Genomic DNA, 60017 nt, shown 5'->3' with positions numbered 1-60017 from the left:
TAATTTTACAGACTTAAGAACCATAGTCTTTAATATGATACAGTTTGTATAAAATACATTAATGTTTACAGTAGATGTATTAACAGTAGATGTATTAACAGTAGATGTATTATAGACCATAAATCACTCATGAAATTGTATTCCATTTCAGTTAGAAGTAGTGATGCTACTGATTTTTGTAATTAGTCAGTTCATTGGTTGAACGCCGCCCGTTCAGAATGCTCACCTTTCTAACAAGCTTGGACTGGTGCTTTATGAATTCCTTGTTAAGTTCAGAATTTGAGCTTCTGAGTATGAGCAGTCTGTAGCTAGATAATACGATTTCTGCGCATGCGTTGTATTGGTTGGATTGACCATTTTCTTGCTTATTGTGATCTCTCTTCTCATCCATTTGGATTTGAGTCATTGTTATTTGTACAGTACTTTTATTTTGTTCAGTGAATAAATATGCTGCTGGTGGGTGGAGTGTTTCAGTGAGAGGCCACATGAAAACAAACAACCAGAGGGTACATAAGCTGGTGACACATGACATCATGAGGCATTTCCAAACTACATCTCCCAAGATGCATTTTGGCACTGTGCATGCACAAAAGCTCATTTATGTGGGAGAACTCTCAGAGGAGACCTTACATGGGTGAGGTCATTATATTCAAAGGAAATAATGAATTCACTCAGGGTAAGTTTGTCCATCGCTAGTTAAAAGCAGCCTACAGACTTATTAAATTGTTACATGAGTTAAAACAAATGTATCTTTGTCAGTGTTCAAAGTACGTTTGTATACTTATCAAGCACACTTCATTTCCATATAAATATTTGTGTACATCTCGAAGAGTGCCACAAAGTATTAATTTCTTTGATACATAGGGAAAAATTGTAATATGGACACTTTGGCTAAAAACTGCAGGCTGGTGTATTTTAATCAGTAGCTTTACCTTCCTCCGCCCATATCAAGATTAAATACCAAATAATTTATAATAAAAATACAAGGTTGGTTGTGTGTTTTTTTTTTTTTAAGAAAACCATATACAAAACATCCACTATGCTGTACACCTTAAGCATATTGATTGTCAAGTAGTGCAAGTTGGGGGAAAAATTCATTCATGTTTGTGGCTTCATTCAGCTTTGTTTTTGATAATGCCATTTTTCATATGCTTCGGAAGTCTTTGGCCTTTAGTGTAAGCAAGATACCAAAAATGAAGAAACAGGAGTAAAAACAAAAAGCCATATAGCCAGATGATATGCATGAAAATTGGATACTGATACTGGCAATCATCCATGAAGTAAATTTGTCCTATATGGACCGTAACTATAACAAACTGGATCTGGAACAGAAAAGAACAAAATATCATTATACATTATCATTATACATTATACATTATACCCGGACCTTAAGATCATCTACAGGGGCCCTTCTCCGTGAGCCCCTGCCAAAGGAAGTGAGGCAGGTGGCTACTAGGAGGAGGGCTTTCTCCGCTGTGGCACCCCGGTTGTGGAATGAGCTCCCCAGAGAGGTCCGCCTGGCGCCTACACTGTACTGCTTTCGTCACCAGCTGAAGACCTTTTTATTCACTCAGTATTTTAACACTTAATTTTAACTTAAATTTAAATTTTACTGTTTTAACTCTGTATTTTAATCTTATATCAACTTTGCTGTGTGGTTTTATCCTGGTTGCGCTTTTTATACTGTATTTCGTAATTGTGTTTTAACCTGTTGGGTGTTTTACTGTGGTTTTAATTTTTGTGAACCGCCCAGAGAGCTTCGGCTATTGGGCGGTATAAAAATGTAATAAATAAATAAAATAGATAAATAAAAATACATTTGTGAAAAAGGCAGAGTTAAGATTCTTTAAAACAGATTCTTTGTAATATACCAAATGTAAAGACAGCTGCAAAACTAGAGCAACTTGTCTTTGACAATAAGAGGTTATTAATATACATTGCTCACCTCTCAGAGGCTATGGAACTACTAATCAGGGCTTTTTTAGTGGTGGGCCCCAAATATGAAATGAGCCCCCCACTTAGGTCCATCTGGTGCCAACACGGACATCTTTCCAGCAAGAGGTTCAGACTTAGCAGGCATTTAAGAGCATATGATGGGGCAATTATGCTAGCCATGTAAACAGCTCTAGTATTCTATTAAAACTGCTTTCTGTTTTATATTTAGTTGTTAAAACTTTTTAAATTTTGTACATTTATATTTTATGCTGTATTTTATCTTATGAACTGTTCTAAACTGCCCAGAGAGCTTCAGCTATTGAGCGATATAGAAATGAAACAAGTAATTATCATCATAATCATGTTCGCTTTGCTTAGTTTACATTCAGAAATGATAGAATTTACCCCTTCTCCCTTGTGTTGAATTTGTTCCTATCATTGCTTTCTTTCAAAGCTTATTGAATTAAAAATGGAAATATTTAAGACACGTGATGTTTTAGTACTTGAAGTACACGAAGAAACGAAAGAACTGAAATGAATTGTTTAATATCACATATGCAGAAATATTTGAAGAATGGGATATTAGATTAAAGTTCCCCCTCTCTCCCGAAATTTGTATCAATTATGGTTAATGTCTGAGGACACACTCATTTCATATGTTACCAATTTCTTGTAAAAAAAAAGAAAAAAAAGTACTTATATATGGGTTTGTGGGAAAAGCCAAGACCCACATATCTAATAAAAACTAGTATTCTTTGTATTATTGAATATGTGGATGTGCTCATAGAGCAACAACTGACTCAGGTGATTGGTTCCAATAATTTTGAATTATGTGTAACTTCTTTAATTACACTTTTTGTAAGTACTGGATTTACTGTTGTCCCTTATATTTCAATGTCACAATTGTCAGCTGTATCATCAACTCACTGGAAGCCACTATCTCTAAACTTCACCACCAACTATAATAATTGGAATATTATCAACTTACCCTTATAAAGATTGTAAGGCTTTCTTTGAACACTTTGAATAGCCCTATTTAAATATGAAGTATTTAATCTTACATCCACTATCCACACTGTGTATCAGTGATCAGAGAAAAGCACAGGTTCTTCTTTGTGGTCTCTGTGCATCAAACATATGGGCTCTGCACCTGTGCAGAGCCTCACTTCAAGAAACTTCCATAGCTGAAGAAAACAGTTTTGGCCGGAACCCTCCCTCACCTTTCCACTGCACATGTCTACAGTGGGTCTCAGTAGTCTTTTACTTTGCGTGCCGGTTGCCTTTCTCTCTCAGCGCTAGATAAAGGCTGTCTTTCATTAGCACTGATTCAGCCTGTGGAATGGAAGGTGACCATCCCTGCAGAGCCGGCCCTACTATGAGGCAGAGTGAAGCAGTTGCCTCAGACAGCAGATTTTGGGTGTAATAAAAGGGCAGCAAAAGAAGTACTTATGGGATTTTCTGCCTCATGTACCAAAATAACGTGGCTGGCTTTGGGTACTATGCACCTTGATTGGGAGTTGGGGACATTTGCTGTTCTGCCTTATCCCTGATCTACAATTTTAGATATTTAAAGATTACAAAGCCAGACTACATGGGGGTGGGGGAGTAAAAAGACATATTATGTAGTCACTTAGATTACACCCATTTATAGCAGACATGTTTACCGTATAAAGATTTGATACTCAACAAGTCTAATCTAGCTCTATTCCCCCGCCCATATCTTTTCTGAAGGTTACTCACCAGTTGTACAGTTGTCAGATGTTTTTTCCACCACAAGTACTTATAATAGGCTGGTCCCAGTGAACAGAGTCCATAATACGTATACATGATCACGTGCACAATGCAGTTCAACAAACCATGGAATGTTCCTAAACCACCTGTTAGGGTGAGCAAGAAGAGAAGATTAAGTCTACATCAGCCATGCAGTTATCCAATATACTACCAATCCAAACCACATCATCATAGAGACAAAACAGAAAAATGAGAAGAGAAAAACCAAACCTGAGGATTCCTCAGGTAATCAAAGGATCTCTTCATATGTTGCCACAGTGGTGTGGCAGCCATTAACAAAAATGCATCTATGTGTCAGAAGGTCTATGTGAGCGCTGTAACATATATATGGATTTTGACAACTATATCAGTGCTATTGCTTGTATGCCTGCTCTACACGTGGTGGTGGTGGGGAATTGTTGGACATTACACAGAGTAGAAACAATCTTGGTAACCTCTGAACCTCTATACCAGGAGAAGACAGAAGGTAGATTGGATAACCTGGTGAATTTGCAGCAGGGAAGGATTTTTATCTCCCTACTGTTTATCAATAGCAACAATCAAATGACTTCCCATGCTGACACAGCTGCCAGCCAACATATACACCTTAAATAATACTGCTAAAATGAAAGAAGCTTGGGGAAAACAAGACTGGATTTTTGTGTGGAAGGACAGAGCTCTATTCAATTCTGGTACCAAAAGAGATTCCTGGGCTCAGAATTCTTTAATTCTAATTGCACCAGGCTCTGGTTGGTGGATCTTAGGGTTCTACATGAATTAAAACAGCCATGGGGAGACACCATCATTCAGAAAGATTTATCAGGGGGGAAAGGCTCATAATGCAATACTTTTACCCAAATATTATGAGTGGGAAGTCTGCAGACTTTCAAGATTTACCAAGTTTAACCCCTGCCCCCACAGAGCTACATTAATATCCCACTTCTCATCCAAGAAGCTCAATATATGCTCATATATGCTTCCCACCCCCCTCACAATAATCCTTTAAAGCAGGTCAGGTAATTTAAACTTTGCCTTCTCCAGCCCTAGTAGAATATTCTAATCACTGTCTTTACATGCAACACAATAAAATTAAAAAATGAATAAATCTGGAGTGGGGAAAAGGAGAGACACAGCACTAAAGGCTAATTTGGAATTCTACTCTAGAGCACAGCTAAGCATATTTAATTGCAACTAATCAACCCATCTTTAGACATGATAAATGCTGAGCTAGACTTTGTAAGTCTCTGCTTGTTTTAGAATATCATCATTCCCAAGTTACAGTTTTCAGGTGTGAACATTTGAACCATCTTTTTAAATATATCTATCTATCTATCTATCTATCTATCTATCTATCTATCTATCTATCTTGACTTAAGGACTTCAAATAACTCCACATTTATATGCATGCTTTTCCAGAACATTTGCATCTTTTGGACTTTTGGGCACCAGGTGAAGACACTTTTATTTTTCCAGACGTTTTAGTCCAGTTTTTAAAAAGTTTAGTGCCTTTTTTTCTTCTTTTAGATATTTGCATTGCTACTGACTTTTACTTTGATTTTATTGCTTTAAACCCAAAAAAATTTATATTATGTTTTACTATGTTATTGTATTTTATGGTTTGTTTTGTGAGCTGCTACTGGGTGGTATAGAAATGTAATAAATACAATCTACTTTAGACACCATGCCTGTACATTGCATTATATGAATTACAGATCTAGTTGGAGCAATTGTGCACATATATTTGGAGCTGCTGGTTTGAAGGTTTTAATAACCATTACTATAACTCTGTGACCAAGGTGTACCACAATTAAAAACAAACACATTCAGCATACCCACAATATGATACAGCAAACTCAGCTTTCTCTTTCTCAATCTGCTGTGCAGATTTTAATTAAGTCACCCATCGACCTCATGGGAAATAATAATAAAATCAGAAACCAGCAAAACCACCTGTAGTATGCCAAAACTGGAGCCTCAGTGTTAAGCAACAGAGTCTGAAGGATTTGTATTTGTAGAGAGCTAGATTATAATTCCTGACCAAAGACCATGCTAGCTAGGGCTAGCATGGGAGCTGAAGTTCAAAACAGCTCAAGAGCACCAGGTTGGGGAAAGTATCCCCTATCATAATCATGGGCTTCTCTCAAGAAAGCACAGCTTCAGCCTCCTCAAATTAGGGAAGACCTATATCTATACAAAGTCCTTATGTGACTATCTGCCTTACTGTGTAGAAAGGTTTTTCCACATTGGCAAGTAGGAAATGTCTGTATCTTAGAAGTCAGATGCCAATGGAAGTATTAGGGATGTGATCCACTTCTCTTCGGTTCAGAGAAGCAGGAGCGAGGCGGCCTAATTCGCCTCCGGAAAAGGCGGAGGCGAAGAGAGTCAGGGGGGCTGCGGATCGAGGCGAAGAGGATTGCCTCAATCCGGAGCTTCGCCTGCAGGTAAGGGGGGGGAGGGGGACTAATCTGGCGCTGCCGGCACCGCCATGCATGCGGCGGCGGAGGCGGCAGCGCCAGGTAAGGGAGCAGGGAGTGTTAAGTATATGAAAAGAAATACTTGCTTAGTCATTAAAATTGTGTGTGTATGGCTATCTCAGGGTTAAACAGAGAAAGTCTATCTGTGGGCAATTACCTTGAGATAGAGGCTGTTCTGGGAACCTTGCCAAGATTCTAAGTTAGCCTCATCACAGCTGTATGTAATGTAGATAAGAATTGTGTAGATCTGTATATAGTTTCTCACTTGTGTAAAATGGAACTGATCACTGCTCTCTGATCACTGCTTACTGATCACTGCTCTCTGATCACTGCTCTCTGTGCATGCCTCAGTGTGCTGATCTGAACTGATCTGATTTGGACTGCACAGAAGCCTGAAGGAAATAAACCAGCTCTGCTGTGTAAGACCTGCGTGATGTGTGTTTGTTTCTGAGCACAAACAGAGTTCCAGAGAGAGAAAAGTTCTGGCACAATAACCCAACAAAGGTTATGGGCCCAGTCAAGTCTAGCCTAGACCAGCCTACGCCAGCCTAACCCAGGCAGAAGAACCAGAACTTGGTGGGAACGGTGCAGTATCAGAACCAGGAGTCTGCTAAAACAGAAGACTGTTGATGAAGGAAGACATCAAGCTAAAGCCAGTGCTGCAAAGTGAGGAATAATCTCAGTCGGCTGACTCTGAGGAGGACTCTGAGCAGGAGGACGGTGAGATACCAATTCCTAAAGCAGAGGGAATGGCAGGAGCTAATATGTCTGGTTTGCATCAATTGTTAGAAAAGCTGAATGACTCTAACTATGCATTATGGTCTTACAAAATGCAAATGTATCTGATTCAGGCTGAACTGTGGTATGTAGTCACAGAGGATCCACCAGATAGAGCAGATCCACAGAATGCTAAATGGTTTAAGGATGATGCAAAAGCAATGGCAGTTATTGCATTAGCTGTGGAAGACTCTCAAATTTCCTTCATTCAGTTTTTGAATACATCAAAAGAGTGCTGGAATGCGCTACAAGCTGTATATCAAAGAGAAACAGCGGGCAGTAAAATAATTCTAACCCGGAAGCTGTATGGAATGAAGCTGAAACCAGGGGAGTCTATGTCAAACCATTTGAAAAGCATGAGAGAAATCTTCAATCAACTCAGGGCACGAGGGATGGAGTTTACAACTATACACCAAGTCTATGTGATTTTGTCAAGTCTTGATTCATCGTATGACGCGGTTGTCACCATGATGGAAAGTCAAGAGGAGAAAAATTTAACCCTCGAGTATGTAGCTGGAAAACTACTGGAAACCTATGAAAGAAGACAAGCTTCAAAACAACAGAGCCTTAAACTTCCTGTGGCTGAATTTCAACAAAGCCATAAATCTTCTGATGTGGTGGCTGCATTAAAGGCAAGGAAATGCTTTAACTGTGGTTCCACAGGACACTTAAGGCGGGATTGCAACAACAAGAAGAAAAAGCTGTTGACAGCAAAGTGGAGAGAAGAAAACAACATGAATGAAGCTGAATCAACAAAGAAGTGTCTTCTAGCAAGAGTCAAAGAGACAATGAATCCTTGGTTTTTGGACTCTGGGGCTTCAATAAGTATGGCAAAAGACAAACTTTCATTTGTAACCTTGGAAACTTCTACTTCAGAGCAAAAGTGTGTTACCCTTGCAAATGGAACAAAAATCCAGATATGTGGTGTGGGTAATGTATATTTTGATTGTCTGGGAGTTGAACTACAAAGTGTTTTATATGTACCAGAATTAGAAACAAACCTTCTAAGTGTGTTTCAGTTAACAGAAATGGGGTATGAGGTTTGTTTTACTGAAGAAAATTGTACTATAAAACAGGGAAACAAGGTGTGTGTGCAGGGAATAATGAAAGAATCTTTGTATGTAATTAATACTTGTACAGAAAATGAAGTTGTAGCCAGCAAAGTCACAACAAAAACAATAGCCAATTGCAAACCACACCAAGAGTGTATCCATTTAACTCATAAAAGGTTTGGTCACGCCAACTATAAAATAATTTCTAAGATTCCAGAATTGTGTGAAGGGGTGAAAATCAAACCATGTTCTAACTATGTAGAATGTAATGTATGCAGTGAAACCAAGTGTCATAAGTCAAACATTCCAAAACATAGTGAGAGAACAACAAAAAGAATTTTTGAATTAATTCATGCAGATCTTGCAGGTCCTTTTGAGACAAGTCAAGGAGGAAACAGATTTTTCTTGTCTATTGTTGATGATTACAGTAGATTTGGATTTGTGTATGTGTTAAAACAGAAGAGTGAAACTTTTGGAAAGTTCAAAGCCTTTGTTAAGTGGAGTAAAAATAGATTTAAAGAACCTATAGCTAATCTAAGAACGGACCGGGGAGGTGAATTTCTTAGCAACCAATTTAAAAAATTCCTCAGTGATGAGGGTATACAACATAACCTTACTGCTCCATATTCACCATTTCAAAATGGAGTTGCAGAAAGGAAAAACAGAACCTTGCAGAACATGTTAAGAGCTCTATTGAAAGAGTCAGGATTGTCTAATCTGTTCTGGGCAGAAGCTTTGTCCACCTCAAATTATTTGTTAAACAGGCTTTACCACTCTGTACATGAAAAAACTCCATATGAAATGTTTTACAAAAGAAAACCTAGAGTGTCACATATAAGGGTTTTTGGAAGTAAATGTTTTGCTCATGTTCAGAAAGAAAACAGACCAGGAAAGCTAGCTCAAAGAGGTTTGGAATGTAAACTGTTGGGATATGATACACAAACAAAAGGCTATCGTTTGTGGTCTCCATATCACAAAAGTGTAATTGTGAGCAGAGATGTAGTTTTTCATGAACAAATGCAGGAAACAAAACAGTATGTAAGTTTGCCTGTAGAACAGAAAGCTGTAGAAACAGAAGAAATTCCTGAACAATCTCAGCAAGAGAGGGATGGGGAAGAAACTGTAGAGGAGGAAACTATGCCTGTAACTATGCCAAGACGATCAGAAAGGGAACGCAAAGCTCCAATTCGTTATTCAGATGAATACCAAAGCAAACAGGTTTCTCATAGAGCTTTACTAATAGCCTATGAACCTACTTCATTTGAGGAAATTCAGGAAATGGAACCTACAGAAGCTCAGGGCTGGCATGAAGCAATGTCAGAGGAAATCAGAGCAATGGAAAAAAATGAAACGTGGGAGCTAGTACCTTTACCTGAAGGTCGTAAAGCCATTACCTGTAAATGGGTATTCAAAGTAAAACAAAATGAGAAAGGACAGGTGGAACGTTACAGAGCAAGATTGGTAGCAAGAGGATTTGCTCAAAAATATCTAATAGATTTTGAAGAAGTTTATGCACCTACAACAAAATACTCAAGTGTAAAACTTTTGTTAAAAATTGCAGCAGAAAAACACATTTGTAAACCAGCTGCAAAGACATTTTGAGTTAAAAGACCTTGGTTCAGTGAAAAGTTATTTGGGAATGCAAATTTCAAAAGATTCTAACACAGGGTCATTTCTGATTGAACAAAGTGGCAAAATTAAAAAATTGCTGGAAGAACACAGCATGGAGAATTGTAAAATTGTTGCCACTCCTATGGTCACTGATTTTCAAAATCAGACAGACAGTACTGAAATGGAAGACATACAGAAATATCAGAGTGTGATTGGAAGTTTACTTTATCTAGCAAACCTAAGTAGACCAGATATTACATTTGCTGTAAATCTTTTAAGCAGAAAAATGACAAAACCTTCTGTAACTGATTGGACAGCTGTAAAACGTGTATTGAGATATTTAAAAGGTACAATCAATTACAAATTGGAAATATCTACACACAAAGATGGAAATTTCTGTGTTTATGCAGATGCTGACTGGGCTAACGCAATTGATAGAAAGTCTACCAGTGGAGCAGCATTCTTTTACAATCAATCCTTGATTGATTGGTATACAAGAAAACAAAATTGTGTAGCAACCTCTAGTGCAGAAGCAGAATATATCAGCTTATCTCTGGCTTGTAATGAGATTGAGTGGTATAAACAATTATTTGCTGATCTAAGGTTGGAAATTGAGACACCAGTAACCATATTTGAGGATAATCAGGCATGTATTAGTATGGCTACATCTGAAAAGTGTAAACCAAGAACTAAACATGTGGATGTTCGTTATTCTCATGTGAAAGAAATAATTCAGAAGGGCTGGATTAAGCTTGAATATTGTCCATCTGAAATGATGTTGGCTGATTTATTCACAAAACCAGTATCAATGGTAAAACACAAAGAGATGCTTTTAAAGCTGGGTCTCAGATTGTAACACAATTTAAACAACATGCGCAAGAGGAGGACTGTTAAGTATATGAAAAGAAATACTTGCTTAGTCATTAAAATTGTGTGTGTATGGCTATCTCAGGGTTAAACAGAGAAAGTCTATCTGTGGGCAATTACCTTGAGATAGAGGCTGTTCTGGGAACCTTGCCAAGATTCTAAGTTAGCCTCATCACAGCTGTATGTAATGTAGATAAGAATTGTGTAGATCTGTATATAGTTTCTCACTTGTGTAAAATGGAACTGATCACTGCTCTCTGATCACTGCTCTCTGATCACTGCTCTCTGATCACTGCTCTCTGTGCATGCCTCAGTGTGCTGATCTGAACTGATCTGATTTGGACTGCACAGAAGCCTGAAGGAAATAAACCAGCTCTGCTGTGTAAGACCTGCGTGATGTGTGTTTGTTTCTGAGCACAAACAGAGTTCCAGAGAGAGAAAAGTTCTGGCACAATAACCCAACAGGGAGGAGGGATGCTTACCTTCCTCCGTCGTGGGCTTCAATTGAGGCCCCGGTTGAAGCCAGAAGTGAAGGCCGAGGCCTCTTCCGGCTTCAACTGGGGCCTCAATTGAAGCCTGCGATGGAGGAAGGTAAGGGGACAGGGGCAGGGGCGGGGGCCTGGCCTACCTGGTGCTGCCGGTGCCGCCATCCGTGCGGCGGCGGCGGCAGCGGCGCCAGGTAAGGGAGCAGGGAGGAGGGACACTTACCTTCCTCTGTCGCGGGCTTCAATTGAGGCCCCGGTTGAAGCCGGAACCGGGGCCTCAATTGAAGCCCGCGACGGAGGAAGGTAAGGGGGCGGGGTGGGTGGGTGGCTTTTGTTGACGGAGGCGAAGCCGGATCCCGATCTGCGGAGCGGAGCGGGAGACGGGCGGAGCGGCGCGGCGCGAAGAGGATTGGGGGGTCCGTGCACACCCCTAGGAAGTATACAGTTCATATATTCATCTGAAATCAGGAGAATGATTTGAGCAATGGCTGTGATTCACAGGACTACATGCATGCCAAAAAAAAGCAAGCACATCCTGACATTATGTTTGAAGTGGAAGGACACATGTAGGGATACCTGGGGGGGATCTATACTACTGCTTTAAAGTGCTTTATAACAGTTTTGACAACTGTTTAGGCCCGGGGCACACTGCATATACAGGTTTCAAAACGTTTTCAAAGTGCTTTAAAGCACTTTAAAAGCAGTAGTGTAGATCCCCCCTATTGTGGGAAAATTCGGCCATTTGGGGGACCAACGGATCCTCATGATTCCCCCAACTCTGCTCACATTTGTGAGCTGAGCCCTGGGTTAGTTCCTGAAATCCAGAAACTTTAGAGGAGCATGTGTGGATTATTTGTGCAAATAGCCATTTGTACAAAAATGCAGCCATAAATAGCGCAATTTGTGCAAAATTGCAGCCGTAATGATGTGATGGCAATTTGCGTAAATTACGCCATTTACAGTTGCATTTTGCGCAAATGTCTATTGATGCAAAAAAATTAAAAAATACAAAGAATCAGCCAGCTTGCCTAACTCTTGTGCACCAAGTCAGGCCAGCTGGTGTAACAGAGTCAGGGGGTGAGCCCAGAAAAACGTGTTGAGCTACACCTCCCAAACAGATATCTCCAACATGCCTAGGCACACTACATGCTGCTTTTGAAACCCATGGTGAGACATGGAAGCATCACATTCTAATTGTAGCTGCCCTACTATGCTACATAAATAAGTGTGAAAGGCTGATTGGGTCATAGACAAAAGACTATTATAAGGAGGGACTGCTCTTAAATACACAGAATGGCAGATTAACATGTTATATAGGATGAGAAGATGACAACCAGTTGGCCTTGTAGGCCCCTTCCAACTCTGCTATTCTATGATTCTATGTCAAATGAAACAAGCACTGATGAAACACATCACCTAGGCTGGAAGCAACAGACGAGCAATATCAATATAATTTAAAGTCACAAATTTAATTTAATGGGATTTTGCCCATTAACAAAAAACATTTAGTAATTAAGTTACTAAGATGAAGATGTTACTGTTTTCAAATCTAGGAAAGTATATAGACGGGCTCTTAATGAGTACCATATCAAACAAGTATATCATTATAAGTATATTGGTATTTACTTTCATCATACTTTGAAGTGGGATCTCCAGAGATCTTGTGCACTGCAAATAGTGTGCAATGATTTGGCCATGTTGTGAAGATTTTTTTCCACAAAAGTAGTAGCTCAGTGCATTTTGCAAAAACAACTGAGCTCTTATATGAGGTAGCCATATAGATTCAAAGTGTTAACACAGAAGTAGAAAGAATTCAGTCACTTTTTTCCGAGCAATTGCAGTGGTTCTAAATATGTGGCTAATGCAGTGTTGTGCCTGGAATCAAGAACTACATCTATAACATGCATTGCCTGGGCACTGACCTTTTCTCAGTAAACAAAGTTTTGCTTTGGCTACCAGGATTCCAAGTTACTGTTCCTTCTGCGACAGAGAACAGGGGTAGCTTGGAATCCAGGCTGACTCTGACCTCGAATCCAGGAATCCGAACTATCCTATGCCCCACCCCGCAGACTTTGTCTAGGGGACATAGGATTGCTCCCTAAGAGACTGAAGCAAAACAAAGGATTTGCATGAGACAAAGTAATGGATTTGTTGATATTGAGTAGCTAATGTTTCCAAATGGTTTCTGCTCGCAACGCATTTCGGACCTGAGAAATTCCAAGTGTAATCAGAAGCACTAAGCCATTATAACAATAGATAATTGGGAAAGCAGCAAAATTAAAAAGTAAGAGAAATGAAGGTTAAGGTATTTCAAACGTTTCAAAAAACCAAAGCCAATATGGAGACTAGTAAGAAATCTTAATAGGTCTGGGGTGCAATCCTATGTTTAGACAGAAAAAATGTCCTACAATTCCCTGCATACCCCAGCCTAAATGGCTGACTGAAGGGATGCTGGGAACTGTAGGATTTTTTCCCCTGTTGAAACATTAATAGGATTGCACTTGCTGCAGAATCCTAAAGTGACACAGAAACAGTAAATATGCCTTTTCTTTCAACAGTTGAAGAATGTTTATTACTATCTAAGCTAGATGTTTATTCCTGGTGTTAGTTGATGTATGAAATGTTTTGCTGTTTTTATTGTAAGGAACGTCTATTCTGCCTTGGGAGAGCTCCTTACCCTGATAGGTAGCTTAGAAATAATTTAAATATATATAAATAAATAAAAATAACCCTCTCGAGATTTTCCACTACTTTTTCTGCCCTTTTCTTACAGTGGAAAATCCATTAAGAAAAAGAATAGTTGCACAATGCCTTTTGGTTGTTGGTACTCGGGACACTTCGTGGGAATAGTTTGATAGATATTTCACTTCCTAAAATAGTTGTTAATAGATTTGTTTTATTTTAAGCAAATTGCCCATTTATTAAAATAGCCGGAAGGAAGGGACATATCCCCTTGAACACTGTCTTAGGATTTGATCTCTTAAATACCTGCAGCAAATTTGACTCCAAACCACCAGGTATAAGGCATAATTGTGTGGTGAAAGACATGCAGGAATGTAACTTGTTCATTCTTCTTTCGGAGGATGAAGAAGACCTGAAATAATTGAAATAGATCTTACTACAAGTCACATTTTAAGAAACAAAAATATAAGAAGTGCCATGCCAGATCAGACCAAGGGTCCATCTAGTCCAGCACTCTGTTCACACAGTGGCCAACCAGATGTCGCCCAGGGATCAACAAAGCAGGACATGATGCGACAGCACCCTCCCACCCATGTTCCCCAGCAACTGGTGCACACAGGCTTACTGCCTTGGATACTGGAGGTAGCACATATAACTATCAGGGCTAGTAGCCATTGAAACCCTTCACCTCCAGGAATTTATCCAACCCTCTTTTAAAGCCATCCAAATTGGTAGCCATTGTTACATCTTTTGGTAGCGAATTCCATAATTGAACTATGCGCTATGTGAAGAAGTACTTCCTTTTATTCCTCCCAAAATACTAGAACCCGGGGTCATCCCATGAACTGAATCTCCCACCAATCAGTTCATGGGATGACCCCGCTTCTAATATTTTGGGACAGAGAAAAATGTCTCCCTTTCCACATTCTCCGTACCATGCATAATTTTGTACACCTTTATCAGGTCTCCCCTTAGCTTCCTTTTTGTCCAAGCTAAACAATCCCATCTGTTGTAAACCTTCCCTCACAAGGGAGATGCTCCAGCTCCTTGATCATTTTAGTTGCCCTTTTCTGCACTTTTCCCAGCTCTATAATATCCTTTTTTAGGTGTGGTGACCAGAACTGTACACAGTATTCTAAGTGTGGTCGCACCATAGATTTGTATAAGGGCAGTATGATACTAGCAGTTTTATTCTCAATTCCTTTTCTTATAATGCCTAACACGGAGTTTCCCTTCTTTAACAGCTGCCATACACTGGGTGGACATTTTTTTTAAAAATATTCCATTTTAAAGTCACTTTATGTACAGGAAAAGTACAGTTATGAGCTTATTATCTCTTGGTTTCATTTTATAGATGAAGACATAGGCCCTGTTCAGACATAACTTGGGAAAAGGTGCTTAAGTTAACCTTGGTGCATGGAAGTTGGCACTAACCACACCAAGTGTTCCTGCCACATGTGCACTAACCACCCTGCCTAACCACCCTCCACCCTAACCACCCATCTTGAGTGCATGTAGCTTTTCCTTGCATTACGGCAGAATATGTTAGCAGCCACTCTTCTGTAACTGCTTGAAAACCATGGGAAGAGGTTTCTGTGACTCTTGGTCATCAGCCAGGTAGGCAGGGATATTTTCACTCTAGGCAGTGGCTGCATGGGTTTGTGCCTGGGAACGTGGAGCACTCAAGTTTGGCTGGGCTGATTAACAACTGCGTAGGATCAAAAACATCTCAGTTCCCTGCTAGTGATGTTACCAGCGTTGATATGGGGGTTGAGTCTGATGCTCAGCCTGCTGGACTGAGGTGCACGAACCCTTGCTGCTCACTGTGCGAGATTCTGGACGGCTTGGCTTGGTGCGTGGCAGCCATTCCCTTAGTGAGCTGCCATATGCATAAAAATGGTGGCTCATACTTCTTTCTAAAAGCCCATTTACAGAAATGGCGGAGTTAATCATGGAGGCATGACAGACAATATGCTAAGCCACTAGGAGCACTAACCCTTTTGCAGCACATGGTTAGTGAGGGTGGTTAAACCATAGTTATGTAGCCATCATGGTTAGGGAAAACACCCTACACACGACAAACTAAGCTATCATGGTTAGCTTAAAACACTTAACCATCATGGCTTAGTCTGTTCTATGAACAGGCTCAAAGAGAAACTGGACAACTTAAAGAGCTGCTGAGAATTTATAAAAGCCATGTGAACTTCCATGAGCAGATCTTCAGAAGTCAGATTCATTAAACTGGAACATAGGAAGGAATGGAAAGTGAGGGAAAATAAGAAGGCAAAAGTTTCCTCCACACTCTGGCTGCCTCCATCACATTTCCATGTAGAAAGTTTACATTCACTTAGTAAAGTTAACATTTTTTAAAAAAAATACACAATACACACAGTGAAATCTGAAGTATACTACTTTGCTACTTTGCTTATTGAATTCTATAATCATACTTACAGTGTCTAGCAATTCAATAAATTTGGAAAAATAATACAGCCAACAGGTACGAACCATCTGCAGACAATAAAAAAATATTAATTCAACACAAAACATAATTATTTTATTTTAAACTGTTTTAGGCCGCCTTTAAGGATAGAAGCCTTATTAAAAACAACAACACTCATTTTGTTCAAACTCTATGAAGGTTTTCAAGATATAGTATCAAATCTATGTACAGCACTTTTGCAGAAGACCTTAAATACACCTCCGTGGGGGAAATCTTTATGTACAGTGGAGCTTCTGTTTACTTTCTAAGTAAAACTATACTGTACCAACAAGCAGCTTTTAAAAAAATATTCCAGGAGTTAAAGAGGCAACTTGCAACATGATTGGCAGTGATGTGGAGGTTTTGCAGAAAATTTTGAATCAGAAAATTTTCCAGGCCAATTTTTAGGTAATTTACATCAGAAAAAAAATATCTCTTGCCCTGATGCAGTTTCCCCTGTCCTAATGCCATCCAGATGTGTGTGTTGGCCAGAAGCTCCCATAATTCCAAGGCCTAAGCTACACCAAGCAGGATACAGCACTATGAAAGTGGCAAATGGTCTGTGTCAATGGGCCCCACAGTTGTCAGTGGACTTCAACACCGTTATAAAGCAGTAGTGTGGGTCCTGCCTTTTATATACCACTTCCATACCGTTTTCATAGTGCAATATCCTGTTTGGTGTAGATCTGGACCTAGTCAGCCCAACACAACTGAGGGACACCAAGTTAGGGAAAGATGACCTGGAGAATTTAAAGCCTGTATCTTACTTTTATTTAGGAAACAAGATTTAAAAACTACCCCATGGTTTTCTTTTTCTTTTTAGTATGAATGCACCACAAGTATTTGACCTGAAATATCTGAGGGGAGAAATTAAAGTATACTTAATTTAAATGTTATATTATGTAGACATTTTAATGGAATACTTGGCAATAGCATGTACATCCCTTATGTTGTTTAAATTTGAGAAAAACACAAATACTGAAAACTATTCACACACTAATAAATTTTAGCAAACAAAACAAGTATGCATGATATGATGACGACTACTCATCTATTTCAACAGAGTTCAATTCTCTTCCTCTTTGTTAGTTCTGTTTACACTGAGATATATATGTATTTTAGTGATGTATATGTATTCTCTCACATACTTGCTAGATAGGGATAATCACCTGAAAAAAATATGAATTACAACTTTGAAACTGCCAAGCTTGCCAATTACTGTATTGGCAACTGGCATCCATTCAGTGTTATTACTGAAATTATAAATATTTTCTGCAGAAAAATTAAGGACTAGAAAAAATTCCTCCCTGCATCCCTGGTAATGGGAAACCAAATCCTCTCTGTTTGTAAGTAAAGGGCTCAGTGGATTGGTCCCCAAGCCTCTCATGGCCAGCCTTTCAATTACACACACACACACACACACACACTTGCAACTCCTCTGTGTAGCATTAGTCAAATGACCACTCACATTCCTGGGATTTAATGTACCACAACAATTACATTACTCACCCTTAGAGCCATAGGGGACATAGAGTAATCAACGACGTCACAGCGATATGAATAGCCTGTAGCCCAGCCAGACATGAAGAACTGCAGGATGAACACAAGAAGGATTTAGTGGAACTATTTTGTTTTTCTTTAAAAACAACAACAACAATCCATTTGAACAATTATGTATTGTTGTAAGCCGCCTTGGGAAGGCTACTACTTAATCCAGGTAGGATTAATATTTCCAGAGCACATATAGAAGTAGTGGAAGCAAGGATCTGCCTTCCAGATTCAAAATGTTCCCCCCATACACACTTTTCCCAGGAATTGATACAGAGACATAGAACAGATTCCTCCCTCCCCATTGGTTCGGCATAGTGGGGGAAAGGTATACTTCCTTCCAATCTGTGGAGGCTAGTAGCTCCGATTTCTGTTGGGCTGTGAGAATCCACTTTGGGTTTCAGTCAGAAGTGTAAAGCAGCTATCCAAGATTCTGAATCCAGAGTTCTGACTGAAACCTCGAATGGATTCACAGCCCCACAGAAATCCAAGCCACCAGCCTGTTTCCAATTCCCAACTGCTGGACTACTATAGAGAGAACTTCAATTCAAACTGACAGTATAATTATCCCCAGGAAGCTGGCAAAGGATTATGGGAATTGTAGTCCAAAACATCAGGAGGGCACCATATTGCCCACTCTTGGTTTACACAGTGATTTAATGCTAAAATGCAATCTCTGATTCTGAGAAGGCATTTCCATACTCACATGTTATAATTCCATCCACACCAGAATCCTATTAACATTTCTGAGAAAAGGGTTGTGGAGTGGGAGACAATAACCAGATTTCCGCAGTCCTAACTAGCAGAAGTAATGTACTAGTTCATTCTCAGGCAGTACTTACTTCATACGTCATATAAAGTGAAAGAGCCACTACACTAAAGTTGTAAAAAACCATTGTTTGTCTCAAAGCAAAAGGTTTTCTGTTTTCCATGAACTTTGGTCCCAGATTAGTGACAAAATACATATAAGCTCCAATAATAAGCGTCTGTGGAAAAGGCGAAGACATGAGAGGATAGCCATCGAGTCGTGGATCTGAAAAAGAGATTGGGGGGGAGGGGAACAGTTTTTTAAAATTCTTACAGATTCTGAACCAACCATAATGGATATTCCTTATTTAAAATGGGCTGCATATCTTAGCACGGGCTTCACCTGTTGATGGTTCAGATGCATGTATTGTTTATCTCAGCTTCTTTTTCCCTTTACAAAAAACATAACACTACAAAATGAAACAAAAAGCTAAATCCATAACTTGCATAGCTTTATGTGACATGTCCATATTATATTATGTGCTCATGAAGTCTATAAATGGAGCCACACACTCCTGAAGTACTATGAATGGTTTTAATTTTTGTTTTTTCTATACCTCCCAGAGAGCTTCGTCTATTGGGAGTATAGAAATGCAATAAATATATAAATGATTGTTTTACAGTTTCTTACGATTAATTTAGCCATTTCTGCTAGCTTCAAGACCCTGCACAGTTGCTATTTTAGTGCATAAAGTTTCGCACCATTTACTCACTCCCAAATCTGATAATCACAGGAAGTGGAAGAACGCAAACTTTTGACAATGGCAACAGATCGTCTTCTTTCTAACTACTTTCTTCTGTACAAGAGATGATCAAGCCTGACAGAAAAGGATCTAGCAGTAAGAAAAGGTTAATTACTGGTAATATTGAAAGGGGGGGGTAAGATCTGCAGATATCCTGAATGCAGCAAGCAAAGGAATAGATTGATGCTAACAGTATAGCAGAGAAGAGAACAACAATTGGTGTCAATGGATAATTTTATGTGCAAGACTGTATTTTTAAGAGTTTTAATCTTTGTAAACTGCTCAGAGAGCTTTGGCTATTGGATGGTATGGAAATGTAATAAATGAATAGAATGAATGAATTTTTGAACATAATCACTGCCACAAGTTGTGATCGCCACTCGGTTACATAGAGTTTGGTAGGGACTAAACAAATTAACAGAGGCTAGACCATGAGTTCAGAAGCAGGATACCTCAACAGGGAAATGCTGCAGCCTTCATGCCCTGATGCTGAGATTTTTGCAATCACCTACTTGGCCATCATAGGTAATAGATGCTGGACTAGATGGACCTTGAACTGATCCAGAGCTTACATTCACAAGTACTTATAAGACATCACCTTGATTTTGAGGTTTTCACAATGTATGGTATCTATTTCATTTCCCATGACAACTAATGTCAACCTTCCCTTACCTGCCGCCGCCCAGATATTTTAGACTACAACACCAATCAACATTTGGGTGGGGCTGATGGGAGTTACAATCCAAAACTTCTGGAGAGAACCAAGTTTGGGAAGGATGGTCTGAATGAAGACAGGTTGAAGTAGCACTTTCAAAAGGTTATGTGCCATTTTGTAGTGATATAAACCAAGACTGATTGAAGTCTATCTCAGTAATAGGCAATAATGCAACAATTCTAAGGTATAAAAGCATCATAACATCTAAATTTTAGTTACAGAGATCTGGGATCCAGACACAGGCTTATAAGAGAGGGTCTAGTAATAAGGGGGGAATAGAATTGTTCTTTCTTCTTGAAGAGTAGCTAGAGGTATATGTCAACTCACAGCTCTGCAAATATTCTATATTAAAATTTAAAATTCTGTACCCAGAATCCAAGTTCTGTGATGTGTTTCAGTTTCACTAGAGTGACAAATCTGCATAAAATTATCTTGAAGTATATTTCAACATCCAGTACTGCACTGTGCTTTTTTTTCACTTACGAGATATCACAGCACACAAGCCAACTTTTTAGTTTGTAAACTTTGTCTACAATGCTGTCTTATGCATGTATACATCTAGCATCTTAACCTATGCCCTTCTTTACTTGCAAATGTATGCTACAAGTTGTGCAACAAGTAATCCAACAAGATGTGTTTTGCTCCTCAGAAAGTCCTTGCAAAAGTGGGATGCAAAAATGAGTGGGGGGTGGAGGTGCTGTTGCACTTCATGTCCTGCTTGTGGGTTTTCCGTGGACAACTGGTTGGCAAGTGTGTGAACAGAATGCTGGGCTTCATGGATCTTTGGTCTGATCCTGCGTAACTCTTTTTATGATCTTAAATATACATTTCAATTTTACATAGGAAATCTTAAAACAGTTCCAGATGTGGTGAAAGTAAATGCAATTAATAGCCATTATTGGCGATCAATACCCACCAGCATTTTTAATCCATTCATCATAAAGCGATGCTGCCTTCAGTGTCAGATTAAGAGCCATTTTCAAGCGGGATTTAGGACTCCTCCTACGATAAAATGAACAGAATATATTATTAAAATATGGGGGGGAAAGACAGGTTAGTAGACTTTTCAGCATTGACACAGCAATCATTAGAGGGAAGCAAGTTAGCTGTAGAAGCCTAGACAATAGTCACAGACTGAAAATTAACTAACTCGACTTTCTGCTTTATGAAATTCATACTCCAGTTGTGTATTGCGGTCACATGCGGTTTTCATCTTCGCATACCTAAAAAATACAACTCTCAATCTATAGTACCGAATTTCCCAGAATTTAGCTGAAGTGACATCATTCTCTGCCAGTGTGCGCAAGACCACAGCTAAAGTCCAAATGGCCTTATTCTCACCACTGCAACTTAAAATTCCACAGCAGTAATGCTGTGACATGGGATTGATTTTAAGTTCAGTATTTCCATCTGCTGAAACTATAAAGAGGCAGGACAGTCTGAAGCATGACACCTATTATGTGTGGATTTAGTGTGTGGGCACTAGACGAAGAAAATGGACACACTTTGGCAAGACGCTATCTTGCACAACATCAAACAAGATTTTGACCCATACCTGATCACTTCATTCCTATGCCTCCACATGCTCAACCCAGCTTCCCTGCTGTTGACAATTTTGCCCACAAATACATTACATTAGTTCAGCTATATGTTTGCTGCTGATCAATCAAATGGCATGGGCACCCAAAACAAAAACGAAAACCTCACCCCTTCATTATTGCAATGGTTTCCCTGATTATAGGTCAAACCCAAGCCATGTAGACAGGAGCTAACTCACAGCTGATGGCTCAGGTTATTTGGCTTCCAAGCAGCAAGCATGCCACCTGGTTAATGCATAGTTGGTCTTGTCAATGGCAAGAATATGATTTAAGCTCCACTTAGTTGAGCTGCCCTGGTGGTAAATTTGTCATGCCACTTCTTCACCACATGAACATAAACTTGCAACTATTAATACAAGCAGCACTCACTGCATTGATTCTTGATCCCTGTCTCCTCTGACCAGCCATGCTAGGTGGTCAGGTGAATTGGCCCTAGTCTTGTTTCCAGATTCTCTCTTTTCCATGCCTAAACAAGGGATAATTCAGATATGCAAGGTACGCTCAGCAGAGGCTCCTGTCATGGGCAAGTACCACTTTCTAGAAAGTACAAAGATTACTCGTTTGAGCACACCCCAGCAACAAAATCTTCCTGCAAATGGAAAGCCAAAGCATCAAGAAATGCGAATGCATATCCATGATGCGTTATCTTCCTTGCCTTGTGGGAAATGCTTTCAGACAAGCTGCCACACACTTATTCCATAATTAGTGCTCACCCACCTGCTGCTGAAAATGATTTAGCTCTAGGATTCTGTTGTTAAATCATAAGTAGCCCATCCCCTGTCCTGATCCACTCCTACAATGACTCCCTACCTTTGGGTTTCTCTTTTCCTTCCCCCCAGCCCTCACTTCTAAAACATTTCACCCAAGTTGCATATTATTATTATTATTATTATTATTATTATTATTATTATTATTATTATTATTTCAATTTATATCCCACCTATATTCAAAATATGCTAGGCTACTCTTCCCCCTTTCTCAAGAATCACCACCGCCACCACCAACTGCACTTTTACATTCAAGTAGGTATTTGCTGTCTGGCTTATGCTATACTTTGACAAAGCTTATGAAAAGGAACCTATCCCTTCACACTTTAAAACATTTCTAATATCCCCTTGCCTATATTGGGGTTTGGTACAAGAAGCACTGTCAAGCCACCCTCTCATGTCCCCGGTGGGAGCCAGGATGGTCTGGAGCCAGGGCTGACCTTCCACAGACTTGTGAGGTGCCTCCATTTCTGTTATTGGCCGGGGGAGATGACCTCTTGCAGGAGCCCTGCAGCTGGGGCACAATACAAGAGCAGCCGGGCAGGCAGGAGCAAGTGAGTGAGCTAGAGGGAGGTAGCTCCTCCTCCCCCCTCCTTTCCCACCTGCTCAACGGCCGCAGGGCCCTCTTGGGAAGGTTGGCTGAATTATCATGAGAGCCAGAAGCCAAACTTGTTCAGAGGCCCCCACAGTTGGAGAAGGTGGAAGATGCCGGATTGGTTAAAATAATTCCATATTTTAACCTATATCAATTTTTGCTGTGTGGTTTTAATCCTGGTTGTGCTTTTTATATTGTATTTTGTATTCGTGTTTTTAAATTGTTGGTTGTTTTTATGCTCTTCATGGTTTAAATTTTTGTGAACTGCCCAGAGAGCTTTGGCTATTGGGCAGTATAAAAATGTAATAAATAAATAAATAAATAAACTAAAGATCCTCCATCGTGTAGTCCAGGAAGCAGAAAATGCTTCCTGAAAACTCCTCCTGAAAACACATTTGTTTACCCAGGCATTCCCTGGGCTGTAAATAAATTAATTATGCCACACCATTTTATTGGTTTTTTTTTACTGTAGTTGGAAGTGTTTTAATGCTGTGTTTTAATGTGGTGTTTTTAATATTGAACTTTAATATTGCAAACCGCTGAAAGAGTTTATTATACTTGGTGGTATATAAATGCTACAAATAAATAAAGTGGCATGCAATGTTTTGCTACCCTAGTATACCCAAGGGAGGATCTTTTAAGCAAAGGGACCAGGATTTCAATGGTTTATTTTGAAAGAAAAATATCTACTCCAAGTATAATGCAAAGCTATTTATCTTTGGGATGCAAAGCTATTTATCTTTACTCTGCTGTTTTATTTTTGCTACACATTTTGACATATTTTATTAGCTGTAACACCTCTTGAGCTTTGCATCTAGTTAGGAATATTTCATTCCCACCACACCCAAAGATTGAAGTCCATAATTAGGTGCACTAAAGAGTGCTCTATACAGTCATAACTGCATGCAAGAAAAGTTCTTTAGATCGTATCTAAATAAACTCACAACAGTGTTAGAAAATGGTATTTTTTTGAAGACAATTAAAGTTAATTCCATCCTTCTTCCAAGGAGATCAATATTAAGATGGGTAATCTCCCAATAATGCTTTGAGATAGGTTAATGTGGCCTTCCCCAACCTGGCACCTTCCAGATTATTGGACTACAGCTCCCATCATTCAAAGTGCTGGTTATGACCTATAAAGCCCTATATGGTTTGGGTCCAGGTTATTTGAAAGAACGTATTCTCCCTTATGAGCCTGCCCGTGCTTTGAGATCTTCTGGAGAGGCCCTTCTTTCAGTCCCACCTTCTTCACAGGCACGCTTGGTGGGAACATGGGAAAGGGCCTTCTCGGTGGCTGCTCTGGTGCTCTGGAACTCTCTTCCCGGGGAAGCTAGGATGGCTCCCTCCTTGATGAGCTTTCGGAAGCAGGCTAAAACTTTTTTGTTCCAGCAGGCCTTTGGAGAATAGTCTGGCCCTCCATCTATATTAATGTCTTATAATTTTGTTGTGTATTTTAAATTTTTATGGTTTTGTTTCCCCCCCACCCCATGTATATTTTAAACTTTGTAAGGCCGCCTTGAGGCCCAGCATTGGGCAAAAGGTGGGATACAAATAAATATAAATATAATAATAATAATAATAATAATAATAATAATAATAATAACAACAACAACAACAACTCTCCAGCCAGCATGGCCACATCTAGGGAGGAGTAACTTCAGGAATAAGGCTTTCACAGGAGGTCTCAAGAAGACCTTCCTAGAGCATATGGCTAGAACAGCCTCTCAGGTTCTTTACTGCAGACTGGCACCAGAATTGCATAATCTTCTCTCCTAATAGTAGTGCATCCATTAAAGGGAACTACAGGTAGTCTATTTATTATTGTGTCAGCTTAACCAGGGATCTTAGGGCTAGGTTGCTGAAAGATGACGAAGTTTGTAACCTGAACTGCTGTTGGACTGGAATCAGTTACTGGAATCAGTTACCTAGGGAAGTTGTGGGCTCTCCCACACTAGAGGCATTCAAGAGGCAGCTGGACTACCATCTGTCAGGGATGCTTTAGGGTGGATTCCTGCATTGAGCAGGGGGTTGGACTCAATGGCCTTGTAGGCCCCTTCCAACTCTGCTATTCTATGATTCTATGATTGATTCACATAAGAAATGCTATTTACTGGGAGATTGACTTCTTTGTTTGACTACAAACACACCAGAAGTACTCAGTGTGTAACAAGGGACAACGCATTTTATTCAATTATTAAAGATAAAAGTGTTTTGTACTATCTCCCTGACACAGGATTACTTGACAGTTTCCATTGAAGTGCTAAGAAATTATTGGTCCTTCCAAGCCCTGATGCCAGGTCCCTTAAGCACAGATTCTAATAAAGAGATGTGCTTTCTCTTGATGAAAGGACATGTATATCCTCCACTCCCAACTTCACCTGAGACCTCAACACAGAAAAAGTAGCCAGGGGTGAGGGAGATAGAGAGAAGTGCAAATCATTCATAAATTATTATTACTATTAGTATTTTATTTCTATACCGCCCGATAGCCAAAGGTCTTTGAGTGGTTTAAATAAACTCATAAAATAATAAAACACAACATAAAAATAGCATAAAATGAAGCATAAAATTTTACATATACTAAATTTAAAACAATTTAGACAGCTAAAACCAGTTTCAATAAAATACTAGACCTATTTAGATGGCTGGCATAAATGCCCCATCATATGCCACTAAATGCCATTAAATGCCTTGGAGTAGAAGGCAGTCTTAACATGATGACAGTGTTGGTGCCAGGCAGGCCTGAGTGGGGAACTCATTCCATATTCAAGGAGCCACCACTGAGAAGGCCCTCTCTCTTCACCACCCTGATGCTACAACACTGATGGACATGTAAACAAATGGAGGATATTTAAGGAGGAATTGTGCTCTCTAATGTTATATAAAACCCAAATCCATCTCTGTCTGTTTATGCATTTTGTAGCCTGACTAGGTAGTGGTTAGGATAATCTCACCTATTTGTGTATATGTGAAATTATTTTGTACCCAACAAAACAAAAAAAGACAAGATCCCCATTAAAATTCAACAGAAATGCACAAGGTGCAAGGAACCTTACAGAACTGCAATTTATCGGTATATATTGTATGAAAACAGAAAAGTTTATAATAATTTGAAGATACAGCAATTAAGGAAGCAATCCAATGCTTGTTTAGACAGAAAAAAGTCCCCAAATCACCCAGCATGCCCCAGCCAGCACATGCTGGGAGGTGTAAGATTTTCTGTCTAAACAGGCATAGGATCGCACACTAAGACATGATCATTTATATACACCATGGTTAAGGATGCACTATTGTAAGGATGCACTATTGTAAAACTATGACACAGGACAGACTATCCAATTACGTATCTAACATTTAAAAAAAAAACCTTAAGCAATACGAAAAATATATTAAAAGGTGTTTGTAAAAATGAAATTATTGTATAAGCAATACATTCTAACAAAACACGCAACACACAACATTCAGGAGACAACCATTAGAAATAGTGGACTTATAATGAACGTTGTTTTATCTAGTGAGTGGGCAGAAGAACCATTCCACTGACACCTCTGTTAAACAGGCGTAGGCGCTTGTATTATTATTTAAAACAACAACAACTGGCTGACCCAAGAGAGACAGTCAGACAAAAGCAATTAATGTGTAAATAAGGCAATGGCTCCATCGTACCATTTCCCACTCTTCACTGATACCATCTCTGTTCCAGGTTTACACATGAAATGGTATCCCTGGTAGCTCCTCCCAGTTATGCAACTCCTTCCCACTACAGACTCACAATCCAAGGCCAAGTCATTTTAGGAAGCGTTGCAAGTCTTACTTGTTCAGACAGGTTTGCGAGTCCCAGAATTTAGCTGGGTAAACATTTTAGGGAATTCTAAGTGGCTTCAGTCCATTTTACCTAGTATTTGTCCTAACCCTTTGTAATAGGATGGTCCGTTATATATATTTCGGTATGGGTACCATCCAAAGGAATTTTAAACTAATCATATTGTTTTAGTTGATTAAATTTGAACATGGATTTGGAAGCAGGGAGCATCCTTTGCTTTTAGACAATTAAGAGCTCCAGATTTTGGAGGACCTTTGTCTGGGTTACTGTTACCCATTTTCTTGCCCGCTTTTTCTGGGCCCAATCTGCAGCACTGCCCAGGCAAGACCAGTGGAAGATGCTGCTGCTGCTGCTTCTCCTTACTCAAGGGATTGCTTGCATGCTCAGAGAACATGTTTGTATCAAAAATGAGAATATCTTGCCATCTGATTGTGAAGGGCATCTTTTATTGTATTTATTTATTTAGACATTTGTATCCCACCCTAAATCACAAGGAACTCGGATAAAATCATACAAACAATATAAAACAATAAATATACACATCAAAAAACAAATTAAACTATTAATAAGCTAAAACCAGTACAAATTTTAAAAACAGTAAAACCAATTTAAAAAATTAAAACTATGAACAGGCTTGGTGAATATTAGCCACCCTCTTTTAGCCAACTAAAAGTTCTTAAAATTTATCTGAAGAATTGATTAACAGTACAATCCTATATATGTCTATTCAAAAGGAAGTCCCAATGAATTCACCTCTGTGCAGACATACATACGACTGCACTGTTAGGCTGCAACCCTGTACAGAGTAACTTGGGAGTATGTCCGACTGAGTTGAATGGAGCTTATTCCCAGGTAAGTGGCTACAGGATTGCAGCCTACCACATTCCTATTTTTTTAGCTAACTACATTCTACTATATTGGGCCTGAAGTTTAGCCTCACTTTGGCTTTGAAAGGCAGCTGCCTTTCCTTGGCAGCTCAACAATAATAAATTCGCTGTACAATTAAGTTGGGAACAAACTTCACTAAGGTGGACAAGAGGAGCTAGTGAGAGGAATATGAATATCGGCTCTGAAAACAAAACAGAGACATACTACCATGCTGGGCATTCTTATAAATTATGAGGCTTTAATGCCCATTATTTTCCATGTGTTTTAAAAAGCAAGCTCAGCTAACTTTTCCCAAGGTGAAAAGAAACAGGCATACTAACCAACTCTTCTTTTCTAATTCCCAGTTAAGTGCCAGAAGAACATGCAGTTTCTCCAATTGTATCCACCATCCCTCCTAGTCTTGGTCATACCATTCATGCCAAAAATGCTCATGCCAATTTTTTTTAAAAAGCACATGGTAACCAAACTAAAGTGAAAGAGGCAATTGCCTAGCAACATCCAAGCATGTAAGGAACTGAAAACTTTCCCAGGAGGAAAGCAAGCAAACTTTGAAACGGTGACAAAAAGAAGAAATAAAACGAGCCATTGTTTTAAGAGATCCTTTAAAGAAGCAGATGACCAATAATTAGTGCCCACTACCCAAATGCCATGGCATTTCTCAATTGTATATCAAGTTTCCTATCTGTAAAGTTTCTTTTTTTAAAAAACAACTGAGCTGGGAACCCAAAATATGCACTATAAACCAGATAATATCAAATGTTCTGGAAACAACATCAGAATTGCTCTAGAATTCATGCCAAAGTTGGCCATGCCTCAAAGTAGAGACATACACACACAGCCTGGCACGCAAAACTATTAGGGATGTGCACGGACCCCCGATCCTCTTCATGCCCGATCCGCAAATTGCGGATCGGGCCCACTCCGCCCCGCCTCGATCTGCCTAGGGTCCGCTCCGCAGCTCCAGCTCCGAATCAGAGCTCCGCAGTGGCGGGGAGTAGCGCCAGATAAGGCCCCCTCCCTCTTCCCCCTTACCTGTGTCTGTCATGGCCCATACCAGCTTCACTAGAGCCCGTGGCTCAACCAGTTACTGTGGGCCCCGATTGTGGCCTACACTTCCTGGTTGAGCCGCGGGCTCTAGTGAAGATGGCGACAGGCCGCGACGGCCGCAGATAAGACACCCCTCCCTCTTACCTGGCTCTGCCACCGTCACCGCATGGGCGGCGGCAGCTGCAGGGCCAGGTAAATCCCCCTCCCTCCCCCCCCCTTGCCTGCGTCCGTCCACGGACCCGTGGCTGCTTCAACTGAGCCCGAGGACTCAGTTGAAGCAATTCATATTAGTGAGCAATTCCAAAGCTTGCTCACTAATATGTGACATATTTAGTTGGTCCTAATAAATGCATTATCTTTACTGTGGTATATGAAATCTTGAGACAAGATAAGGCAGCATTTACTGTGTAACAAAATAAAGTTATCGCTAGGTTCCTACAGGTATTCTAGATCTTCTTTTCCCTGCCACTCCCCAACAAGAGTCAACTGGGATGATCAGAACATCCCAACTTCTCAGAGTAAAAAAAAATCAACAATGAAATATTGGCAAAGGGTAAGGAATAAATAGATCATGCTATGAACTGTTGACAGGAAGGGGAGACAAATGAAGAAGGGCTGACAAAGAGGAAACTAAATGGAAAACAGATGTAAGAGTTGCAGGGAGGGCAGGAAGAGCAAAAAACAGGACAGCTGATGGAAAGGTGACAGTAAACAAATGGACTAAGAAGCAGGGCTTCTTAAAAGGATGGGCAAGAGGCATGATGTTAAAGAAGAAAGTCTCCACATATGAGGGAAGCTTTTTACATGACATTTGGATGGAAATAGTTTTGTGAAAGATAAAGAAAGTGTGCTGGGATTTTCTAGAAAGCCAGACTTTAAGAACCTGTAAGGGACCAATCCAATTGTAAAAAGGACTAAAAACTATGGATATAAGCAACATTGCAAGACATTTGCTCCAAAGAGGCACTTAGTCTGTGCCTATTGAGATATACGTTTTCATCCTAATAAATCCAGAACCACCCATGGGATGAGGTGTGGTAGCCGAAACAATTTGAGGAATTTTCAGGTACAAGTCATGTGAAGAAATTCAGTTGACGCAAAAGGATCAGAGCAATATGTGACAGGATTAGCAGACCGCCAAAGAAGTTAAAGATGCAGCAAAATATTACTGTAGTGGAGAAGTGTCTGTGGAACTTCCCATTACTGGAAGTAACATCAATAGCACAAGAAGTTTGAGTTTGTGAATAAGTAACAACGGGACACCACTACTTGCGATATAAGAATAATACAAGGCAGTTGAGAAATCCATTCTAAGTGCCCTCTATCGCAAAATATTCAGAGATTGGGATTAAAATCAGTGGGAACTGCATGTAACATCCATACCCAACCTGATGTCCTACAGATGTGTTGGACTGAAACTTTCGTAATGCCCAGCCACCATTGCCACTGGTCACGCTGGCTGGAAATTATGCAAGTTACAGTCCAACATATTTGGAGGGCACCAGGTTGGGGAAGGATGGCATATAACATGCACCGGTACAACTTCTTGAAACATCTTGATCTGAACAACACTGGTGAAAGGATTCTGTGCAAGAAGGAATTTACAGTTAGGAGTAAGAGCACCCCTGAAGAAACAGAACAGCACTCAGATCAGCAAATGACATCTGGGGAAGGTATCAATGCAAAAACCAAAACAACATGATTCAGAAGGAAGGTGCAAAGCATTTAATTTAATATAATAGGCAATGGTTGTTCAGAAGTTTTAAAAGTGCAGATATCTGCCATTCTTTATCCTTTTATTTACATAAATGGGCAATATATGAAGTTTTTACATATGCACACAAGGTTAGGAAAGAATTTCAATTAATTGCTTCTGGTGAAAAAGTACCATTTTACAAATTGCCAGGCCAGGCTTAACCATGGCCTGGTTCACACATCACTGTACACTGCTGAATCGCTTCTGCTGCAAGCAGGAGCAGCTAAACAAAACACGTCTCTCCTCTGAAAATCCAGAGAAATAATCTAAGGATAACCCATGGGTTATTTCTCTGGCTTGTCAGGAGAAAGACAAGCCAGAAGGTTTTTCTAGAAAATTTAATGTGAACCAAAAGCAAGATCACTTAGGAGATGGTTTGGGCCGTAAGTCCTACAGTAGGGGACCATAAAGAAGGTAGCATTTGCAGCCAAAATTTCTTTTAGTCATTATGGTTGCAAAGGCTAACAGCTGGAATCTATACCATCAACAACTTGCAAACAATTACCTCCTCCTAAATGCGCAAGTTTCAAAAACCAACTCATCAAGGAGCGCAATTCTCAAAAATACTAAGAGCTCTCCTACATGTATGGAATGAATCCTGCGGTATTCTTTAGATCACCAACATGCCTGTTTCTCTACTTACTCCACTTGAGTACTATGTACTCAAGAATACAATTATATCTGAAAGGGATGCATACTAAAAAAAGAAGTAGTAAACTCACCCCCCACCAAACTCAGTTTCTGGGTTTAAACAAAATCTTCACAGTGCCTAGAGAGTTACAGTTACTGTGTAAACTGAAGTTCTGGAACAAAACAAGTGCCTTTGTAATCAAGGGAACAAAATAAATAAATAAATGAGTTACTGCAAACATGAGGACCTTTAAAATTGCTTACTTTGTGTAGTGCAATAGCTTCAGAAATTTGTTCAGGTTTTCAATAGTTACTCAGCAAGTTTAGTTGAGGAGAGAATTCAACAGTGGGGGTGGGGGATGCTATAAAGGTACTTAACATGTTGCAAACAAATGTTTTAAAATCAATCCCATCACCTAGCAACATGCAACAAGCCATAAAACAGCGTACAAGACAATTATTTGCATTTATCTTCACTACTAAAAAGGCAGCTCATACTTCAATTAGGTGCTGAGATATAGCTGTATAGTTTTATAACAGGGAATCCAAGCATGAATTACATAGTAGTATGTTAATCGGCTTCTTTAGAGGCTGTTTTGGCAAGTGTGTAGGGTCACTCCCATTACATTTTTCCATGCTGGAAGGCAAACACAGATACATCTCTCAAGCAGCCTGCAGCATCAACATAAAAAAGAAAAGACATTTTAAAAGCTTTAATAATACATGGAACATGCTATAAGCCAAGTCATTTCTCAAAGATATCCATTCAGCTATCTTTTCCTTCCCTCCCATCCTGATCTGTACAGAAGCTAGAAAGGCTGCAGAAATAGCACCTGTGACACTTGCCAGTTTTGAATGCTGGGTATAGGATTACACAGTCATCATACAGTGAGGAAGCTTTTGAGCTCTCCTATCAAAGACAATCATTGACTAAAATAAAGGCTGACCAAAAGGAAGCCTTCTCCTTTATGCTTTACCAATTTCCCTTTTCAAAAGTGGTATTATACCAACTGGACACATTGGCCCATATCACCACTGTCTTGGTACCCTGGACAAAATGTGCATAAGATATACAGCTTTCATCTGCTTGTTCTCTAATCAGCTTCACATTTAGGCAGCCTAGAAACAATTCTACCACCTCCACAGCATTGTTGTGATCAGACTAGACCAATACCAGTTCTTTCCATAGACAGAAACCTTTCTCCCCACAATGTAATCAGATTTATATCACAAAAACAAGCTGCATTCACATGGAATAAGCCAGAATTCCAGAGAATCTCGCCCTATTGCGAATAAGCTGTGTGCTGTTCACTCCCAACATTGCTCCTTGCTAGGACAACCAAACTGTTTTCTGACCCAGCGCTCCTAGCTTGGTACTCCAAAATAAATTGGAAACAAACTATTAACCAAGAACAAACCCTGGCTTGCAATTCTGGTTTGTGAAAGGAAAAAGAAGGCAGGTTCAGATCGCACACTAAACATCCCCTTGTTTGTTTAATAGTCACACTAGGAGAGATGAGCAAAGCAGAAGGAAACAGGCTGTACACACTAGCACATACAAGTCATTCACAGTAGGATTCTGGAGAATCCTGCCTTATCATTCTGTGCAAAAGTGCACAGAAGTTGCTTTTTCTATTGTGCAATGTCCAAAGTGAGACAGTCGCGCTGAGTAATCCCCAGCTACATAGTCAGAATACTCAATCCAAAGTGAAGTGCCTCCTATGCCACTGTATGCGCACATAAAGGAGGCATGTAATAAGATCCAAATGTAAGGGTCTAAACAGTCATTCATAGGCTAGGAAGACCAAGCTGGTGGAATAGCCTTCTGGCAAAGTTCTACCTTGAAAAGCCTTCATATTTTGGATGATAGTCTGCCCAGAAAGTAAGCCTCTCCAATAATCCTGAAACTAGCTCATTTCTCTTTCACTGACCCAAGAAGCACATTTACATTTGCTCAACTCAAAACGACGGAAAAACTCATTTATGCACTCAAGTCAGAATAAGTGTATATATATAGACAGGCTTCATAAATCTATTCAAACAAAAGTGGTTTTCTTCCACTAACAAGTGATTGCCCAATAGGACCCCCTTATCTGCTTCCCCACTTACTGAAATGTACACATTTACTGATAAACACACTCATTGGCCACCACCGAGAATGGGTAGAATTCCCAGTTTCTATTTACCAACCATCAAGCAAAAGAATGAAGAGTGAAGCTATTGTCTCCAAGATATCATCTTGTGTTGTGAAACTAATACTTGGAGTAATGTGGTTTTACTTGCAGGGGAAGAAGTTTCTTATCAAGTTTCAAGAGATTTATCAATAGGATAAATCTAGTTACTATGACTGCATATCACTTCTCAAATTCAGGCCAGATTCAACCTTGTTTTGAAGTAGGCAACGTGGAAGCTAAAAGTGCACTATAGGGGTGTGGATCTCAATTATACTCCTTGGCCACATATTTATCCTGTATTTATTTATTTTTATTTATTACATTTTTATACCACCCAATAGCCAAAGCTCTCTGGGCAGTTCATTGATTCCAAAAATGTCTTTAACCTGACCTACAAAACACTTGACAGGATTCTGAAACAGAAATTTGTGTCAATACACAACCTCTATTATAATCAATGTTTTAAGTTAGAGACACATTTAGTAAGAAGATTATCTTACGGCTTCCAGAAACACTCATTTTTCCAGCTGTAGGTAATAAAATGAGTGGCTGAGGAATGAAGACATTTCCTGGAAAACCAATCAATACCAAAATTGGCACTTATCGGATTAATTAGGACTATTAGGATTTATGCTTCTCCCAATGTTTAAATTGTGAATTAATTTAAAGATGGATTGCTCAAACCAAAATGTGGATTCTTGCTCAAGAGCATGTGTGTTTGTTAATCATTATTCTTTGTTTCCTGCAAAGTCACCCGTGCAGTTTTAATATGTAACCTGAAAGTTGCTTGTGTGAACTTGTGATATAGCGGGACTCATGAGTATAAAGAAGAAATAACTAGTATTTGTCTTATATTTATCAATTCTCCCAATAAATCCAACAAAGTTTCTGCGTCATCTAAAAGCACCCTTTCCTAACCTGGAGTCGTTTGGAGGTTTTGACTACAATCCTCTGCCAGCAAGGGAAATGGCCTGTATATGCCTTCGATAAGAAGGGAACGTTGCAGCTGAGAATCAGGAAGCTTAAAAGGAGCCTAAACCAGGTGTAGGCAGATTCTTAGGCTTGTGGGATCTACTTTGCTTTCTACTTGAACTTCAAGCAAATAGAGACATTTTAAAAATATTGACAGATAGTGGGTTTGCAAATAAAGCTAATCTGCATAGGGTAATTTGCATCAAAAAAATCTGATGCCCAATTTAGCATGTTTATTTTACTTGCATTTAGTAAACAATTTTTTTAAACAAAAAGTACTAGTGTTAATAATACGGCAACTGTAAGAGTGCTCCAAGATGTTGAGATATTGGAGAAGACAGTCCAGAGTAGAGATGTAACATTTCCAGAAACTTTGAAGCTATTGGAGGGGGGATTCTTGGGGTTTCTGAGAAAAAAGGAAGGTGCCTGAAGGGCTGTAGAAGTCCCATTCCACAAGCAGTGTCCTTCCACCGGCAGAATGGAGGATCTGGATCCCCAAGTTAGGACTTACCACAGAAAACCCCATGGAAGCACAAGTGCCAATTCCCCTAGATGTGGAGAGAAGATACCAAGGCCAATCGCACTGGAAATGGAAGGAAGTTGGAAAAGGGAAGGACCATCAAAGACATTTCAAACATATTTAATCACTAAACCAGGCAACCTGATGGCCTCAAATGTTTTGGACTACAACTCCCCAATCATTGGCCATTCTGGTTGTGGCTTAAGGGAGTTGTAATCCAAAATATCTGACGGATACTAGAAATAATAATAATAATAATAATTCCACCTTTTTTCCTCTTGTGATGAACTCAACACGACTTACATAGCCCTCCTCCTTTCCATTTTTTCCTCGCAACAACCCTGTGAGATAGGTTAGGCTGAGAGTCAGTGACTGGGCCAAAGTCACCCAGTGAGCTTCATGGTCGAGTGGGGTCTAGAACCTGGATCTCCCAAGTCCTAGTGCAACATTCTAACCACTACATTACACCGGCTCTCACCTCTACTACCCATACAATGATGGTTTTCACCTCGTGTTCCACGAAAACCTGAAGTTATTTGGAAGCTTATTGTAGCTTGGGGGTTCTCCTGGAGCCATTGTCGCTTGAGGTTCAGGTGGTCTCAGTGGCACAAAGTGCCTTCTATCAGCTTCGGCGGGTGCCCCACCTACACTCCTATCTGGACAGAGATAATCTGGCATCAGTTGTCTATGCTATGTTAACCTCCAATATGCTCTATGTGGGGCTGCCTTTGAAGACAACTCGTGCAAAATGCTGCAGCCAAATTAATAAGAAGGGACAAGAATGTCTGAACATATAACACCAGTTCTGGACCACTTGTACTTGCTGCCCATATATTTCCAAGCCTGAATCAAGGTGCTAGTTTTGACCTATAAAGCTGTACATGGCTCAGCATTGCAATACCTGAGAGCCAGTGTGGTGTAGTGGTTAGAGTGTTGGTGGGACTTGGGAGATTCAGGTTCTAATCCACACTTGGCCATGAAGGTAACTGGGTGACTTTGGGCTAGTCACTAACAGTCAGCCTAACCTACCTCAAAGGGTTGTTGTGAGGATAAAATAGAGAGGAGGAGGAGGATTACATAAACTGCCTTGGATTCCTTGTGGGGGGGAAAGGTCAGATTTCAATATAATCAATACTAAATAAATAAATAAATAAATATAAAATAAAATACCTGACAGAGGTCTTCTTCCACCATGAACCTACTCATACACTACATTCATCATCTATTCATACACTACATTCATCATCCTCCAGGTGCCTCCTCCAAGGGCGATTCAGAAGGCGGCAACAAGGGAGAGGGCCTTCTCAGTGGTGATCTCCCATTACGGAACAATCTCCTTGATGAGTCCTGCCTGCCACCCACATAGTTAGCCTTTTGTTGCCAAGTTAAGACCATCCTCTTCTTTCATGCATCTGGCAGCATGTTATGAGTTTTTAATCAGGTCCTGGATGTTTCTTATTGATTGCTTAAAAAATGTTTAAATATACTCGTGTGTGTGTTGTCTGTTTCTTTGTATATAAATGGGTTATTTAGATATATTTGTGTCTGTTGTCTGTTTTGTTTGTTTGTATGAAAATGGGTTTTATGCTACATATAATGTATTTTGAATGATTTTTAATCTTTGTGAACTACCCAGAGTACTTCAGCTACTGGACAGTATAGAAATGTAATGAATGAATTCAAAAACTCCTCAGTTTAAAGAACAGCAACAGCAGCTATTATTCCCAGGAAGACAAGCTATGCACTGCTCCATGGGAATATCACTGATAATTAGAGATGTGAAGGCCTGGGAAAAAACACACCAGACAAATTGGGGGACAACGACTTCCCCCCCCAAAAAAATAGAAAAATTGGGGGGGGGAGGGGAATGAAGAAAAATGGATTGCATAATGTTTTATTTTAGCATGATGAATAACATGTTTAAGACAAGATGTTCATATATTTACTTCTCCAAATTATTTCTAAAAAACTATGTACAGTATCAGATTATTACAATTTCTGTGCACTGAGGACAAGCAAGTCCTAAACTGCAAACTGAGACTACAACTCTCAAATGCAAGAGCAAGATGCATTTCTGCCTCTAGGGGGCACTGCCATTGAAGCAGAGACTGAAACTGATAGTGATCACTATAGCTCAGAAACTGAGTAGGATTAAATTGCATGCATATTCATTGAATCTCTCCCCCCCCCCTCTTTTTTCCCCCTCAGTTCTTTTCATGGGAATGGGTGCTTTATGTCTGCTTGACACTGTGGAGGTCTAGAGGAGACAGAAATAATTTTCTTTGTTACTAATATTGATGGTTTCTTCTGTTGTTGTTCTGTTTAATTGTTTTTGCCTGCTTTTCATAAACTGGCAAAACCAAAGAGGTTTCTTACAGTTCAGGTGTTTCTTACAGTTCAGGAGTTTGTAGCTCCATTTGTTACCAAAAAATGTAAAAATTAAAAAAAGTAAATTCAATTTGTAATAATTGTTTGAATACACTGTACTTTTAATATACCAAAAGTAATAATTTTATGCCAAACCAACTTGGACATAATTACATTTTATGTTCCTATAGTAACAAAGTGACTTTCAATCTGTAAAAAGTGCTAATATTGCATTTTTCATTTTTTCTGAAAAATTCCATTTTTTCCGAAACCACCCCCAACCCCCAGCCCAGGAAAAACAGTTTTTTTGTCCATGGCTTCAAATTTCCAGAAATTTTACATCTCTACTGATAATACGCAGTTGCAAGGCAATAATCTAGAATCTAAAATCTAGGAAATGATCTAAGGTCTTGAGGCTACAGTGAGACCCAAAAGGTTCATCCTAATCACCTGACTTGTGCATACCTCAGAATGTGCCCCAAAACCTTCTGCAATAACCAGAAGTTTCACAACAGACACACTTGGCCAATTAGATGACGCAAAGAAAAGAGACTTCAGAAATCACCAAATGTTAGTATAACATTACAGCAGTTCTAGAAAAGAAAAACCAATTCCCCAACCTGTGCTGAACCACTGACAGCACCATTGCTACTTTATCGATGGGCAACAAGTGGAGAACCAGATAACCTTCTATTTTCTGATGGAAAAGCAACGTGTGAGGATTTTATGAAAGCCAGATACATACTGGCGGAAGCCAATAGACATACTCATGACACAAGTTCTTTCCTGCATGTCACAATATAGGTCAGTTTTTCATCCCTGTGCAGAGAAATATTGTTCACAAAGCAGCCGCAATAGGGCCACAATTCCTTTTATATTAGTTTATCTGGCAAACAATGAAAGACATACAAGAGATCAAGCATCCTTGATATCCACATAAAGCAGAAGGGAAGGCAACACTAATATAAATGCTGATGTGCTGGTAAACACACAAGCTTCCACATATGAACTCTGAGCAAGGGTTCAGTTTCCACAAAAGGAGTCTCAACTCCCATCAACTCTAGCCAGCATAGCCAATGGTGAGGAATGATAAAAGTTGCAGTCCAGCAACATCTGGGGGACCGCAATAGGCCCACCTCTACTCTATATAGTCAGCCCATCTGATCTTATTAATGAATCCCACTGATTTTGCTTTAAGACTAGCTACCTTTGACTCTCCCTCGTCATCTAGCAGCAGCAATTCCAGCAGGTGTCACAGCAGGGAAAGAAAGAGGGGAAAGGAGGGCCAACCCATCAGCTCTGCTGAGACGCCAGCTCCTTTGGGCTCCTCCTGTCCTTGAGAAGTATCCATCCCAGCAGGTCTTATAAGAACTGGGGCCTGAAGGTTTTTTTTCCTCCTCCCCTTTCTCTTTTATGTCACATCTCTTAGAGTCTAAGAGATGTGACATAAGACTTAGACTGTACGTCTGAGGGCAGGAACTGTCTTGTTTTTTATTGATCTGTATGCTGCTCTGGGAACCATTTTGGCCAGAGAGCAGAGTAAAAATGCTTTAAAATGCAAAATAAATTTTAAAAGTTAGTTAGCTTAGCTCACCAGGAAGTCAGCCTCAGTACTTTTCCCAAGCAAATACCAGAAAACATCCATGAGCTAGTCAAATATTGCTAGATCCTAAATACTTACATATGCTGGGAATAATGCATTACTAAGTTTGGAGAGGCTAAGAGGGCTTTCCAAGGTGCTATTTTGTTTTAAGCTGAGGGATTTCAGTCTCCGCAGAATAGTAGAGAAATATGAGGTTGTAGAATATGTCTGTATGTAGTAACGTACTGAAGATACAAGAAGAGATTTCAAATCCATTAAGGGTGTGTTTTAAAGCAGGAAAAAAAGAGGAGGGGGAAATTCAAGTGACTAAAAGGGAACTATAAAGAGATATATGTATATGTGTCTAGGTAAAGATGGTTTCTTAAGGATGTGCAACTAGTCGCAATTCCAAGTTATGGCAAAACAGATTAGATAAATAGAATCAATGTTCCTAGTGCCTGAACTGCAAACACATTTCGAAACCTTTGAATCGTAATTCTCCAGGACTTGCCATTTAATCTTCAAACTACAGTTCTTAAAGGAGTGCTCTGAAAATTCGCATAATGTCATATAGAAAACACATAGTCTAGCCTGTGGACTACTGGAAACAGACCCTTGTTAGAAATGAGTAGAGTTTCAGTTCAGAGAACACGTGAACTGGCAGACGTCACAGTGGCATTTGAGCCATATTGTATCAGATAATGAAATACACATTATGAATACAATACAGGCATTTTAGCAACTGATAACTTAGGGTGTGTACAAACATAACGGCAGCAGTGAGTCACCTGTGGAAGCAAATGCATTTCTCTCACACACACACACGCACACACTGAGGCCTTAGCTAGACCTAAGGATTATCCCAGGCAAATGGAGGGGTCGTCCCTGCCTGCTCCCGGGATCCCCTGTGTGTCATTTGGGTGCACAGGGATGATCCTGGGATATAGGCCTGGTCTAGCCATAGCCACACACACAAACAAACCTATCTTCTTGCCAGGCATTGACTGTGGAGGAATATATTGTTCTTGCTTAAGCAAAAGCCTTAGCACAGTGCTTATTAGCTGGTCATGGCATCACTTGTAAAGCAAATCCATCACCACTGGGAGGAGGGCTGTGTGCAGTGTTGATTCACTGGCCTTTGCATCAATTGCAAATTTCAACATGTAAAAAACAAACAGGGAGAAAATCTTTAAAAAGCACTGAAGAAATTTCGAATCAGATGACCACTTGAAAAACTAAAGCAAACCATTCACCCAAACCATTTGGAGAGGGACACCACTCTGATTTCAGTCCAGATACATGCATCAGTACAGGAGCAAAAGTGTGGGGAAGCAGAGCACATCCCATTGCAAAAGGAACTTGCACCCACTTTTATTTCTGGTTATATCTGCATGTGCCTAAATTAGGAGAGTGGAGGGGATGAAATCTGCCCTTCCCTCTGGCGTCCCCACCATGGAGCCATGATGGCAATATGTGTTTTGTTACTTATCCTGGGTTAATATAATCTCACAACACCAACACACGGTCTTAAAATGGAGGAAGCCAGCTGTTCTCAAAAGACTGCAAATAGAACATAACAAGATCCATAAATAGTTAATCCATTCTTCCCCACCCTGGTGTCCTCCAGATGTTTTGGACTTTAACTAGCATTACACACAGTCAGCATGGCCTATGGTCAAGAATGCTTGGAGTTGTAGCCTCAAATATCTCAAGCCAGGTTGGAAGGCAACAGCTAATGGCCAAATTTGCAGAAAACTGATGGGCAGTGGAAGACTGTGGCCATGCTCAACTGTTAAAGAAATGTTACAAGGCCTGCACACAGGTGATGATGTTATGTGCCCACCTGCCCTGTCCATATTGAGTCCACTCTCCAGCCAAGGCAACTGTCTCAACTTCAGAGAGACTAGTTCTGAGGTGGCTTCTAACGCAATGTGAGCTGGGCCGACTTTCTCTCGCCTTCTTTTTGCTCTGCCCGTTTTAACCTGCAGCGCACCCTAAAGTCAGCTAGCCTGTCCGCACTCTCTCCTTCAGAAGAAAGTTGGTTTCCCATTGAGTGTGTATGATTTGCCCTTGACGACGAGGTAAGCTCTGGAGAGAGATCATCTCCAGCTGGAGAAGAAACTGTGAGAGCTTCCTTTCCCACTGGTACAAGCTGGCCTGTATCTGGGGCCGACTCCTCTACTTCAGAGTCTGATTCTGATTGATTACCTGAAACACCTTCTTCCAAAACAGGGGGAGCAGGGCTAGACATGACCGCAATCTCTTGCCTGTCACCCTTAATGAATTCACTTGAACACAGGTGTGGTATTAATTTAAGCTCAAATTGTATGCTCTGTTTTCCCCAAAATCCCTGCCACTGTGTCTCTTTCTCCTCGCCCTGCCCCAATAACGCTTTAAAACTCAATATATTTAAATGTTGACCACAAAACATTCTACTGACTTGGCAAAGGCACTTCTGTGGTATAGCCACTTATAATGCAACTGCTTTGTTCTGTTCAGCATACAATTTTACAAGTGCTTTTCTGACACAGTCTGAGACATTTAGACAATAGCACTAAATGGTTCTGATTTGTCATAGTAAGCCTTTGAAGATATGGCTGCGATACATAGTGAATCTTCTTTGCTAAGCGCCTTAATATTGCCAGGCTTGGCTCCATCAATGAATTAGATCAATTGAGACTGATATATTACAGCTTTTCCCAATGTGGTGCCCTCCATATGTTCTGGTTTACAACATCCATCTGGGAAACACCAGGCTGGGGAAGGCTGACGTAATTCAAGGGACTGCCTGAAAAATATCATGCCAAGCACAAACGTCACATTTCAGTTGACAGACTGCACGCATTTCCATTCTGAACTTCAAAAAGAGATTGTCCAATTATTTGGTTTGAGGAATGCTTCAAGACAGTTATCTCAAATACAGTATCCAACATAGAACTAATAGAAATGAGATGTAGTCATGCAACAAATTTCACATCACAGGATTGCAGTAACAATAGTGTGATAACAGTTCACACACTGGGCTCATCTACACCAAGCAGGATATTGCACTATTAAAGCGGTATGAAAGCGGTATATAAAAGGCAGGAGCCACACTACAGCGTTATAGTGATATTGAAGTACACTGCAGGAGCTACACTACTGCCTTATAGTGGTAATGAAGTTCACTGACAACTGTTGGGACCTATGACACATTTACACCAAGCAGGATATAATACTATGAAAGTGGTATGAAAGCGGTATATGGTATGTGTCATGGGTCCCAACAGTTGTCAGTGCAGTTCAATACCACTATAAAGCAGAAGAGTGGCTCCTGCCTTTTATATACCACTTTCATACCACTTTCATAGTGGAATATCTGCTTGGTGTAGAGGAGCCCACAGTGTCTCTTTGGAAATTGCAATTCACACTCAAAGTCCACTTTTTAAAGTGATCCATGTACACATGAAAACTTCAGGTGCAAAATGGTTATCTCTGTACACGTTCCCAGAAGTGAATCCAAATCATGCTGCAAGTCAAGTTCAAATACACACCATACGTTTCGGGGGTGGCAATTCTATAGCCATCTCAGTTTGACCACTGACTGTACAAAAAAGCAGGTGAAAAGGAGAAAAGTATGACATGCCAAGAATTGGGTTCCTAAATGAGATCTGATACAAATTGATCACTGAGCCTCACAGAATCAGCAAAAATATGTCAAGGCTGTGTGCATATGCAGGTTGCTTACCTGTAACCGTAGTTCTTCGAGTGGTCATCTGTGCAGTCACACAAAATGGGCTCTACGCCTGCGCCGAGTCTCGATCGGGAAAAAAACTTCTATAGCTGAGGCGTTTTTGGCGGGATCCCCTCCCCCATGCGCTGAGTGCGCATGCGCAAGCTGAGGGGTTCCCGCCCTGAAGCTCAGTTCCTGGAGACCGACATTGTGGTCTCGAAACCGAGTAAAAAATAAAGCTGTCGGTATCAATGGAGACATCGATGCCGAACCAAGTGTCCTCACAGTAGTATTAGGTGTTAGTATCGATGAAGATGTCGATACCGAAATAAAGTTTTAGCAAAAACAATGCTACTATATATCCCTAGGGTTACAACCCCTATATATAAAAGTTATTAAGAAAAGAAATAAGGTACTATACACATTACACCGAAGTGGGGATGGTAGGGTGGGTTGTGTGACTGCACAGATGACCACTCGAAGAACTACGGTTACAGGTAAGCAACCTGCAGTTCTTCTTCATGGTCTCTGTGCATCACACAAAATGGGAGATTAGCGAGCTGACTTACTGGAGGTGGATCGGTGTCCTTATGTCAATATCGATGAAAGAACAGCCCTCCTGAAAGAGCAGTCGGCTCTCACTCTCGTGTCCAAGCGATAGTGCTTCACGAAAGTCGATGGCTTCGACCAAGTCGCAGCGTGGCAAAGTTCAGGGATGGAGATGCCCTTGCCGAAGGCTGTCGAGGTGGCCATCGCCCTTGTAGAATGGGCTTGGATGTTTGTGTCCAGAGGGAGTTTGGCAAGTTGGTATGCCAGCTTGATAGTCTCAACGATCCATCGTGCAAGTCTTTGAGATGAAATAGGCATACTCTTATGGCTAGTGGTTCGAACGGTTTTGAAGTTAATGAATTTAGTACAACTGAGATGCTCCAGGATGTTATACGTGCACGGATTGGTGGAGTTAAATTATTGAGTCCCTTCAAAGAACGTTTTGACAGAGGATGTGAAAACACAGTTGAATTTTCTATATTGGACCGGATTGCTGATATTGCTGATAGATATATGCGTATGGAAGATGTGGATAAGCCCTTTTCTGAGAGGGATAACAGAAATGTGAGAATTTGGTCCATGGTGGAAGAGAAAGGGCTGAAATTGTTATCTTTGGCAAATTTTTCAAAGGTAGTCCACTTTTGTGTATACGACTTCCGAGTGGATGGTTTCCTAGCAGTTTCTAGGATGTCTTGCAATCGAGTGGAAGTTACATCAGATTGGAGAACTGAATGTTCCATGCTGTTAACTTCAGGGTTTGTAGATTGGGATGTCTGATTTTGCCTTGTTGTTGTGTCAGCAGTGTTGGTAACAGTGGAAGCTATCTGTATCGACTGTTCGACAACCGTAGGAGTGCGGCAAACCACGTTTGCCTCGGCCACCAGGGAGTGATCAAGATACAATTGGTCTTGTTGGCTATAATCTTGGCAATCACTCTGGGTATGATGGGAAAAGGAGGAAACGCGTAAAAGAGGGCGTTCGTCCATTGCAGTGTGAAGGCGTCGCCCAAGGAGCTCTTGCCTAGACCTGCTCAGCTGCAAAAATTGTAAACAATTTTGTTTGTCTCTGTGGCAAAAAGGTTGATGTCTGGCGTGTTCCATGTTTGGAATATTGATTTGGCTACAATCTTGCTGAGTTGCCACTCATGTGCCAGATGATGGGATCGACTTAAGAAATCGGCTAGTGTGTTTTCGGTGCCGGCAATATGGATGGCAGTGAAAGTGACTTGTCTTGGGATGCACCAGTCAAAGATTTTCATTGTCAACTTTAGAAGACGTTCCGATTTGGTGCCACCCTCCTTGTTCAGATATGAAACCACTGTGGTATTGTCTGTGGTTATCTGTATAAAAAGTCCTGTAATCTGGGATTCGAACACAACGAGAGCTCTTTGAACTGCTCACAGTTCGAGAAGATTTATGTGCTGTCTGGCTTCCTTTTTGGACCATAAGCCCTGGACAGTTAGGGAGCTTAAATGTGCACCCCAACCATTCATTGACGCATCCGTTGTCAGTATCTTTGTTGGTTGTTCTTGACTGAACGGGATTCCCTGTGTTAGATGGTCGATTACCGTCCACCATATAAGAGAGTCTTTTACTCTTGTCGGAGGGTACAGTAAGAGATTTTTTGAGTCTTTTTGAGGATTGAAGTGTTTCAGAAACCAAGATTGATGTGGTCGCATCTTTAGGCAGGCATATTGAACCACTGCCATGGTGGAGGCCATAAGGCCTAATAACTGCTGTACTTTGAACGCTGATATGTGGGGTCGACGTCGAAAAGTTTGAGCGAGATGGATGATGCGTGTGCATCGAGAGGCCGGTAGGAAGGCTCGGGCGGATACGGAATAGAGAATCCCCCCGATGAACTGAATGACCTGTGAGGGGTTTAATTGGGATTTTTCATAGTTGATATAGAGGCCTAATTTACATAATAGACTGCAAGTAATTTGTATCGAATTTTGAAGTTGTTGTTTTGTTGGTGCTACAATAAGCCAATCATCAAGATAGGGAAAAACTTCTACACCCTTGAGTCAAAGGTGGGCACAGACGGTAGACATACATTTTGAAAAGACCCTTGGGGCCGTGGATAAGCCGAAAGGGAGAGTTCTGTATTGGTAGATGTTATGGCCAATTATAAAACGTAAATATCTTCGGTATGTGCCCTCCATCGCGATGTGGAAGTAGGCATCGCGAAGATCAATGGATGCAAACCATTGTCCTTTAAGTAATAGTGGGATAATAGAAGCCAAAGAAACCATTCTAAACTTTTTGGTTGTGATATGTAAATTTAACAAATGTAAATCCAAAATAGGGCGAATTCCTCCATCTCTTTTCGGTACGGTAAAGTACCTAGAGTAGAAACCCTTTTTACGGTGACTCCATGGAACGGGTTCGATGGCGCCTTTGCTAAGGAGCATGTCGACCTCCTGGAGTAAAGGTACTGTAGGTGGTGTAATCTTCACATTACCGAGAAGAGGGAGGGTTTTAAATTCTACGCGGTATCCTCTTTGTATTATAGAGAGGACCCATGTGTCGGTAATGATAGTCTCCCATTGATGGTAATAGTGGGAGAGTCTATCATTAAAGAAAGTAATGGGATTATTTATGGGTGTAGGCAGGGAATCAAAGACGCCGTTTAAAACCTGCATCACTCCTGAGAGAGGTTGCCCTGCCTCTGTAATTTGAGAACTGCTTACGTGGCTGGAAAGCCTGTTGCTGTAGTGGTTGTTGACGAGGTTGAACTTGTTGGTATTGTTGTCTGTTGGTATAATATGAGGGATGCGCGCAAGACCAGCGTCGTTGAAATTGTTGCTGGGGTTGACTGAATCCCATACGGCGAGCAGTTGTTCTCGCCTTTTGTACGGTATCGAGCGAGTTGTCGGTATTGGCATTGAAAAGCCCGATGCCGTCAAATGGTAAGTCCTCTATTCTAAAGCGGGCCTCTTGAGAAAGGCCCGCTGAGCGGAGCCAGGCGTGTCGACGGAGTGCTATGGTCCCCGTCAGAGTTTTGGCTATACAATCGACCTGGTGCTTGGAAGTGTGTATCTGCTGACGAGACAGTTCGGATGCTTCGGAGTGGAAGAGTCTCACCAATTGCTTTTTATCTTCAGGTAAGTGCTCCATCAATTTTCCCATCTTGTCCCAGAGTAGTAATTGGTAACCAGACATTGCTGCTTGGTAATTTGTGATTTTTAGGCCTAAGGATGAGGAGGTATATAACCTGCGAGCAAGGAGGTCTAAACGACGTCCCTCTTTGTCGACAGGTGAGGAATGCTGATGCCTGCTTTTGCCTTGAGCGGCCTCGACGACGATGGAATTTGGAGGTGGGTGCTCGAAGAGGAAGTGAACATCTGTGTTCTGGACCTTATACATCCCTTCCAACCTTTTAGAAGTTGGTGGGGCTGTTGAAGGTGACTTCCAAGACTGTTTAATGGTTTCCAGTAAGGCCGGTAGCATTGGAATGGCCACTGGTTTTGAGGTATCAGATGAGATAGAGTTGAAGACCGGATCCTGTATAGTGGAAGCGGATTGTTCGACCTGTAGACCTAGTGCTTGAGCCATTCTAATAATTTGGTCCGAAAAATGGCCCAGGTCCTCTGATGGAGAGATGCCCCCTTGTGGAGCTACCTCTATATCTGGGGATGCAATGGATGGTCGTGCCGAGGACGAAGATGACGAATCAGACTCATAGTCGTCGTGGGGTGACGATGGAGAATCCACTCTCGGAGCCGGCATATGAATGGGTGGTTGTTGTTGTTGCGATGTCTGCATACTGGGAAGTAGCGTTGCAGGCGGTTGCATTGGTTGTGTGCTGGCATCGACCAGGCTAGATTGAGGATTCGGCATTGTAGTGGCAGGTGCAGCTACTAGTTCAGCTTGTGGATGCCCCCCATAATACGGCTGCCGGGGGTAATAGGTGTGGGGAGAATAGCCCCATTGTCCCTCATAAGGTCTTTGATAATACATGTCTCTGCTGAAGTATTGATCTCTGAAAGGATCCCGTTCCCATCTCTCATGGTGTGGTGAATGGGACCTGTGTCTTGATGGTGGTGGTCTATCATAATAGTAATGACCTCTCCCTGAGTGACCCGAGAACATGGAGTCTGGGGAGTTGTGTCTATAACGTCTGTCCTCAGGTCGCGCCTGTCCAGGCGGTATAGGGGCTGGAGATACGTCTCTTATTTCCCCTTCAGACGTTGATGTTAGCCTCGGGCCGTGTGCTGACTGTGGCCTTAGTGACGGTATAGGCGACAGCAATAGTGGCGGTGGCGGTGGTAGAGGCTGTGCCGGTATCGGCATCGATGCAGAAGGCTCGGCCGCCGAAGTCTGCGGCAAAGGATCATTCCTCGATGTCGAGGGAGATTGTACGGTATCAACCGTCGACATCGGTATATTAGTCATCGGAGGAGGAGAAGACGGCCGAGTAGGGTTCGGCACACTCTTTTTAAGAGATTTTTTATTTCTCTTTTTTCTGCGCTCCTCCGGATTTGAGGCAGTATGCTTTGCCTTTTTTGCTTTCTTTGCTAATCGTTTGGCAATAGAAAGCATAACACTTCTCCCAGGCGTCACAGGTATCTCCGGCTGTTCCTGTTCCTGAGCCAATAAAGGAGATTTTGGGGAAGTTTCAACAGGCTCCATAGTGCTGGAAGTCGATGTCGAGGGTTTTTCGACTGATTGTAAGGCTTTGCTCCAAAGGAGGGCTTTTAGCCTATCTGACCTGTGTCGTCGTGTTTGCTTGGAAAAAGCTTGGCAAAAACGACAGGTCTCGACAATATGGGCTTTACCCAAACACAAAAGGCACAAGGAGTGTCCGTCTGAGGGGGGAAGTTTACTTCCACACTTGGTACACTTCCTGAACAGGGACTTGAGGGCCATGCGCCCTTTCGGGCATTTTCGCTTTTCGCGAAAAATAGGAAAAGAAAAAATTGTAAAATAACAAGAATAATAATAAAGTAGAAATATGAGAAGGATAGAAAGAAGAAGAGAAGAATAAAATGCCTCTTACAATTTATTTCTACAGAGAATTTTCCCAACGAGGTCACCACAATGGCGGTCGAAAGAGAACTGAGCTTCAGGGCGGGAACCCCTCAGCTTGCGCATGCGCAATCAGCGCATGGGGGAGGGGTTCCCGCCAAAAACGCCTCAGCTATAGAAGTTTTTTTCCCGATCGAGACTCCGCGCAGGTGCAGAGCCCATTTTGTGTGATGCACAGAGACCACGAAGAAGAACCTTCAGTTCTGTGCAAACTCTGGAAAAACAGGGAATTGGCTTGAGAATATGACATTCCAAGTATAACAGCCTTCTCCAGAATGAAAAGTTATCAGAAGTTAAAGAGGAAAGACAGTCTTTAAAGGTGCAATCCTATGCAGATAGTCCTACAGATCCCAGCAGTGCTGGCTGGGGAATGCTGGGAGTTAATAAGATTTTTTTCTATCTAAACATGCATAGGATTGCATGCTAAATAGTGCATGGGTAATGCCTTGTTAAAACTCTGAAGACAGAACGTATTGCAGGGCACTTGGCATCCTGCTTCGCTTAGTACTCTTTCCTATACCAGAAGCAGAATGAGAACAGCAAAGGAAATACAAGTCACAGCATTTTGTTGTTTTTAATAGATTAAAAAGGGTTATCCACAGTTCCAGTAATCTACTTTTATCACCAGCTACAACTTTGATCTCTACTTCCCTGAGGTGTTTTAAAAGCTACAGTCATGCACAATTTTGTCTAAGAAGAAGCAGGGCAAGGTATCCTACTATGCCTACACACCGAATGCGTAAGGGAGAGGTAAGCATGAAGTAATTTTTCCTCCCTGTTTAAACATGTATTCATGGGGCTGGGAGGGGTGGCGGGGGGAGAACAAAACAAGAGACAGGACAGCAAACTAAATGTGAGCTTTTGGTCTAACACTTCAACATTTTTCAAGTAACTCTTTTGCTTCTAAAGACTAGCCTGGTCCCCATGTTTCACATGCCCACTATTAGGAACACCTGCAAAATATGTAGAAGGCTAGGCTACATCTAAGGCAGAACCACTCCAATACCTGGGGGGGGGGAACCTTTTTATACATATTATCTGAAACCTTCCTGAGAAATTCAATCCCTGAGGGTCGAATTCCATTTTGGGGAACTCTCAGGGATCACATTCCAGTGGTGGGTGGGACAGCTAAAGGCAAAAGGACAAAGGACAAATTACCAGCATAGTTTAAAGCTCTTGCTGCCAATAGCTAAACCTTAGGAGAGGCATTTCAATGTTTTAGAATGGAGAACATAAGAAGAGCCATGCTGGATCAGACCAAGGGTCCACCTAGTCCAGCTCTCTGTTTGCATACTGGCCAACCAGCCGGACATGGTGCAACAGCACCCTCCCACCCACGTTCTTCAGCAGCTGGTGTACGTAGTCTTATTGCTTCTGGTACTGGAGGTAGCATATAGCCATCAGCACTAGTAGCCATTGATAGCCTTCTCATCCAGGAATTTATCCAACCCTCTTTTAAAGCCATCTAAGTTGGTGACTATCACTACATCTTTTGGTAGTGAATTCCACAATTTAACTATGCACTGTATGAATAAGTACTTGCTTTTATCTGTTCTGGATATCCCACAAATCAGCTAAATGGGATGAGTCCAGGTTCTAGTATTATGGGAGAAGGAGAAAAATGTCTCCCCATGCACATTCTCCAAACCACACATAATTTTGTACACCTCTGTCATGTCTCCCCTTACCCATATCTTTTTTTTCCAAACTAAACAATCCTAGCTGTTGTAACTTTCCTTCACAGGGGAGATGCTCCAGCCACTTGATCATTTTAGTTTTCCTTTTCTACACTTTTCCCAGCTCTACAATATCTTTTTTTAGGAGGACTATACACAGTAAGTGTACTGCATAAAGCCAGGAAGCCACAGAACAATCGGTGGTCAGGGGAAAGAGAGTGGGGCCAGCAGAAGGGGAAGTAGCTTATCTGGGGAATCCTGGAGGGGAGCATTGGGACCTCAGGAGGTTCCGTTTTGGCTCCTGGGCCCTAAGGTTCTAGAACCCTACTTTATAGGTATTAAGACTGATAGTTTTACATTTCTGCATCACTTCAACAATTGAAAGGTGTTCTGAAGCCATTTACAAAGAAATAATGAAAACAAAAACCCTTGCACAGACCAAATACAATATAGAATAACATTCATTAAAACTAAAACCCTTACAAATTTACAGAAGTATCCACCTTAAAACATCATCTAGAGGACAAAAAGCATCCCCCATACAGCACAAGAATGAACAACTATCATCACCATCAATGCATTACACTACCCAAATTCCCAGGAAATGGGAAACCTCTTTGACTGGTGACAAAAATATGACCAAGCTGGTGCTAGGAGAGCATCCCAGGAAAGAAGCACAATTAGTTCTGCTTTCTGTATGTATGCATAATGTGGGCATCCAAAGTTAGTACCTGCTCATCTCCCATATGAGGGATCTGCAAGTCATCACTTTAGATGCTAAAAATATGTGCAAATACAAAAAAAAAAAAAGCATTGCTCACCTATATTAACTCCATTTGTTCCTATTACCATAATAGAATCAGAGTGGGGCTGATAAGCCAATTAGTCGAACTCCACATTCAGTCCAGGAGATCTAGAGCTAGTGTATTCCCAACAGATGGGGCTGTCCAGCCTCCAGTGAGGAAAAGCTACACACCCCATTCAATAATGTGGCCATATCATTCAACTGGTCTTACACTTAAGCCACTAGGAAAGCTAAGCATTGATTTTAAGGAGAGGGACGGAGGGAGGGAGAGAAAGCAATTTTCCTGCTTTGTACCATTACAAAGAGCTTTCAAATATGAAAATATTCCCTAGCACACACACACACACACACACACAAGTTTGAAAATAGTATCTTCTACAGGGAGATTTGCAAGACACCCAAGAAAGAGTGCTCTAAGCAGCCATGTCATCTTTTTTATTACACAGATGGACACCGAAGGCCTGCATACCACTCTGTGGAAATTTGCAAATCTGTATTTTACTATGATTACATATAGTATGTTGCCAATTTCAGTTCCTTAAGAGTTGCACATATGACAAAACAGACATGTATAAGGCTGTTTTACACACATGTATGCTTTTTGCTATACCTTGTAACAAAAACGTGGATTTATGGCATCTTTTGATGATAGTGACCTTTTCCCCCAAAAGCAATCAATTTAACCAAGAAGGTGTTATTTATTTATTTATTTTATTACATTTTTTTTCTGCCCATCAGCCAAAGCTCTCTGGGCAGTGCACAATTAAAAACCATAAAATATAACAAGTATAAATTTAAACATTAAAAGTTAAAAAGGCAATATAAAACCAGCTACATTAAAAACCAGGGAAAGCCTGTGTAAAAAAGTATGTCTTCAGGAGGCGTTTAAAAGATATTATGTTTTCCGCCTCCCGAACCGCACAAGGGAGGGTCCTGCAGAGGGTGGGGGCCACCACAGAGAAGGCCCGCCGCCGAGGTTCTTCCGTTCATCTTGGGCTGGCCAGTAGGGCCTTCTCTGAGGATTGTAGTTGTCGTCCGGGTGTAAATAAGGGAAAGTGGTCTGCTAGGTATCCTGGTCCCAAGTTGTTTAGGGCTTTGTAGGGTAACAACGTAACCAGTTTATTTTTGCACAGGCACATTTTTACTTATACACGTAAAGCTAAATGATCCATTATCTGCAAATTCGCCTTATATGTGATAGGGATTTCAAAGATTTCTGTTTTGACCTAGCAGCTCAGGTCTTGCAGAGCTTAATATAACAACCTTGCAAAGGAGCTCTCTTGCAGAAGATTATTGTTTTAGTATATCTCATTAAGTTCAATGGGAGTTACTCCCAGGTAAATGTGTATAGGATTGCAGCCTGAGTTACTCATTTAGCTACATATAGGCCAGTGGCCACATTATACAACGAAACAAGGCCTGGAAACCACATTCCTCTTGTGCAGGGGCCCCTACCTTTTTGGACCCATGTGTAAATCTGAGAATTTGAGAAACTGCTGAGGGCACCACCACAAAATGGCTCCCACGGAGTATGTGGCTAGTCACATAATGGCTGCTGTGAGGGCTTGGCTAGTCAAAAGTGAACTAAAGAAGTGTGTGGTGGGGAGAGAAATAGTGAGGCCAAAGTCTGGGAAGGAGAAAGACATAGCAAGGCAAAGTGGTAGAGTGGAGAGAAAAAGCAAGTCTGGCAAGGGTGAGGAACAGCAAGGTGGAGAAAGAAATAACAAAGCTATGTGCTGGGAGGGAGGGGGAAACAGGAAGGCAAAGAGGTGGAGAAAGACTAAGACCAACAGTGAGATAAAGAGTGGGAGGGCATAGAAATAGTGTGGCTAGAAAGGGAGAAAAGAAGACATTTTCCAAGGTTTTTATTTTGAAAAAATTGTATAGGACCGGAAACGGAGACCTTCATGGGTGCCCTTAGTGGTCACCATGGGTGCCATGGCGGCTGTGGGCAATGTACTGGGGACCCCTGCTCTAGTGACAAAGAAGCCACAAAGCGTCAGCCCTTTCTGGGCTGCTATGATAATGTGAAAAGGCCACCTCCAGTTGACTCAAACTGGATTAACACAAAAGGAGGGGAGCTCCTCTGCAGTGCCTTCATCATAGTCAGGAAAAACTTCCTGACTGTTAGAGCAGTATGACAATGAAATCAGTTACCTGGGAGATTGTGGGCTCTCCCACACTAGAGGCATTCAAGAGGAAGCTGGACAACCATCTGTCAGGGATGCTTTAGGGTGGATTCCTGCATTGAGCAGGGGGTTGGACTCGATGGCCTTGTAAGCCCCTTCCAACTCTGCTATTCTATGATTCTATGATTCTATAGACTCAGCTGAATACTGAGCCTACACTTGCAATTGCAACTAGGAAAAAAAGTCCTTGTTCTAAACTGAACGGAGGAGTGTACATCCCCATTTGTAATTGAAGTTATCCAAGCATTCTGTGTCCCAAAGAACAAGGATGAAAGCACATAACTTAACTGATTGTTGTTCAGAAAACCTAAGCTTGCCGCATGCTACAAATTGTAGGACTGGGAAGGACTATAAAGATATCCAACCTCCCCTCCTTGTGGTGCCAAGAGATGGTCTGAAGGTAAATGAGGCAGTGAAGCTAAGTAGGTCTGGGCCTGCTTATTGCTTGCGGAGAGTCCACCTGGGAATCACATGGATTCAACTTGAGTTCCACAGTGGAAGGAAGATGGGATATAAATGTCATAAATACTACCACATCCACCCAATCCCAAGGCAGGATGGTCTCCATCCACTGGAGACTGTCTATCTTATTACAGCCTGGTGGTCCATTTAGCCCAGTATTGTCACCAGTGCTCCAAGGTTAACTGAATTCCAGTTCCCCAGACAGAAGTCTTACTATACCATGAACTAGAGATGCTGGGAAATCCAGTGAATGTAAAGTCAATGCAGATATGACACAGACCTGCTTAGTTTTGATATTCAAATCATATGCATATTTACTCAGAATTAAGCCCTGCAGCTGAGTTCATTAGGGCTGACTCCCAGATGTGTTATGTATGTTTGTAGCCTTAAAACTGGAATGCCATCAGACCACAAATTTACATCATTTTCTATGATATAGAAAAGGTAATTGCAATACTCACTGTAATTCTTTGCATTGTTTCCACATGCCTGTTTACTCAGAAGTAAGCCCCACTTATTTCAATAAGATTTACGCCCAAGTGAGACACGGACTAAAAAGAGTCTCTAAGTAGTGTTGGCTGAGGAATGCTTGGAGTTGTAGAACTTTTTTCTATTTAAACATGCATAGGATTGCACCCTATACATGGTTAGACAGAAAAAAAGTCCTGTAACTCACACCATGCCCCAGCCAGCATGGGAATACTGGGAGTTGTAGGCCTCTTTTCTTTCTAAAAATGCACCAGATTTGCACTATTTAGGTGACAAGTTGATGTTCTCAATGAAGGAATAAAGTCAGATGTACATACTACTTTTCATCTTCCCTTTGACTCCACAGTTGCAACCCCAAAGACAACAAGACACATTCCCTCTAAATTCACAATCGAGGTGAATGACTGAGATGAGCTGGCACATGACAATAATACCAGCTTGTTCTTCCTGCATTTGGATCTTAGCTTTATTCCATGATGGAACACAAGGCACTATACACAGGTGTCTCTGAGGGTGCAAACTCTGCATTAAATTTAAGAGTGCTGTTCCATCTCATCATGTGAATGCTCAATGTTTTATTTTATTTTTACATAACAAAAGCAGCTTGTGGAAGCAAGAACTGGATCAAGACTGTAGCGGGGGGGGGGATGTGGAGAGAAAAGAACATGACCCTTTGCTCCTGCCATTTTTCCATTGGAAGTGCCACCAAAGCTCTTATGAGCAGCTTGGGAGTGGGATTTCCAGCAGAAAAATGGCATGCGGATGAAGATTTAAGCCTCTCTCCATGTGGTTCCAGTCCAGAGTACAGACCCTTCCCCCACGTGCAGTTGCTCTAAACCTAGTGAATCTCCAGCACTTTACATTTAAAATAAGGAGTAGTACATTGGTGCTCAGTCTGTCCTCCATCCAGCCCCTTAGCAGGTTCGGTCCTCCTTTCCTTCACCTTAGCTGCTGTATCAGGTTGTCTTCAGACTGTACCCATTTAGCTATGCTTCTGAAGACAGCTAATTTGTGTTACTTTATTTAAACACATTTATATAGAACATTTATTATTTTCAGATGAGAAAATGCTAATATGATGATGTGTGCATTTGCCAGCCCCCAAGAGATCTCTCAAAGCATGATTAAATCAATACTCAGGTGTAAGATTAGAAATTTCTCAGTGCTGCTGCCAATCCCCAAATCACCTTTTTCCGGTGTATTTACTGAATATTTATTTATTACACTGATTTATACACTAGTGAACCTCTCAAAGTAGTTAACAGAAAGAATAAAAATATAATAAAAGCACAATAAAATAATTCCTGTTTGATTATAATCATACTAACTAGGTCACTCTTCAGAGAAAACCTACATGAAGAGGTAGGGCTTGAACAGATGGTTCTATGCGATGGCTTTAGTTAAGAGTCGTCCTCCTGAAGGTATTATACTAGCTTGGAATGGCTATCCTTCTGCAACTTCTTTGCGTTTTGTTTTGTCAGAAATGACACCAATCTGCAAGTTTGAAACTTTTGTTAAGGTATAAAGAAAAAGTATAAAACTCACAAGTTCTGAGCTTTCAGTGTGGTGATTCACCAGAACGGTTCCATGCTGCTGAAATTACCCAGAGCCTAGTCACCATAGGCAGGCTCCCTTTGGCTGAAACCACTGGTGCCAATTAACTAGATCAGTCCTACATTGATCTCCTGGCCCACCCACTATCAGCAGGAGTTCCATCTAATTTTCTGAGCTTGAAAAAATCCGGAGTCCTGTGGAAAAGCCCAGAGAGAACTGCTGAGAGGGCAGGAGACACCATTGTTCTGTCACACCTCCACCACTTTTTGCCTAGACTCAGAAGAGAGAACACAGCTTCTCACCTCAACACAGGTGAAGAACCACTGCAACCTCTTTATAGACAAACCTGTTTTTCCTTCACCTGCTGAGACTTAGAAGTTTCAACATGCCCCAAACTTCAGCTTTAGGAACAGGTTATTCAAACCCAAGAAGAGGTATCTTTGGCCATTTTGACACCTGCCTTTTTTCCAGGGATCATCCCAGGATCATCCCTGTGCATGCAAATGACACACAGGGGATCCCGGGAGCAGGCAGGGACAATCCCTCCATTTTCCTGGGATAATCCTTAGGTGTAGAAAGGGCCTTTGTAATTCTATCCTTTTTTCAGGAGATGTTTGTAGAAATTGTAGTTTCCTACACTGCGCCCTTCTTTCGATGGTGTGTTTGTGTAATTTAGCCTAGTTTGGGACAGTATTTTGTTGGAGCATAAGCCTTCCCCTGGTCATCTAGTTGCAAGAATTTCAGGCATGGCCCTTACTTGAGCAACTCTCATATCTCTTCTTGATGCCGATTGTGATCAAGGAGACTAAGACAGGACTGGTCAAATAAATTGGCTTGATACATAGTATAAGCTGTCCTTCCAACCATTAATAATAAATATTTGGAAGAAGAGATAGAAGAAGTTGCACACAAGGCACTAGAAGTTAAGAGCTTGTATTTCAGCCTAGGTAACCTCCTTCCCTCATCCCCTTTGGTTACTGTGGCCATGTATCAGGATTGGCCTGCACACCACCCATTGAGCACACCACCCTGGAGAGACACCCTATTGCCGAAGTTAAAAGGCTCCTTAACGAATGTGTACTTGAAAACAACTGCAAGTTTGTACATGTCTCTAGAGGATCACATATGGTAACACAGGCTAAACCTGTTAGATATCTGCCTGCCATATCAAAGACAAAAATTGTCAGTGGGAGGAACAGCAGCTAATCTATGTAAAGTTTTTGTGAACCGCCCAGAGAGCTCCAGCTATTGGGCGGTATAGAAATGTAATAAATACATAAATAATAAATAAATAAAGTTGCTAAAGATGTGACAGAGAAGCATGCCAAACCTATCACTTCTAGCCCTATGACATAATTTATAGCTGTGTCATTCATGCTCCTCCCTTCCTGAACCAGATTTAATTAAATAAGGTTCAGAAAAGACAAACTAAATTATAGATCTCTCAACTTGCTGCAGATCAATCAATCAATCAATTGTACACCACACAGAAGGTGCCTACAGAATAGCTACCAGATAACATGAGCAAATCAAGCTTCTGCAATACCAGTAATCCCCTATGTTTCAAATTATCTTACCCTGGAGTGGGGAGAATAACTTCCCAATCCAAAATATAGCAATTTGCCAGACCCTATGTGTCCCAGAACCCATTAGACTGCCTCTTTCCCATACCACTTAGGCACTTTTCACACATTTCATGTTTCAGTGTTCATCAGAACATGTAACAACACATGAATGCAACAAACAGGTGTTTGAAATATATAGGTGCAATACTGGCATTCACAGATAACTTGAACTGGGCTGCAGTTCCCCAAAGCAAACGTAGCCTTATTGGTGTGTAATTAGTCATCCCTTAGTCTTGTAACTATTCAGCATCATATATCCTGACAGCCTCTCCATGAGATAAGAACAGCAAAAATAATAATCCCATGATGGAGAGACCTGCCCCGGGGCAACCAATAAGTTCATGGCTGAATTTGAAGCTAGCTTTTACAGATCGACAGAACACACTGGATCTCCATCCTTTGGCAGGGGGCAGGGTGAGATCAGCTATTTTCAAAGTAAGATTAGAAGTATACAAAAAATGGTAATAGGTCAAGAAACACCCAGGTTGGGCTTTGAAAAAGTCAGGCATTAGGAGGATGGAAAAACAACAACCAGCAGCTGGACAAACAGGGCTCTGCCGACCATTTTATTGTTGCAGTTAAGTAATTTGATTCATACTTCTAAGCATTCAGCTCAGTCCAGAGTTGGTCAAATGTTCATCAGCAAACACAGCTTAACAAATGCTAATGGAATTTTTCCAAGCCTGTTACCATTGATGAGCGTTCCTCTCTAGTAATTCAACTTGTCAATCCATATCAGTTAATATTAAGTAGTTAAGAATTATAGCCACTGTTATACCGCATGTTCTCTCTCCCCTTTAATCACACAGTGTGTGGAGTTTTTTGAAGGAGCAATAATTGGTGCGTAGGTGGAGGGTGCTGTTGTACCACATCCTGCTTTGTTGGTCCCTGGTTGACAGCTGGTTGGCCACATTGTGAATAGAGTGCTAGACTAGATGGACCCTCAGTCTGATCCTTTCTTATGTTCTTATGATTTCTTAAGTAGACCTCAAAGAAGGACGGAGTAAGAAGAGGTCACAAACTGAGAGTTTTACCAAAATAATAATACAAATAAATAAATTCATAATAATAATAAAAACAAGTAAATTCATCCTAATACTGTTTGATAAGTCAAGGGCACAAAACCCCCACAACTCTCAGTACACCCTTCCAGGGTGTGGAGTCACTGAGACGAACCACTCAGTTCCCAGCAGATAGCATCACTACCAAGAGCAATTTGCACAATTCAGAAAGCAATGTTGTATTGCTTGTGCTTCCGTACTTGATGCTAACTTGTTTTTACAAGTTCCAGCCCCTCTGGGTACATTGCAACAAGAACACTACAAGCTATCTCTGAGGTGTCAGCGAGAAGACGCTTTTCTTTTAATCACCAAGTAAGCAACTTTCAGAGCAGTTGTCTCACGAAACAATTTCTGGGAGGCGAGAACACAGTCGGACAGCACTTTTCATGGGAATAAAGGAGGGCAAGAGGAAAGCCAGCAGGGACAAAGGCGGCTTCCTATTTGCAAGTGTAGCAAGTCCAATAGGAGGTAGAAGGGCTCCACCAGCAAGCAAACTATGTAGATTCTGCCTTCCCGCCTCCATGGGTGGGCAAACAATCCCTAGGCAGGCAGGAGGAGCGCCGAGGCGGCTTCCGTTTTGTAGGTCAGGCCGGGAACACCTTTGCGTCCCGTTTCACTGGGCCTGGAGCCGCTGCGTCTTAATCCGATCACGGCGGCTCCCATGTGTTCGAGCCGAGTCCAGGCAACAACAACAGCAACCACTCCAAACGCCCGCGGGCTCAAGCGATCCCACGAGGAGCCGCAGACGCCTCCTTTTCTCCGTTATGCCCCAGAACTTGGAAGTGCGCCGCAGCGCAATAGGGGGGCGCTTCACATGTAATAGACCAGATCAGGCCTGCACGGGGGAGGGGGGATTTGCCCCGGGCCTCCACATAGCGGGGGCTCCCGACAACCATGGGGTTTATGTCAATGACTGAGAGAGAGACCCCGAAAATGCCATTTCCCAGGCTCCCCAGATTCCTCAGGGTGGCCCTGGACCGGCTAACTGGGCAAGGAGAGGTAGGAGGATTCAAACGTGACGCCCTCTCCCCACCCCCCAAAAAACTCTCACCCCCTTGCTAGATAAAATGTTCTGCCACTGTGAATCAAGCCGTGTCCCATCACACTTGAAGATCTGTGTGTGTGTGTGTGTGTGTGTGTGTGTGTGTGTGTGTGTGTGAACCGCCCAGAGAGCTTCGGCTATTGGGCGGTATAAAAACGAAATAAAGAAACCTATGCAACCCATCACTTGGTTAAAAAGAGACAGAACAAAACGAGGGAGGTGTGTGTGTGCTAGGCCAAACGTCCACAGGGATCCCGAGTTTAACACACTTTTTTAAAAAAGTTAGTTTTAAAAGCTGTTTAAGTCCAGGGCAGTAACACTAGGTTCAGAGCGAGACGAGGCAGAGCTCGCACCTCTGCCCTTACCTGGACTACAGGTTTGGGCTACAACTCCCCTCATTACTGGCCATGCTCACGGCGGGCGATGGGAGTTGAAGTCCAAAACTCACTAGCTTGGCGCTGTTGCTGAAGGAAACTCCATCCCCGTCACTGCCTTTTGGGTTCCTCAGGCTAAACTCCCTCCACTGCTCGCTGAGGCCCCTCCGCAGCCGCGCCTGAGCGCTCCTTGCCCGGTCGTTCTACAAAAGCCATCGAGGAGGGAGCCGGTTCTCCTGCTCCGTCCCCGCAAGCGCTGCCCAAAGCTGAAATTCCCCAGGGCCGCCTCCTAGAGCCCGGCGCCCCTCGCCTGTCTCGTCCAGTCGCGGGGGGAAAGTGCGCCTGACGGTGCCAATCTTTTCCTAGACATTCTCCTCAGAAGAAGCCGAACGGAATTCAGTTACGCGCTCGCCCAGCCAGGTACGCGGGAGCAGAAGCGCAGCCGGGGCCGCGTCAATTCTCCAGCAGCCAGGCAGCCAGGCAGGCGCTCACTTACCTTAGCCAGTGAAAGCGCGCTTCTTCTCACGGCCCTGGGAGCCGCTGCAGCTGGCCAGCCGGCGAGCGAGTGCGCGTGGAAAAGGAAGCGGCTCCCGCTATATCCCCGCGTGTCGCGACCCGGCCCAGCCTTGAGCCCGCCCTCGACGCGAGACGCTCGCTCGTACAATCCGACCCAGAGATTGGTCCGCGGCGAGCGGTGAGTCACTTTCTCCCCCCCCCCACTCTACCCCTGCACGCACGTGACACCTCGGCCTCCGCCCCGGGCGCTGCAGGCACGACAGGTGGCG

At 41.5% G+C, this 60017-nt stretch overlaps 1 protein-coding gene across 1 annotated transcript; it reads right to left on the bottom strand.

Annotated features, from left to right (window-relative positions):
* Positions 1–361: 361 nt before the first annotated feature.
* ELOVL7 (ELOVL fatty acid elongase 7) lies at positions 362–59810 on the bottom strand. Its single transcript, XM_063128051.1, has 8 exons — positions 59729–59810; positions 20862–20947; positions 18523–18713; positions 17642–17722; positions 16105–16161; positions 13960–14065; positions 3676–3812; positions 362–1322 (listed from the first exon to the last, which is right to left on the bottom strand). Exons 2-8 carry the CDS (start codon positions 20920–20922, stop codon positions 1113–1115), a joined length of 843 nt encoding a protein of 280 aa, XP_062984121.1. The 5' UTR covers positions 20923–20947; positions 59729–59810; the 3' UTR covers positions 362–1112.
* Positions 59811–60017: the final 207 nt, after the last annotated feature.

Source organism: Elgaria multicarinata, chromosome 6 (assembly GCF_023053635.1).
Source record: "Elgaria multicarinata webbii isolate HBS135686 ecotype San Diego chromosome 6, rElgMul1.1.pri, whole genome shotgun sequence".
NCBI classification, from domain to species: domain Eukaryota; kingdom Metazoa; phylum Chordata; class Lepidosauria; order Squamata; family Anguidae; genus Elgaria; species Elgaria multicarinata.
This window is presented reverse-complemented; position numbering and strand designations above follow the sequence as displayed.

Excerpts from the sequence above, each read along its gene's own strand:
- ELOVL7 (XM_063128051.1), bottom strand. The coding sequence starts at position 20,922 with ATGGCTCTTAATCTGACACTGAAGGCAGCATCGCTTTATGATGAATGG. Across the intron at positions 18,714-20,861 it reads TGAATGGATTAAAAATGCTG|ATCCACGACTCGATGGCTAT; the intron begins GTGGGTATTGAT and ends TCTCTTTTTCAG. Across the intron at positions 1,323-3,675 it reads ATCTGACAACTGTACAACTG|ATCCAGTTTGTTATAGTTAC; the intron begins GTGAGTAACCTT and ends TTTCTGTTCCAG.